The 72,089-nt window shown below is 38.4% G+C and overlaps 5 protein-coding genes across 6 annotated transcripts in view; 2 read left to right on the top strand and 3 right to left on the bottom strand.

Annotated features, from left to right (window-relative positions):
* The window catches only part of LOC128194683 (uncharacterized), a 3,783-nt gene extending 1,358 nt beyond the window's left edge, over positions 1-2,425 (bottom strand). The window contains exons 1-2 of the mRNA XM_052870250.1: positions 611-2,425; positions 1-502 (exon numbers count right to left, since the gene is read on the bottom strand). The exon at positions 1-502 is cut by the window's left edge and continues 878 nt beyond it. Coding sequence (XP_052726210.1) covers positions 1-502; positions 611-2,425 — 2,317 coding nt within the window. The remainder of the gene's footprint in view (positions 503-610) is intronic.
* Positions 2,426-23,246: 20,821 nt separating this feature from the next.
* Positions 23,247-24,902, top strand: LOC108345145 (uncharacterized). The gene has a single exon (XM_052870848.1). It carries the CDS (start codon positions 23,275-23,277, stop codon positions 24,682-24,684), a length of 1,410 nt encoding a protein of 469 aa, XP_052726808.1. The 5' UTR covers positions 23,247-23,274; the 3' UTR covers positions 24,685-24,902.
* Positions 24,903-40,355: 15,453 nt separating this feature from the next.
* LOC128194726 (pentatricopeptide repeat-containing protein At1g77360, mitochondrial-like) lies at positions 40,356-42,847 on the bottom strand. Of its 2 annotated transcripts, none has more exons than XR_008246068.1 (2): positions 40,976-42,847; positions 40,356-40,882 (listed from the first exon to the last, which is right to left on the bottom strand). XR_008246068.1 is itself a non-coding variant. In XM_052870562.1 (2 exons), exon 1 carries the CDS (start codon positions 42,559-42,561, stop codon positions 41,119-41,121), a length of 1,443 nt encoding a protein of 480 aa, XP_052726522.1. In that variant the 5' UTR covers positions 42,562-42,847; the 3' UTR covers positions 40,356-40,882; positions 41,114-41,118. The 2 variants fall into 2 exon arrangements, 1 of the variants encoding a protein (XP_052726522.1); XM_052870562.1 differs by having other exon boundaries at positions 41,114-42,847.
* A 16,582-nt stretch (positions 42,848-59,429) lies between these two features.
* LOC128194781 (uncharacterized) lies at positions 59,430-60,603 on the top strand. The gene is made up of 3 exons (XM_052870881.1): positions 59,430-59,767; positions 59,851-59,973; positions 60,059-60,603. Exons 1-3 carry the CDS (start codon positions 59,495-59,497, stop codon positions 60,479-60,481), a joined length of 819 nt encoding a protein of 272 aa, XP_052726841.1. The 5' UTR covers positions 59,430-59,494; the 3' UTR covers positions 60,482-60,603.
* A 2,523-nt stretch (positions 60,604-63,126) lies between these two features.
* On the bottom strand, positions 63,127-65,132 carry LOC128194682 (uncharacterized). Its single transcript, XM_052870249.1, has 10 exons — positions 65,043-65,132; positions 64,770-64,912; positions 64,550-64,672; positions 64,395-64,476; positions 64,233-64,322; positions 64,021-64,143; positions 63,814-63,942; positions 63,625-63,728; positions 63,450-63,540; positions 63,127-63,377 (listed from the first exon to the last, which is right to left on the bottom strand). The coding sequence occupies exons 1-10, from the start codon at positions 65,130-65,132 to the stop codon at positions 63,276-63,278; spliced, it is 1,077 nt and encodes a 358-aa protein (XP_052726209.1). The 3' UTR covers positions 63,127-63,275.
* Positions 65,133-72,089: the final 6,957 nt, after the last annotated feature.

Raw genomic sequence — 72,089 nt, 5'->3', positions numbered from 1 at the left:
AAATCACATGTCCAAGAAAAGGAACCTCTTTCATCCAAAACTCACACTTGGACAACTTGGCGTACAATCTTCTTTCTCTCAGCACTTCAAGCACTGCCCTAAGGTGATCTTCATGTTCTTCCCGAGTTTTAGAATAGACAAGTATGTCATCTATAAACACCACCACGAACTTGTCCAAGAAGGGTCTGAAAATTCGATTCATATAGTCCATGAATATGGCTGGAGCATTAGTCACACCAAAAGGCATAACCACATACTCATAGTGACCATACCTGGACCTGAATGCCGTCTTCTGCACATCATCGGCTTTCACTAAAATTTGATGGTAACCCGACCTCAAATCAATCTTGGAGAATACCGTAGCTCCATGCAATTGATCCATCAGATCATGGATCCTCGGCAATGGATATTTGTTCTTGATTGTCAACTTATTCAACTGTCGATAGTCGACGCACAACCTTGAGCTACCATCTTTCTTCTTTACTAGCAACACTGGCGCACCCTATGGCGAAGCACTCGGTCGGATAAACTGTTTTTCTAACAACTCTTCAATCTGCTTCTTCAACTCAGCCAGCTCAGCTGGAGCCATCCGATAAGGGGCTATGGATACTGGTCCTGCTCCTGAGACCAGATCAATAGAGAACTCCACTTCTCGCGGAGGAGGTAAACCAGGAACTTCTTCAGGGAAAACATCCATGAAGTCATTCACAACAAGAAGGTCTACACTCTGGTTCCCAATCGCTAAAGAGTTCAAATTAGAAGTCCCGTCCATATGAAACATAATTAGGAAGCAGCTGGCGCCCTCGAAGATGTCTTGCCTCAATACACCGAGTGATAACGACAAGTCTTCCTCTTCTTTGGGAAATATTAACTTCTTACCACCGCAATCTAAAAGAATACGATTGGCTGCTAACCAATCCATTCCCAGAATTACCTCTAGCTCCTGTAGAGGTAAGCAAATAAGGTTCACTCTGAACCTACGCCCCTCTACCTCAATAGGACATCTGGAGCACACATTAGATGTCTTGACTAACCCAGCTGCTGGTGTAGACACCACCAGATCACACGGAAGCTCTCTGACAACTAAACCAAGCCTCTCCACACAAGCTTTAGACACAAAAGAATGTGTCGCCCCCGAATCAAACAACGTCACACACGAAGCTCCAAATAACAAACAACTGTTGATAATTAAATTACCTGCACTAGTTGCCTCAGTCTTAGTCAACGCATAGACTCTCCCGGTTGGCTCAGGTCTGTGCCCACCCCTCTGAATAGATCTGCCAGCCTGGCGTGGCTGTGGTCCTGCCCTCCTAGTAGTAGGACAGTCTCTGGCGTAGTGTCCCTCTTGCCTGCAGATATTACACCTCCTATACCCTTCTAACTGAGGGCAAGACATCTGGAGGTGTGGTCCACCACACTTGAAGCATCTAACGGAACTGGCAAAACTGGATTTCTCCGATGACTGAGAGGAAGAACCCCTGGACCCGGAGTAAGAGGGTCTAGAAAAAGGGGTCTTTCTAGAACTGGAGCCTCCCCGGGATATCACAGGTCCACCAACCCTAAGTGGCTGGTTCTGTTGTCTCTGAGGTCCCTCTAGTTCTCCCTTAGTCTTTTCCATATCACGGGCCATCTCTACCAAAGCGGAGAATTCTTTAATGCACAATCCTTTTACTAGTAACTTTATATCCTTCCTCAAGCCATTCTCAAACTTGCGACACTGCCATTCTTCATCTATTGACATGGTGTTGAAGCGAAGCAGGTGTTTAAAACGATCTGCATACTCCGATACCGATTTGCTGCCCTGAGTCAACTCAAGAAACTCTACTTCCTTAGCAAACCTGACACTATTTGGGAAGTATTTAGTGTAGAATTTAGTTCTGAACAACTCCCAAGTGATAGGAGTCTCGTTCCTCTCCAAGATCATCTTCACACTGTTCCACCAATGTCCAGCTTCTCCTGTCAGCAAGTACTGGGTGTAGGCTAGCTTCTTCTCATCCGGACACCCTTTGGCTTCATAGATTCGCTCCATATCTTGGAACCAATGATCGGCCTCATCCGGACTGCACTTGCCAGTAAATCTGTCGGGATGATGTTGGAGAAAACTCTCCAAACTCCACTCCTTAACTGGAATGGCAATAGGGGCAAAAACACCAGGAGTAGGTCTTCCATTAGCCATCATTTCCCTGAGGTACTTCTGAGTATCTTCAGCTGACACTCTTGCAGCTTCTAGGTTTTGAAGAGCGATGGTGTTTTGTTGCACCAAGGCAGTATTCTGAAGTTGCATAGCCTCAAGTACAGCCTCCAGTCTTACGGTGTTCTCAGAAGGCTCAGGCTGAGAAAGAGGAGGAGGAGGTGGTCTAGGTGCCATTTTCTGCTCATACAGAGAAACACCATTAGTCCAACCCACGGAAACAAGAACAACCATCCAACACAAGACTAAGAGTACACAACAGAAGCAGGGCACACACATATCCTACAAGATCCTCTAAGGACAGAAACTGCTCTGATACCATAAATGTAACATCCCAATTATATACGTCATGCATATATAATAAAGACGTCATCATGCATAATATAGGAAAGCAGTCAAGAGTTAATTTAGGATTACAGTCATCCTCAGAATAGTGCAGAATTGACAACAAGAGTATTAGAATTTCTCTATGGAAATTACGGAGAATTTAAAACTTAAGATACACAAAATGTCTTTTCAAAAAAAAAAAAAAACAAGTTCACGAAATAAAAACTAGCAAGTCTAAGTTGCAGCACTGCCGTCTCCATCAAGGGCCGCTTCCAAAGTATCCTCTCCACCATCTGCTCCCATCCAAGTGGATGATCATCGCCAAAGAAACGTACACAAGCAATACAAACAAGCAAGGGTGAGCTAGATATAAAAATCGGTTACGTGTAGGGAAGGTATTAGCACCCTACAACGCCTGCCTTAAGGCAGTACCTTTAATTAAATATGCGAATATGATGTGGTTTTCAAAATGTTTAACTTTCCCTTAAAATAAAACTCGAAAGAAACAAACAATATTTTTTAGTTTTTTGAGCCCGACAAGGATTGACCTTGCTCCTACGTATTCCCATTCAGAATGAGAAATCAGGGTTCCGTAGTTCATTCAGAAACTGTTTGAGAAATTTGTTTGGAAAATTGTTTGAAAACTTGTTATGGATAATTTGGATTTTTGGGAGAATGAGCCTGACAAGGACTGGCCTTGCTCCTATGTATCTCCACTTTTGATGGAGAATCAAGGATCACGTAGTTCTGCACAGGCGATATTGTTTGTAGTTTAAAAAATAGATGTTTTTTTAGTTTTTGAAGATTTTTTTTATATGTTTTTGGTATTTTAATTTAGGAGAGTGAAAAGGTTTTTAGCACAAGGACAATGCGTGCGATCACACATGTGCCTAAACCTTTAAAACATATTTTTGTAATTTTATTTAAAAGAGAGAAAAGGTTTTTAGCACAAGGACGATGCGTGCGATCACACATGTGCTTAAACCTTTGAAACATATTTTTGTAATTTTATTTAAAAGAGAGAAAAGGTTTTTAGCACAAGGACGATGCGTGCGATCACACATGTGCTTAAACCTTTGAAACATATTTTTGTAATTTTATTTAAAAGAGAGAAAAGGTTTTTAGCACAAGGACGATGTGTGCGATCACACATGTGCTTAAACCTTTGAAACGTATTTTTGACATTTTTTTGAAGAAAGAGAAAAGGTTTTTGGCACAAGGACGATGCGTGCGATCACACATGTGCCTAAACCTTTAAAACATATTTTTGATATTTTTTAGAATTTATCTTTTATTTTTCTTTATTCATTTTTTTTATTTTTGTAATTTTTTATGTAAAACGAAACAAATAAGTTCAATAGATAAAACAAAAGCTTAATTACCTACTTAGTCCCCATGTTCGGAGGTAATTTGCTGTTTAGTACCTGGTTTTAAAAATGTAGGCATTTGATACCTATGTTTTGAAATTTGTATCAATTGAATCCTACCCACTTAACGCCGTTATAAATCTAACGTTTTTCTGACATCAACTTTGAATTGTGGACGAGCGGTTGTGGACGAGCGTCCTCTTAGTGGACGAGCATCGTTGGACGAGCGTCCTCTTCTGCCTGACTGGGCGTTTGCTTCGCTGGACGAGCGTCCTCTTCCGCCTGACTGGGCGTTCGCTTCGCTGGACGAGCGTCCTCTTCTGCCTGACTGGGCGTTCGCTTCGCTGGACGAGCGTCCTCTTCTGCCTGACTGGGCGTTCGCTTCGTTGGACGAGCGTCCTCTTCTGCCTGACTGGGCGTTCGCTTCGCTGGACGAGCGTCCTGACTGGGCATTCGCTTCGCTGGACGAGCGTCCACTGAACGTACTTGCGTCCACAGGGCGAGCGTTATCAATTGCTCGTCCACTAAGAGGACGCTCGTCCACTACCGCTCGTCCACAATTCAAAGTTGATGTCAGAAAAACGTTAGATTTATAACGGCGTTAAGTGGGTAGGATTCAATTGATACAAATTTCAAAACATAGGTATCAAATGCCTACATTTTTAAAACCGGGTACTAAACAGCAAATTACCTCCGAACATGGGGACTAAGTAGGTAATTAAGCCATAAAACAAATGGTGGGGAAACTATACAAGGAGGGCATGCCATAAAAACCAAATAATTAAATAAAGAAACAAAATAAAGTAAAAAAAAGTCCAACATGAATAGGGGTACAGAGATAAAAACAAGAGTGCCAATTGAAATTGAAGCTCCTTTATTTAGGCCAATACTCTTCTTCTCCAACTTTGGATATGCTAGGAGTGTAAACACGAAAGTGGAGGTGCACCCTGAAATCCTGAAATCTGTTTGTAAGGTCCAAAGCTCACCCTTCTATATTTTTTTGAAACAATAGGGGTGCGTATAGGACACAGGTGTGTGCAAAGAGAGGATAGAAATTTTTTGATATTTTTCTTTTGATTTGTTCCAAGTTCTTTTAGCAGAAAGATCAGGGTCCTTCTCCTCCTTCCATTCGTTTTTCCTTCTTATTTGCAAAAGCTAATCTCTCTTCTCCCAGCCAAGGACTCTGATGAAGGGGCGTCACCACCGCCAGACACTGCCGCCTCCGCCAGATCGGCATCGCCGGTGATACCATTCCTTCGGAGCTACCGCCGGCAACGGCGTCACTCCCCTTTATCCCTCTTCTCGCTTCGCGAGAAATCATCTCCTCTCTCTGCGCCGCGTCTCCGCTGCCTGGGGGAGCCCGACCACCGCGAGCCGCGGCTGATGCCGCCAAACCAGGGCCGCTCCTCCCTTCTCTTCTTCACTTTTTTATTATTAGAATTCAGAACTGGGTTTGTTCATTCTCTGTTCAATTGATGCATGTGATGAACTAGGAGGAAAACAGGTTTCTATCTGAGTTTAATTTACGAAAATGAAGAAGTATTGGTTGTATGTGATGGCTGGGGAATAAAGATGTTGAACTGAGCCATGTTCATGAATGGGTAATGGAAGTTTCGTGTTTGGGTTTGGATAGTTGGAAGACGAAGTGGGAGTTGGGTGTTGACAGAGTATAATAGAATCGACTGAAGCAAATTTGGGTTTCTGTTTGTTGGGATGATGATTATTGTGAGATCCCGAAAATTTAAACATAATTAAATGTCAAATCTGTAATTGATTACACTGCTGAGTCACCTGGCAGCTTCATTAAATACGTCTCGTCACACGTTCAGTGCATTAAAAACGCACTAACCGCTGCATGCACGAGCGCCACTTGTCACGTTGGAAGGTTCTGAAGTCAGAGTGAGTGTGCAGGTGTCGGATCGGGAGACGTTCGTCCGCACGAACGTCGATTGAACAAAATGAGTTTTCGAAAAACCCTTCCACTCACCTGTACCACTCATCTTCTTCCTCAGCACCTCAACTCTTCATCTTCTCCAACTTCTCTCTAGAACCTCCCAAACTTCTCTCTTCTGTAACTCACTGTTTCCTTCTCCGATCACGTTTCAGAACCGTAGGAACGTTCGTCCAGCTGTGATCTTCCTTTTGGACCAAACAAAATTTGGATCGGAACTGGTAAGTTCTCGTCGTCAACCGTTTATCTTCTCTGGTTTCATGCGAACCCTAGTTTTGGTTGCATGCATGGGTTCTAGGTCTGAGTTATTCTGATTTTTGGTGTTTTAGACGAAGTGGAAGTTGTTGAGTGAACCTGAGTGTAGAACGCTGTTAGAGGTCGAACCAAAACCTTGCATTTGGGAGTACACTGCTATCTAGGTAAGGGAAGCTTAATAATTTGATCCATACGTATATGATTGTGTGCGAGCCTGATAGAAATAGAATGTAGGTTTAATCATTCACTTAGTCCCTATTTTCGCATGGAATCCCAATTTGGTCCCTTTCTTTCTGAAAATATCAATTGGGTCCCAATTTTATGAAAATTGCAACAAATCGATCCTTTCCGTTAAATACTGTCAAACGGCGTTACTTTGTGTTTGACGTGGCACGCTGCGTTGGACGTTTTATCTGACGTGGTTGAACAGAGCAGGAGCAGTGGGGCACGTGGATATTGAATATCAAATAAGTAAAAAGAAAAGAATTGTTTTATAAGTAAAAAGCACGTGGATATCGAATTAGGGATTCTTCTGTCTCAGTGCTTCTAGGGTTGGGTTCGTCCAAAGTTGGTTTCATTTCAGAAAATTGGGGTATCAATTTGGGTATTTAGGGTTGAATCGAGGTTGACCTTCAGAGAGTGTGCAGTTGTCGTCGTCCTCATCGGAGTTGTGGGACCTTCTTCAGTTGCAATCAGGAGTGGCCAGGTCAGTAAAAGTTTGGTTTTGTTAGAAACCTTTATCTTGCGATGTTGGGTGGTGGTCCCCGTCTATGTATTGTGTTTTATTTTTGATTGCAATGTTGTGGTCCCGTTGGTCGGATTGTGTTCCATTTTTTATTGCAATGTTGTGGTCCCCCCATGCCCCCCATGTTTAAAGTGATAATTTTCTGTGTGTGTGAGTGTGTTTTGGTTACGGTTTTAATACATGTTTTGTCGTGAATCGATTATATTATAGGTGTACAAATACTTATATATAGTGTTTTGCATCATGGACGAGGATATTGAGGTTGTCTTTCACCATGGAGGGAAATTAGTTAACGATGGGAAGCTTAAGTATGAAGGGGGGGAGACATCTAGGTTTATGTTTGACCCAGATGTTTGGAGTTATTTCGTGATTGTTAGTGTAGTGAAGTCTTTGGGATACGATGGGCTTAAAGATATGTGGTACTCTGTAGGAGGGGCTTCAATTTTGGATGATAAGTTAGAGCGTCTGTGTGATGACACTGGTGCCATGCATATGGTTAATTTAGCTAGGCTGAATGGTGAGGTTCATGTGTTTTTGATACACCCTGTTTCTGAACCCGAAGTCATACATATGCTGGAACATGTTGGTAATGATCACCCAAGTTGCTCACCTCATAAACATTGTTTCTTTCCTCCATCATGGGGTGCAAAAACATCATTTCCCACCACTAAAACACCAGGACCAGCCTAAGACAAGTGCAAAAGTGCCTAAAAGTCACTTCTTTTTCCAATGGTGACCCCTGTTCACCTGACTGAGTACCTGTGTTGGACTTTCTGTACACAATCCAATTTTCTCTCGGGTAATCGTTTACAGTGTTCATGTAATCGATTACAGTGTCAAAGAAGGTGTAAACTTGATTTCTAAGGCATAATTTGAAAGGTCTTTGAGTATAGATTCCAACAAAACAAGAATTAACTCATTTGGAGTTCGGTGGAGAAAGTTATGAGCAAAAGAACAAGCAAAGGTCAGAGTTGGCAAAAATATATGAAACGCTAACTTGAAACAATAAACTGTACCAACTCAGATTTCCAAAAATTACAAATTTGTAGTCATTGGAAATATTTTTTAGTCTCGTTTCTAATAAAAAAAGAATCACATCATTTGGAGGTTGGTGGGAAAAGTTATCAGTAAAATAGCCAGCAAAGGTCAAAGTTGACAGCATGTTATCTCACCCAAGTTGCTCACCTCATAAACATTGTTTCTTTCCTCCATCATGGGGTGCCAAAATATCACTTCCCACCACTAAAACACCAGGACCAGCCTAAGAAAAGATCAAAAGTTCTTAAAACTCACTTCTTTTTCCAATGGTGACCCCTGTTCACCTGACTGAGTACCTGTGTTGGACTTTCTGTACACAATCAAATTTTCTCTCGGATAATCGTTTACAGTGTCCATGTAATCGATTACAGTGTCAAAGAAGGTGTAAACTTGATTTCTAAGGCATAATTTGAAAGGTCTTTGAGTATAGATTCCAACAAAACAAGAATTAACTCATTTGGAGTTCGGTGGAGAAAGTTATGAGCAAAAGAACAAGCAAAGGTCAGAGTTGGCAAAAATATATGAAACGCTAACTTGAAACAATAAACTGTACCAACTCAGATGTCCAAAAATTACAAATTTGTAGTCATTGGAAAGATATTTTAGTCTCGTTTCTAATAAAAAAAGAATCACATCATTTGGAGGTTGGTGGGAAAAGTTATCAGTAAAATAGCCAGCAAAGGTCAAAGTTGACAGCATGTTATCTCACCCAAGTTGCTCACCTCATAAACATTGTTTCTTTCCTCCATCATGGGGTGCAAAAACATCATTTCCCACCACTAAAACACCAGGACCAGCCTAAGACAAGTGCAAAAGTGCCTAAAAGTCACTTCTTTTTCCAATGGTGACCCCTGTTCACCTGACTGAGTACCTGTGTTGGATTTTCTGTACACAATCCAATTTTCTCTCGGGTAATCGTTTACAGTGTTCATGTAATCGATTACAGTGTCAAAGAAGGTGTAAACTTGATTTCTAACGCATAATTTGAAAGGTCTTTGAGTATAGATTCCAACAAAACAAGAATTAACTCATTTGGAGTTCGGTGGAGAAAGTTATGAGCAAAAGAACAAGCAAAGGTCAGAGTTGGCAAAAATATATGAAACGCTAACTTGAAACAATAAACTGTACCAACTCAGATGTCCAAAAATTACAAATTAGTAATCATTGGAAAGATTTTTGAGTCTAGTTTCTAAAAAAAAAAGAATCACATCATTTGGAGGTCGATGGGAAAAGTTATCAGTAAAATAGCCAGCAAAGGTCAAAGTTGACAGCATGTTATCTCACCCAAGTTGCTCACCTCATAAACATTGTTTCTTTCCTCCATCATGGGGTGCCAAAACATCACTTCCCACCACTAAAACACCAGGACCAGCCTAAGACAAGATCAAAAGTGCTTAAAACTCACTTCTTTTTCCAATGGTGACCCATGTTAACCTGACTGAGTAACTGTGTTGGACTTTCTGTACAAAATCCAATTTTCTCTCGGGTAATCGTTTACATTGTCCTTGTAATCGATTACAGTGTCAAAGAAGGTGTAATCTATGAGCAAAAGAACAAGCAAAGGTCAGAGTTGGCAAAAATATATGAAACGCTAACTTGAAACAATAAACTGTACCAACTCAGATGTCCAAAAATTACAAATTAGTAGTCATTGGAAAGATTTTTGAGTCTAGTTTCTAATAAAAAAAGAATCACATCATTTGGAGGTTGGTGGGAAAAGTTATCAGTAAAATAGCCAGCAAAGGTCAAAGTTGACAGCATGTTATCTCACCCAAGTTGCTCACCTCATAAACATTGTTTCTTTCCTCCATCATGGGGTGCAAAAACATCACTTCCCACCACTAAAACACCAGGACCAGCCTAAGACAACTGCAAAAGTGCCTGAAAGTCACTTCTTTTTCCAATGGTGACCCCTGTTCACCTGACTGAGTACCTGTGTTGGACTTTCTGTACACAATCCAATTTTCTCCCGGGTAATCGTTTACAGTGTCCTTGTAATCGATTACAGTGTCAAAGAAGGTGTAAACTTGATTTCTAAGGCATAATTTGAAAGGTCTTTGAGTATAGATTCCAACAAAACAAGAATCAACTCATTTGGAGTTCGATGGACAAAGTTATGAGCAAAAGAACAAGCAAAGGTCGGAGTTGGCAAAAATATATGAAACGCTAACTTGAAACAATAAATTCTACCAACTCAGATGTCCAAAAATTACAAATTAGTAATCATTGGAAAGATTTTGGAGTCTAGTTTCTAAAAAAAAAGAATCACATCATTTGGAGGTCGATGGGAAAAGTTATCAGTAAAATAGCCAGCAAAGGTCAAAGTTGACAGCATGTTATCTCACCCAAGTTGCTCACCTCATAAACATTGTTTCTTTCCTCCATCATGGGGTGCCAAAACATCACTTCCCACCACTAAAACACCAGGACCAGCCTAAGACAAGATCAAAAGTTCTTAAAACTCACTTCTTTTTCCAATGGTGACCCTTGTTCACCTGACTGAGTACCTGTGTTGGACTTTCTGTACAAAATCCAATTTTCTCTTGGGTAATCGTTTACAGTGTCCATGTAATCGATTACAGTGTCAAAGAAGGTGTAAACTTGATTTCTAAGGCATAATTTGAAAGGTCTTTGAGTATAGATTCCAACAAAACAAGAATTAACTCATTTGGAGTTCGGTGGAGAAAGTTATGAGCAAAAGAACAAGCAAAGGTCAGAGTTGGCAAAAATATATGAAACGCTAACTTGAAACAATAAACTGTACCAACTCAGATGTCCAAAAATTACAAATTTGTAGTCATTGGAAAGATATTTTAGTCTCGTTTCTAATAAAAAAAGAATCACATCATTTGGAGGTTGGGGGGAAAAGTTATCAGTAAAATAGCCAGCAAAGGTCAAAGTTGACAGCATGTTATCTCACCCAAGTTGCTCACCTCATAAACATTGTTTCTTTCCTCCATCATGGGGTGCAAAAACATCATTTCCCACCACTAAAACACCAGGACCAGCCTAAGACAAGTGCAAAAGTGCCTAAAAGTCACTTCTTTTTCCAATGGTGACCCCTGTTCACCTGACTGAGTACCTGTGTTGGACTTTCTGTACACAATCCAATTTTCTCTCGGGTAATCGTTTACAGTGTTCATGTAATCGATTACAGTGTCAAAGAAGGTGTAAACTTGATTTCTAAGGCATAATTTGAAAGGTCTTTGAGTATAGATTCCAACAAAACAAGAATTAACTCATTTGGAGTTCGGTGGAGAAAGTTATGAGCAAAAGAACAAGCAAAGGTCAGAGTTGGCAAAAATATATGAAACGCTAACTTGAAACAATAAACTGTACCAACTCAGATTTCCAAAAATTACAAATTTGTAGTCATTGGAAATATTTTTTAGTCTCGTTTCTAATAAAAAAAGAATCACATCATTTGGAGCTTGGTGGGAAAAGTTATCAGCAAAATAGCCAGCAAAGGTCAAAGTTGACAGCATGTTATCTCACCCAAGTTGCTCACCTCATAAACATTGTTTCTTTCCTCCATCATGGGGTGCCAAAACATCACTTCCCACCACTAAAACACCAGGACCAGCCTAAGAAAAGATCAAAAGTTCTTAAAACTCACTTCTTTTTCCAATGGTGACCCCTGTTCACCTGACTGAGTACCTCTGTTGGACTTGCTGTACACAATCAAATTTTCTCTCGGGTAATCGTTTACAGTGTCCATGTAATCGATTACAGTGTCAAAGAAGGTGTAAACTTGATTTCTAAGGCATAATTTGAAAGGTCTTTGAGTATAGATTCCAACAAAACAAGAATTAACTCATTTGGAGTTCGGTGGAGAAAGTTATGAGCAAAAGAACAAGCAAAGGTCAGAGTTGGCAAAAATATATGAAACGCTAACTTGAAACAATAAACTGTACCAACTCAGATGTCCAAAAATTACAAATTTGTAGTCATTGGAAAGATATTTTAGTCTCGTTTCTAATAAAAAAAGAATCACATCATTTGGAGGTTGGTGGGAAAAGTTATCAGTAAAATAGCCAGCAAAGGTCAAAGTTGACAGCATGTTATCTCACCCAAGTTGCTCACCTCATAAACATTGTTTCTTTCCTCCATCATGGGGTGCAAAAACATCATTTCCCACCACTAAAACACCAGGACCAGCCTAAGACAAGTGCAAAAGTGCCTAAAAGTCACTTCTTTTTCCAATGGTGACCCCTGTTCACCTGACTGAGTACCTGTGTTGGACTTTCTGTACACAATCCAATTTTCTCTCGGGTAATCGTTTACGGTGTTCATGTAATCGATTACAGTGTCAAAGAAGGTGTAAACTTGATTTCTAAGGCATAATTTGAAAGGTCTTTGAGTATAGATTCCAACAAAACAAGAATTAACTCATTTGGAGTTCGGTGGAGAAAGTTATGAGCAAAAGAACAAGCAAAGGTCAGAGTTGGCAAAAATATATGAAACGCTAACTTGAAACAATAAACTGTACCAACTCAGATTTCCAAAAATTACAAATTTGTAGTCATTGGAAAGATTTTTTAGTCTCGTTTCTAATAAAAAAAGAATCACATCATTTGGAGGTTGGTGGGAAAAGTTATCAGTAAAATAGCCAGCAAAGGTCAAAGTTGACAGCATGTTATCTCACCCAAGTTGCTCACCTCATAAACATTGTTTCTTTCCTCCATCATGGGGTGCCAAAACATCACTTCCCACCACTAAAACACCAGGACCAGCCTAAGACAAGATCAAAAGTTCTTAAAACTCACTTCTTTTTCCAATGGTGACCCCTGTTCACCTGACTGAGTACCTGTGATGGACTTTCTGTACACAATCAAATTTTCTCTCGGGTAATCGTTTACAGTGTCCATGTAATCGATTACAGTGTCAAAGAAGGTGTAAACTTGATTTCTAAGGCATAATTTGAAAGGTCTTTGAGTATAGATTCCAGCAAAACAAGAATTAACTCATTTGGAGTTCGGTGGAGAAAGCTATGAGCAAAAGAACAAGCAAAGGTCAGAGTTGGCAAAAATATATGAAACGCTAACTTGAAACAATAAACTGTACCAACTCAGATGTCGAAAAATTACAAATTTGTAGTCATTGGAAAGATTTTTTAGTCTCGTTTCTAATAAAAAAAGAATCACATCATTTGGAGGTTGGTGGGAAAAGTTATCAGTAAAATAGCCAGCAAAGGTCAAAGTTGACAGCATGTTATCTCACCCAAGTTGCTCACCTCATAAACATTGTTTCTTTCCTCCATCATGGGGTGCAAAAACATCACTTCCCACCACTAAAACACCAGGACCAGCCTAAGACAAGTGCAAAAGTGCCTAAAAGTCACTTCTTTTTCCAATGGTGACCCCTATTCACCGGACTGAGTACCTGTGTTGGACTTTCTGTACACAATCCAATTTTCTCTCGGGTAATCGTTTACAGTGTCCATGTAATCGATTACAGTGTCAAAGAAGGTGTAAACTTGATTTCTAAGGCATAATTTGAAAGGTCTTTGAGTATAGATTCCAGCAAAACAAGAATTAACTCATTTGGAGTTCGGTGGAGAAAGTTATGAGCAAAAGAACAAGCAAAGGTCAGAGTTGGCAAAAATATATGAAACGCTAACTTGAAACAATAAACTGTACCAACTCAGATGTCGAAAAATTACAAATTTGTAGTCATTGGAAAGATTTTTTAGTCTCGTTTCTAATAAAAAAAGAATCACATCATTTGTAGGTTGGTGGGAAAAGTTATCAGTAAAATAGCCAGCAAAGGTCAAAGTTGACAGCATGTTATCTCACCCAAGTTGCTCACCTCATAAACATTGTTTCTTTCCTCCATCATGGGGTGCAAAAACATCACTTCCCACCACTAAAACACCAGGACCAATCTAAGACAAGTGCAAAAGTGCCTAAAAGTCACTTCTTTTTCCAATGGTGACCCCTATTCACCGGACTGAGTACCTGTGTTGGACTTTCTGTACACAATCCAATTTTCTCTCGGGTAATCGTTTACAGTGTCCTTGTAATCGATTACAGTGTCAAAGAAGGTGTAAACTTGATTTCTAAGGCATAATTTGAAAGGTCTTTGAGTATAGATTCCAACAAAACAAGAATCAACTCATTTGGAGTTCGATGGACAAAGTTATGAGCAAAAGAATAAGCAAAGGTCGGAGTTGGCAAAAATATATGAAACGCTAACTTGAAACAATAAATTGTACCAACTCAGATGTCCAAAAATTACAAATTAGTAATCGTTGGAAAGATTTTGGAGTCTAGTTTCTAAAAAAAAAGAATCACATCATTTGGAGGTTGGTGGGAAAAGTTATCAGTAAAATAGCCAGCAAAGGTCAAAGTTGACAGCATGTTATCTCACCCAAGTTGCTCACCTCATAAACATTGTTTCTTTCCTCCATCATGGGGTGCAAAAACATCACTTCCCACCACTAAAACACCAGGACCAGCCTAAGACAAGTGCAAAAGTGCCTAAAAGTCACTTCTTTTCCCAATGGTGACCCCTATTCACCTGACTGAGTACCTGTGTTGGACTTTCTGTACACAATCCAATTTTCTCTCGGGTAATCGTTTACAGTGTCCTTGTAATCGATTACAGTGTCAAAGAAGGTGTAAACTTGATTTCTAAGGCATAATTTGAAAGGTCTTTGAGTATAGATTCCAACAAAACAAGAATCAACTCATTTGGAGTTCGATGGACAAAGTTATGAGCAAAAGAACAAGCAAAGGTCGGAGTTGGCAAAAATATATGAAACGCTAACTTGAAACAATAAATTGTACCAACTCAGATGTCCAAAAATTACAAATTAGTAATCATTGGAAAGATTTTGGAGTCTAGTTTCAAAAAAAAAGAATCACATCATTTGGAGGTCGATGGGAAAAGTTATCAGTAAAATAGCCAGCAAAGGTCAAAGTTGACAGCATGTTATCTCACCCAAGTTGCTCACCTCATAAACATTGTTTCTTTCCTCCATCATGGGGTGCCAAAACATCACTTCCCACCACTAAAACACCAGGACCAGCCTAAGACAAGATCAAAAGTTCTTAAAACTCACTTCTTTTTCCAATGGTGACCCCTGTTCACCTGACTGAGTACCTGTGTTGGACTTTCTGTACACAATCCAATTTTCTCTCGGGTAATCGTTTACAGTGTTCATGTAATCGATTACAGTGTCAAAGAAGGTGTAAACTTGATTTCTAAGGCATAATTTGAAAGATCTTTGAGTATAGATTCCAACAAAACAAGAATTAACTCATTTGGAGTTCGGTGGAGAAAGTTATGAGCAAAAGAACAAGCAAAGGTCAGAGTTGTCAAAAATATATGAAACGCTAACTTGAAACAATAAACTGTACCAACTCAGATGTCCAAAAATTACAAATTTGTAGTCATTGGAAAGATTTTTTAGTCTCGTTTCTAATAAAAAAAGAATCACATCATTTGGAGGTTGGTGGGAAAAGTTATCAGTAAAATAGCCAGCAAAGGTCAAAGTTGACAGCATGTTATCTCACCCAAGTTGCTCACCTCATAAACATTGTTTCTTTCCTCCATCATGGGGTGCAAAAACATCACTTCCCACCACTAAAACACCAGGACCAGCCTAAGACAAGTGCAAAAGTGCCTAAAAGTCACTTCTTTTTCCAATGGTGACCCCTGTTCACCTGGCTGAGTACCTGTGTTGGACTTTCTGTACACAATCCAATTTTCTCTCGATTAATCGTTTACAGTGTCCTTGTAATCGATTACAGTGTCAAAGAAGGTGTAAACTTGATTTCTAAGGCATAATTTGAAAGGTCTTTGAGTATAGATTCCAACAAAACAAGAATCAACTCATTTGGAGTTCGATGGACAAAGTTATGAGCAAAAGAACAAGCAAAGGTCGGAGTTGGCAAAAGTATATGAAACGCTAACTTGAAACAATAAATTGTACCAACTCAGATGTCCAAAAATTACAAATTAGTAATCATTGGAAAGATTTTGGAGTCTAGTTTCTAAAAAAAAAGAATCACATCATTTGGAGGTCGATGGGAAAAGTTATCAGTAAAATAGCCAGCAAAGGTCAAAGTTGACAGCATGTTATCTCACCCAAGTTGCTCACCTCATAAACATTGTTTCTTTCCTCCATCATGGGGTGCCAAAACATCACTTCCCACCACTAAAACACCAGGACCAGCCTAAGACAAGATCAAAAGTTCTTAAAACTCACTTCTTTTTCCAATGGTGACCCCTGTTCACCTGACTGAGTACCTGTGTTGGACTTTCTGTACACAATCCAATTTTCTATCGGGTAATCGTTTACAGTGTTCATGTAATCGATTACAGTGTCAAAGAAGGTGTAAACTTGATTTCTAAGGCATAATTTGAAAGGTCTTTGAGTATAGATTCCAACAAAACAAGAATTAACTCATTTGGAGTTCGGTGGAGAAAGTTATGAGCAAAAGAACAAGCAAAGGTCAGAGTTGTCAAAAATATATGAAACGCTAACTTGAAACAATAAACTGTACCAACTCAGATTTCCAAAAATTACAAATTTGTAGTCATTGGAAAGATTTTTTAGTCTCGTTTCTAATAAAAAAAGAATCACATCATTTGGAGGTTGGTGGGAAAAGTTATCAGTAAAATAGCCAGCAAAGGTCAAAGTTGACAGCATGTTATCTCACCCAAGTTGCTCACCTCATAAACATTGTTTCTTTCCTCCATCATGGGGTGCAAAAACATCACTTCCCACCACTAAAACACCAGGACCAGCCTAAGACAAGTGCAAAAGTGCCTAAAAGTCACTTCTTTTTCCAATGGTGACCCCTGTTCACCTGACTGAGTACCTGTGTTGGACTTTCTGTACACAATCCAATTTTCTCTCGATTAATCGTTTACAGTGTCCTTGTAATCGATTACAGTGTCAAAGAAGGTGTAAACTTGATTTCTAAGGAATAATTTGAAAGGTCTTTGAGTATAGATTCCAACAAAACAAGAATCAACTCATTTGGAGTTCGATGGACAAAGTTATGAGCAAAAGAACAAGCAAAGGTCGGAGTTGGCAAAAATATATGAAACGCTAACTTGAAACAATAAATTGTACCAACTCAGATGTCCAAAAATTACAAATTAGTAATCATTGGAAAGATTTTGGAGTCTAGTTTCTAAAAAAAAAGAATCACATCATTTGGAGGTCTATGGGAAAAGTTATCAGTAAAATAGCCAGCAAAGGTCAAAGTTGACAGCATGTTATCTCACCCAAGTTGCTCACCTCATAAACATTGTTTCTTTCCTCCATCATGGGGTGCCAAAACATCACTTCCCACCACTAAAACACCAGGACCAGCCTAAGACAAGATCAAAAGTGCTTAAAACTCACTTCTTTTTCCAATGGTGACCCATGTTAACCTGACTGACTAACTGTGTTGGACTTTCTGTACAAAATCCAATTTTCTCTCGGGTAATCGTTTACATTGTCCTTGTAATCGATTACAGTGTCAAAGAAGGTGTAATCTATGAGCAAAAGAACAAGCAAAGGTCAGAGTTGGCAAAAATATATGAAACGCTAACTTGAAACAATAAACTGTACCAACTCAGATGTCCACAAATTACAAATTAGTAGTCATTGGAAAGATTTTTGAGTCTAGTTTCTAATAAAAAAAGAATCACATCATTTGGAGGTTGGTGGGAAAAGTTATCAGTAAAATAGCCAGCAAAGGTCAAAGTTGACAGCATGTTATCTCACCCAAGTTGCTCACCTCATAAACATTGTTTCTTTCCTCCATCATGGGGTGCAAAAACATCACTTCCCACCACTAAAACACCAGGACCAGCCTAAGACAAGTGCAAAAGTGCCTAAAAGTCACTTCTTTTTCCAATGGTGACCCCTGTTCACCTGACTGAGTACCTGTGTTGGACTTTCTGTACACAATCCAATTTTCTCTCGGGTAATCGTTTACAGTGTCCTTGTAATCGATTACAGTGTCAAAGAAGGTGTAAACTTGATTTCTAAGGCATAATTTGAAAGGTCTTTGAGTATAGATTCCAACAAAACAAGAATCAACTCATTTGGAGTTCGATGGACAAAGTTATGAGCAAAAGAACAAGCAAAGGTCGGAGTTGGCAAAAATATATGAAACGCTAACTTGAAACAATAAATTGTACCAACTCAGATGTCCAAAAATTACAAATTAGTAATCATTGGAAAGATTTTGGAGTCTAGTTTCTAAAAAACAAGAATCACATCATTTGGAGGTCGATGGGAAAAGTTATCAGTAAAATAGCCAGCAAAGGTCAAAGTTGACAGCATGTTATCTCACCCAAGTTGCTCACCTCATAAACATTGTTTCTTTCCTCCATCATGGGGTGCCAAAACATCACTTCCCACCACTAAAACACCAGGACCAGCCTAAGACAAGATCAAAAGTTCTTAAAACTCACTTCTTTTTCCAATGGTGACCCCTGTTCACCTGACTGAGTACCTGTGTTGGACTTTCTGTACACAATCCAATTTTCTATCGGGTAATCGTTTACAGTGTTCATGTAATCGATTACAGTGTCAAAGAAGGTGTAAACTTGATTTCTAAGGCATAATTTGAAAGGTCTTTGAGTATAGATTCCAACAAAACAAGAATTAACTCATTTGGAGTTCGGTGGAGAAAGTTATGAGCAAAAGAACAAGCAAAGGTCAGAGTTGTCAAAAATATATGAAACGCTAACTTGAAACAATAAACTGTACCAACTCAGATTTCCAAAAATTACAAATTTGTAGTCATTGGAAAGATTTTTTAGTCTCGTTTCTAATAAAAAAAGAATCACATCATTTGGAGGTTGGTGGGAAAAGTTATCAGTAAAATAGCCAGCAAAGGTCAAAGTTGACAGCATGTTATCTCACCCAAGTTGCTCACCTCATAAACATTGTTTCTTTCCTCCATCATGGGGTGCAAAAACATCACTTCCCACCACTAAAACACCAGGACCAGCCTAAGACAAGTGCAAAAGTGCCTAAAAGTCACTTCTTTTTCCAATGGTGACCCCTATTCACCTGACTGAGTACCTGTGTTAGACTTTCTGTACACAATCCAATTTTCTCTCGGGTAATCGTTTACAGTGTCCTTGTAATCGATTACAGTGTCAAAGAAGGTGTAAACTTGATTTCTAAGGCATAATTTGAAAGGTCTTTGAGTATAGATTCCAACAAAACAAGAATCAACTCATTTGGAGTTCGATGGACAAAGTTATGAGCAAAAGAATAAGCAAAGGTCGGAGTTGGCAAAAATATATGAAACGCTAACTTGAAACAATAAATTGTACCAACTCAGATGTCCAAAAATTACAAATTAGTAATCGTTGGAAAGATTTTGGAGTCTAGTTTCTAAAAAAAAAGAATCACATCATTTGGAGGTTGGTGGGAAAAGTTATCAGTAAAATAGCCAGCAAAGGTCAAAGTTGACAGCATGTTATCTCACCCAAGTTGCTCACCTCATAAACATTGTTTCTTTCCTCCATCATGGGGTGCAAAAACATCACTTCCCACCACTAAAACACCAGGACCAGCCTAAGACAAGTGCAAAAGTGCCTAAAAGTCACTTCTTTTCCCAATGGTGACCCCTATTCACCTGACTGAGTACCTGTGTTGGACTTTCTGTACACAATCCAATTTTCTCTCGGGTAATCGTTTACAGTGTCCTTGTAATCGATTACAGTGTCAAAGAAGGTGTAAACTTGATTTCTAAGGCATAATTTGAAAGGTATTTGAGTATAGATTCCAACAAAACAAGAATCAACTCATTTGGAGTTCGATGGACAAAGTTATGAGCAAAAGAACAAGCAAAGGTCGGAGTTGGCAAAAATATATGAAACGCTAACTTGAAACAATAAATTGTACCAACTCAGATGTCCAAAAATTACAAATTAGTAATCATTGGAAAGATTTTGGAGTCTAGTTTCTAAAAAAAAGAATCACATCATTTGGAGGTCGATGGGAAAAGTTATCAGTAAAATAGCCAGCAAAGGTAAAAGTTGACAGCATGTTATCTCACCCAAGTTGCTCACCTCATAAACATTGTTTCTTTCCTCCATCATGGGGTGCCAAAACATCACTTCCCACCACTAAAACACCAGGACCAGCCTAAGACAAGATCAAAAGTTCTTAAAACTCACTTCTTTTTCCAATGGTGACCCCTGTTCACCTGACTGAGTACCTTTGTTGGACTTTCTGTACACAATCCAATTTTCTCTCGGGTAATCGTTTACAGTGTTCATGTAATCGATTACAGTGTCAAAGAAGGTGTAAACTTGATTTCTAAGGCATAATTTGAAAGGTCTTTGAGTATAGATTCCAACAAAACAAGAATTAACTCATTTGGAGTTCGGTGGAGAAAGTTATGAGCAAAAGAACAAGCAAAGGTCAGAGTTGGCAAAAATATATGAAACGCTAACTTGAAACAATAAACTGTACCAACTCAGATTTCCAAAAATTACAAATTTGTAGTCATTAGAAAGATTTTGGAGTCTAGTTTCTAATGAAAAAAGAATCACATCATTTGGAGGTCGGTGGGAAAAGTTATCAGTAAAATAGCAAGCAAAGGTCAAAGTTGACAGCATGTTATCTCACCCAAGTTGCTCACCTCATAAACATTGTTTCTTTCCTCCATCATGGGGTGCAAAAACATCACTTCCCACCACTAAAACACCAGGACCAGCCTAAGACAAGTGCAAAAGTGCCTAAAAGTCACTTCTTTTTCCAATGGTGACCCCTATTCACCTGACTGAGTACCTGTGTTGGACTTTCTGTACACAATCCAATTTTCTCTCGGGTAATCGTTTACAGTGTCCTTGTAATCGATTACAGTGTCAAAGAAGGTGTAAACTTGATTTCTAAGGCATAATTTGAAAGGTCTTTGAGTATAGATTCCAACAAAACAAGAATCAACTCATTTGGAGTTCGATGGACAAAGTTATGAGCAAAAGAACAAGCAAAGGTCGGAGTTGGCAAAAATATATGAAACGCTAACTTGAAACAATAAATTGTACCAACTCAGATGTCCAAAAATTACAAATTAGTAATCATTGGAAAGATTTTGGAGTCTAGTTTCTAAAAAAAAAGAATCACATCATTTGGAGGTCGATGGGAAAAGTTATCAGTAAAATAGCTAGCAAAGGTCAAAGTTGACAGCATGTTATCTCACCCAAGTTGCTCACCTCATAAACATTGTTTCTTTCCTCCATCATGGGGTGCCAAAACATCACTTCCCACCACTAAAACACCAGGACCAGCCTAAGACAAGATCAAAAGTTCTTAAAACTCATTTCTTTTTCCAATGGTGACCCCTGTTCACCTGACTGAGTACCTGTGTTGGACTTTCTGTACACAATCCAATTTTCTCTCGGGTAATCGTTTACAGTGTTCATGTAATCGATTACAGTGTCAAAGAAGGTGTAAACTTGATTTCTAAGGCATAATTTGAAAGGTCTTTGAGTATAGATTCCAACAAAACAAGAATTAACTCATTTGGAGTTCGGTGGAGAAATTTATGAGCAAAAGAACAAGCAAAGGTCAGAGTTGGCAAAAATATATGAAACGCTAACTTGAAACAATAAACTGTACCAACTCAGATTTCCAAAAATTACAAATTTGTAGTCATTAGAAAGATTTTGGAGTCTAGTTTCTAATGAAAAAAGAATCACATCATTTGGAGGTCGGTGGGAAAAGTTATCAGTAAAATAGCAAGCAAAGGTCAAAGTTGACAGCATGTTATCTCACCCAAGTTGCTCATCTCATAAACATTGTTTCTTTCCTCCATCATGGGGTGCCAAAACATCACTTTCTTCCATCATTGGGACATAATCACATCACTAACCTCCCTCTCCCTCCACTGAAACACAAGGAACAGCCTAAGACAAGTGCAAAAGTGCCTAAAAGTCACTTCTTTTTCCAATGGTGACCCCTGTTTACCTCACTGAGTACCTGTGTTGGACTTTCTGTACAAAATCCGATTTTCTCTCGGGTAATCGTTTACAGTGTCCTTGTCATCGATTACAGTGTCAAAGAAGGTGTAAACTTGATTTCTAAGGCATATTTTGAAAGGTCTTTGAGTATAGATTCCAACAAAACAAGAATCAACTCATTTGGAGTTCGATGGACAAAATTATGAGCAAAAGAACAAGCAAAAGTCAGAGTTGGAAAAAATATATGAAAGGCTAACTTGAAACAATAAACTGTACCAACTCAGATGTCCAAAAATTACAAATTAGTAGTCATTGGAAAGATTTTTGAGTCTAGTTTCTAATGAAAAAAGAATCACATCATTTGGAGGTCGGTGGGAAAAGTTATCAGTAAAATAGCAAGCAAAGGTCAAAGTTGACAGCATGTTATCTCACCCAAGTTGCTCATCTCATAAACATTGTTTCTTTCCTCCATCATGGGGTGCCAAAACATCACTTTCCTCCATCATTGGGACATAATCACATCACTAACCTCCCTCTCCCTCCACTGAAACACAAGGAACAGCCTAAGACAAGTGCAAAAGTGCCTAAAAGTCACTTCTTTTTCCAATGGTGACCCACGTGTCCCGTATCTGTCCGTGCCTTTATTACTTATTTATGACCCTCATCATCACGTCCTGTGCATTCTTCCCATAAGATTGTGGACCGGACTCTTCCAACTATTATAAAAACGACATGATAATTTGATAACATCTTTTTTATAATATTTTAATATTATTTATATGATATTAGGTAATTTGTTCAAAATTATATCATAATTAATAATAATAATTATAAATATTAATATAAATTAATCATAAAAGGACATATAAATAATATTAAATTATTATAAAAAATTATTCTTAAAATATTATTATTTTATAAAAATTAACAACAGAATAAATTCAGTTTTCTAATAATACACTTTCACCTTGACACAGATGTAAAGATAAAATGATAATAAAAATATAAAATTTAATATTTTTCTAAAAAGAAAAAGTAATTAAAAATAATATTAAATGAATTAAAAAATTTAAGTGTATCAAAAGATTTTTTTTCTTAATATTCATTTTAAAGATTATAATAATAATAAAATATACAAAAAAAAAATCAAATTTTACACCCTTATTTATTTCTTTTTAATTTTAAAAAATTATTATGACAAGCTGTCCCTATTTAAAAGAGATAAAAGAGAAAAGAGTTTGCAGTAGTTCAGAAAAATGTAAATTTACAAATCATTTAGTAGTTTTTCTTCTTAATATTTGGATATGATTTTTCAGATTTCTTTTCTATTTATTTTCTATTCTATTTAAAAGAGTCGATATAATTTTTTCATTTGAATTAGTACTTACACAATATAAAAGTTGATTTAAGCCATAAATTTATACTGTGATTAAAATTCAAATGAGGTGTGTCTCTCCTCCGTGCTTCAATGGCGGCGTTGAAGATAACACTGACTCCACCTTTGGAAGCAGAAAACGCATTAGAAACGTCGCTAAGGAAAGCTTTTGAGTCTCAGATAACATCTCTGAGACCCCCTTTCTCCTTAGCCATTCCAAGCCCCGATCAATACACCCTCCTCAACCGTGCCATCCTTCACGGCGTTTTAACGGAACCCCAATTCGCCAAAACCCACATCAAACACTTGCACGCCATCGTCACCGACGGCTACGCCACCTTCGTCACCCTCCTCCTCGGCCTCGTCAACTACCTCTACCCCAAACTCCTCGCATCCGTCAAAACGCAGCTACTCTGGCTCACTGATCAAACGGTGTACGTTTTGGGTATCGGCTACGACGCCGTTTTGATCTCCCTTTTGCGCCAAATCGTCGGCGCCGATTGCAGCGATGGAAACTTGTGGCTCTGCTCCAAGTTGGTCACCCTCTTTCTGGAACACTGGGGCCGCTTATTAGAAGACTCGCCCCACGTTTTGTCGTTCGCGTTGTATACGTTTCTTAGGGTTTTAACAGATCATTGTAGGGGTGGTAGCGTTGAAAAGTTGGAGACTTTGAAGCGGTTGGAGATTCATCTGTGCGTGAAGATAATGAGAGAGGAGTTTCACTTGTGTTTGAAAATTGGGAGGGATTTTATTCGCTTGTTGCAGGATTTGGTTCATGTTCCCGAGTTTAGGGCTATGTTGAAAGACATTGTGTTTAATCCGTGTGTGTTTAATATTGTGGGGTTTCAGTTTAAGGATGTTGCTCAGATTTACTCCACCAGGACTTCCAGCAGGTATTCTCTGCTGAGGATCAATCCTGACATGGAGACCCAATTGAGGTTTTTGCTTACAAGCATAAAGTTGGGGCATCAGAAGAGGCATCAGGTTTGGTTTGCTAAGAAGTTTTTGAATGAGCCTGATAAAGAGTTTGTTATAATTGATATTGTGAGGTTCATATGCTGTGCGCACCACCCTCCAAATGAGATCATTCAGTCTGATATCGTTCCTAGGTGGGCGCTTATTGGTTGGCTTTTGACCTCTTGTAGGAGGAACGATGTTGTGGCTAATGTGAAACTGGCTTTGTTTTATGACTGGCTCTTTTTCGATGAAAGGGTGGATATCATTATGAACATTGAGCCTGCGGTTCTGCTCATGGTGCATTCTATTCCAAAGTATGTTGACATTACTCATGCTCTTCTTGAGTTCTTATTGCATCTTGTGGACAGTTATGATGTAGAAAGGAAGAGTGTCTTGGTTAAAGGTGTGTCATCGGCTTTTCAGTTGCTTGTGCGCAAAGGTGTCATTCGGTCACTTGATGTCTTGATTTCTTGTCCTGCTCTTCACCGTGCTTTGAAAGAGAGGCTGAAAAGGTTATTAGCATGTGGAAAGCTTGAAAGCTCTTGAAGGATTCTTCCTAAGATAATTGCTGCTTGGTAGCCAACAGTATTGAGTTTCTTGAAATTTTGTCCTGAACCAATGTACATAGACTAGAATATGCTTGATAGAAGCATGTACCATAATTTCACTGATAGCTAAGGATATTATAGAATAGAAGTCTGAATCAAGCAGTAACTCAAATGTAGGTTTTGATTCTTGTAAATTCAATTAATAGTTTTAAGTTATAACATTGTAAAAGGTCCCCTATGGCCATTTAAGTTTGGATTTCAAATGAAAAAGAAGACGTTAGGGAGGGTATTTCCTGTTTGTCACAATGGTGGAAGCTACCCTGTGTTGTGGATTGATACTTCAAATTTTTTTATTAAATACTTTTATCTTATTTAAATTAGTATCTAAACTTATCAAACAAGTTATTAACTGACTGGAACTTGCATAAAGTGATACATGATTTGGTTATGCATAAAGTGAGACATGATTTGGTTATGGTTTCATGCATTGTCTTTAAAGAACATCATCCCTTATCTCCCACTTCCAGGTGCAATTATTCATCTTTTTATTCAACTATGTGGTTTGAGGATTGTAAGGACCGCACGTCCTTTTTAAAAGAAAAAGTGGGGAAGGGAGCAGCTGCACGTTTGAAGGAAATGGAGGGGGCTTACGTTCAGCAAAAGTGGGCGGCAACAGTTGGTGGTGGGTCTCTCCACCTTGAGTGCTCCTTCCAACTCCAAAAGCACTCAAACCGTTCGTTCTTGATTATCACAGACGTTCGGCTGTTCGGTCTCGCATGTTGTCGGTCCTTCATTCTCAAACTTTCCAACTTTCCAGCTTTCGAACGTTCGGCCATATGGTCTCGTAAACGTTCGGCCAATCGGTCTCATTGACGTTCGGCAAACATTAGATCGTTCGTCATATGCCGTTCGTCCGTACCTGACCATTAGCGTTCGTCCTGCATCAATGGGGGTTCGCTTTCTCCTCTTCCAAACGTTCGTCATGCATCATTGGGCGTTCGCTTTCTCGTCTTCCGAACGTTCGTCCTTTATCCTACGTGACCGTTCGCCATCTACTGTGCATTCAACCGTTCGACCGTTCGTCCTTACCGTTCGGTCATCGATGGCTACAGTAGTTCAAGCGTTCGGCCATTCGTTTCTCTAGTATATTAATGAGCGTTCGGTCATGTGTTAGTTAGCGTTCGGTTATATTGTTTAACGAACGTTTGGTCTTCCTTTTAAAGCTCGGTCTCAATGACGTTTCTCTTTAGCGTTCGTACTGTTGTTTAATTTGATCCAGCGTTCGTCCCCTTTACCCTGCATGAAACCGTTCGTCCTCTATTGCAATGTTGCAGACCGTTCGTCCTTTACCAAGCGATAATGATGTTCGGACGCTCGTTCTCAACTGTTCGTTCATTCGACCTCAGTGACGTTCGGACGCTAAAGCTCAACCGTTCGGTCATCTTCAACTCGTTCCCTTTTCGACCGTTCGGCCATTCGTTAATTTAGGACGTTCGTCCTCAGCCTCAACGTTCGGTAACAACAGGCTTTTCAACCGTTCGGCCCCGCAGGTTTACCGTTCGGCCATGATTGTTTACTGAACGTTCGGTCTTCATTTGAACGTTCGGTTTTATTCTCATTTGAACGTTCGGTCTCCATGTGTTTGTCTTGTGCTTAATTTCTTCCAGCGTTCGGTTTTGTGCACTCGTTTTATGCGTGCGACCGCTCGCCCAATTCGTTCCCCCTCATCTACGCTCGTCCTGCTATTCTGACGCTCGTCCTTATCACTCCCGGTCTACCGCTCGTCGAACTCACCTCCCCTTTCAACCGCTCGTCCATCACCTCCCCTTCCTACCGCTCGTCCTGATCACCCGTCGTTCCTGGGCCCCCTGATTCCCACAATCTTCCAACGGTCCATTTCTACCTTCCCCCACTTCACCAACCCTCCAATTATTCCTACAATCTTCCACCAACCCAATAATTTCTGCATACTCCAATCATAATTTGCCGACAATTTCATCCAATCAGAGCTGCCGACAGTTATCTCTTTCTGTTAATTTAAGCCCAGGAGAATCACCCCCAGAGGGAGGGGATCTCCGTCCCACACTCGACCCTTTTGCTCTCCACCCCTCTGCTGGGCCTTACTCTTCATTCATCTGGAACACCTGGTGACCACGGCCAGGGGGGGCACTGCCTCCCCCATCACTACAAAACTCACACTCTTCATTCTTTACCCTTTTCTGCTTTCATTTCCTCCATCACGAACACTCACACAGATTTTCGGAAACCAATTTCCCCATCACCATCCTCTCCATCCTCTGTCAACACCAAAAAAAAAATCCCTTGATAATCATCATCCCAACAAACAGAAACCCAAATTTGCTTCAGCCGATTCTATTATTCTCTGTCAACACCCAACTCCCACTTCGTCTTCCAACTATCCAAACCCAAACACGAAACTTCCATTACCCATTCATGAACATGGCTCAGTTCAACATCTTTATTCCCCAGCCATCACATACAACCACATACTTCTTCATTTTCGTAAATTAAACTCAGATAGAAACCTGTTTTCCTCCTAGTTCATCACATACATCAATTGAACAGAGAATGAACAAACCCAGTTCTGAATTCTAATAATAAAAAAGTGAAGAAGAGAAGGGAGGAGCGGCTCTGGTTTGGCGGCATCAGCCGCGGCTCGCGGTGGTCGGGCTCCCCCAGACAGCGGAGACGCGGCGCAGAGAGAGGAGATGATTTCTCGCGAAGCGAGAAGAGGGAGAAAGGGGAGTGACGCCGTGGCCGGCGGTAGCTCCGAAGGAATGGTATCACCGGCGATGCCGATCTGGCGGAGGCGGCAGTGTCTGGCGGTGGTGACGCCCCTTCATCAGAGTCCTTGGCTGGGAGAAGAGAGATTAGCTTTTGCAAATAAGAAGGAAAAACGAATGGAAGGAGGAGAAGGACCCTGATCTTTCTGCTAAAAGAACTTGGAACAAATCAAAAGAAAAATATCAAAAAATTTCTATCCTCTCTTTGCACACACCTGTGTCCTATACGTACCCCTATTGTTTCAAAAAAATATAGAAGGGTGAGCTTTGGACCTTACAAACAGATTTCAGGATTTCAGGGTGCACCTCCACTTTCGTGTTTACACTCCTAGCATATCCAAAGTTGGAGAAGAAGAGTATTGGCCTAAATAAAGGAGCTTCAATTTCAATTGGCACTCTGGTTTTTATCTTTGTACCCCTATTCATGTTGGACTTTTTTTACTTTATTTTGTTTCTTTATTTAATTATTTGGTTTTTATGGCATGCCCTCCTTGTATAGTTTCCCCACCATTTGTTTTATCTATTGAACTTATTTGTTTCGTTTTACATAAAAAATTACAGAAATAAAAAAAATGAATGAAGAAAAATAAAAGATAAATTCTAAAAAATATCAAAAATATGTTTTAAAGGTTTAGGTACATGTGTGATCGCACGCATCGTCCTTGTGCCAAAAACCTTTTCTCTTTTTTCAAAAAAATGTCAAAAATACGTTTCAAAGGTTTAAGCACATGTGTGATCGCACGCATCGTCCTTGTGCTAAAAACCTTTTCTCTCTTTTAAATAAAATTACAAAAATATGTTTCAAAGGTTTAAGCACATGTGTGATCGCATGCATCGTCCTTGTGCTAAAAATCTTTTCTCTCTTTTAAATAAAATTACAAAAATATGTTTCAAAGGTTTAAGCACATGTGTGATCGCACGCATCGTCCTTGTGCTAAAAACCTTTTCTCTCTTTTAAATAAAATTACAAAAATATGTTTTAAAGGTTTAGGCACATGTGTGATCGAACGCATCGTCCTTGTGCTAAAAACCTTTTCACTCTCCTAAATTAAAATACCAAAAACATATAAAAAACATCTTCAAAAACTAAAAAAACATCTATTTTTTAAAGGCTTAATTACCTACTTAGTCCCCATGTTCGGAGGTAATTTGTTGTTTAGTACCCGGTTTTAAAAATGTAGGCATTTGATACCTATGTTTTGAAATTTGTATCAATTGAATCCTACCCACTTAATGCCGTTATAAATCTAACGTTTTTCTGACATCAACTTTGAATTGTGGACGAGCGGTTGTGGACGAGCGTCCTCTTAGTGGACGAGCAATTGATAACGCTCGCCCTGTGGATCGTCGTCCCGTCGCGATCCCGGTTGCGACAGATGGCGACTCCACTGGGGAAGTCAGAGAGTCAGGCCATTTAATTAGATAAGCGAATTCGATGTGGTTTTCCTTTGTGTATTTATTCCCTTTGTCTTTATCTATGTTTAATATTTGGAATAATTGCATGTGAGTTTCTTTTACTTTTTATTTATGTTTGAAATAATTGTTTCTACTTATGTGTGTTTATTTTTGCAATTGTTGTTTTACAGTATAATCTCCCTTCACACACTTTATGCATATCATCATGTCTCTTTACAATTTTTTCTTTTTCTTTATGTCACATTTTGTGGATTCTAGTCGAGAAATTATAAATTTGTGAGTTATCAGTAAAATAGCCAGCAAAGGTCAAAGTTGACAGCATGTTATCTCACCCAAGTTGCTCATCTCATAAACATTGTTTTTTTCCTTCATCATGGGGTGCCAAAACATCACTTCCCACCATTGAAACACCAGGACCAGCCTAAGAAAAGTGCAAAAAGTGCTTAAAACTCACCTTTTCGGCCAATGGTGACCCCAGTTCACCTGACTGAGTACCTGTGTTGGACGTTCTGTATCGGTGGAGAAAGTTATGAGCAAAAGAACAAGCAAAGGTCAGAGTTGGCTAAAATATATGAAACGCTAACTTGAAAGAATAAACTGTACCAACTCAGATGTCCAAAAAATACAAATTAGGAGTACCTCTGTTGGACGTTCTGTACAAATTCCCCATTTCTCTCGGGTAAACGTTTACAGGGGTCCTGTAAACGATTACCAGAGCCTTTTTTCAGCAGTCTCACTCATTCCTTGCACAGCTTGCTCCACCAACTCATGAGGGGTCTCCCCACCCTCCTTGGCCTCACATCACATCACCATCCACCCTCTCCCACCACTGGAACACCTGCACAAGCCTAAGACAGTTGCAGAAGTGCCTAAAAGTCAGTTTTTTGTCGAATGGTGACCTTTGTTCATCTGACTGAGTACCTGTGTTGGACTTTCTGTACAAATTCCCAATTTCTCTCGGGTAATCGTTTACAGGGGTCCTGTAAACGATTACCAGAGCCTTTTTTCAGCAGTCTCACTCATTTCTGGTTGTGGTCAAGCAGCTTTCCTAATTATTTAGGTCACCCAATTCAGTGAACAAACATACATTTTCGTATAAAACTGTTTATTATTGGATCACAGCCCAGTTAAGGTGAAAAATGTCCACCATTAACAACCACTTCTTAACTATAACCATGTTATACTTTTTTTAGAAGTTTGTTTCTACATGTTTAGTTTTTCATATTAACCAAGGATATTCTTTGGCCAACAAACAAAAATTATTTTTCTTGAGGTATTCAGATACATTTATTAAGTTACTTTTCTCAGAACACATTTTTTTCTATGCACGGAAATCTCTGATCATATGTTTAAAAAAAAGGTAGTGTGGCAATCACGTCATAGAATGTTTGTTTAAGGTTTCTATTTCTATTACATGTTTTTTATTCTTGTCTGTTATGTTGAACCAAAGACGAACATAAGTTGGGAACAATGGTAAGTATGAAACCAAGTTAACCATGTTAAGTGATGTGAGGTATCCAACGCCAACCTTCATTAGGTTGACCATATACCCGCAAAGCATAGCGTGAACAAGGCAAAAGCTTTCTAAAAGAATTAAAAGTGACCATGTACGATCTTGCAGACAAAATTTAACAATTTTTAGTTTGAGTATGATGAGAGAGCCAACCCAAGATTTCCATAATCTAAATATCAATATTATCCGAAACATAACACGTCTTTGACTACATTAATCTGTACTATTTATCGTTGTTGATACTCAATGTCAACATACAAATATAATGTGAAAGATATTGCTGATTGAAGAGGCAGCATATACTGACATATATTCTTCACAGCTAATATCAAGAAACTCCTAATATTGATTCTTTAGAGAAAATAAAAGTGTGCCAAAATTGAACCTACAATTCTTACAGAGCATTGTATCCTTAACTTACTGTACACTTACATCAGAACTATTTCTTCTTACATGTCTTTTCTTGTAGTACTTCCAAAACTCATCTTTCTGCCTAATCACTTTCACACCAGTCTTACTTTTAATCTGAGCAAGCAAGGCTCTCCAATCCTTGTTTTTCCGAGCAGCTCTGGCCTCCAGAATGGCCAGAAGAGTCTGATAAGAACTGACATCCATAGTCTGTTTATTCTTGACCATCTGCTTGTGATAAAGAAATGCCCGCTTAAAATCATGAAATCTGACAAAGGCAAATATCATAGTCGAGTAAGTTACAGAATCTGGTTGTAATTTAAGAACTGCCATCTCTTTGAATATCTGTGGCAGTTTTGAGAGTTGCCCTCCCTTTGCATGTGCATTTATCAGCATATTGTATGTCACCACTGTTGGTTGCATTCCAAGCTTTCCAAACTCAGATATTATGCCTCTTGCCTCCATGTAGAGACCTTGTTTAGCAAAACCATCAACAAGAATGTTGAACGTCGTCCGTGTCGGTTCGGTTTTGTCATTCTTCATCAACTTCCATATTTCCATAAGTATTTGAGCTTCACCTGCCCGCCTAAGCACATCTAGTAAAGTATTGTAGGTTTCTACAGAAGGTTTAATACCTTCCATTTTCATGTTTTCAAATGCTATGTAAGCTTTCTCATGCAACATTAATTGCTTAAATGATCAAATACTGAGTTAACTTAATATTATAGTATCTTTACCAGGTACACTTGATTGGTTAGAGTATTTGACACGAAGAAAAAAAGATAATGAGTGTAAAAAACATTTTTAGGTGGACACTTGATCCCATACACAAAAACATATTTTAATCACGATGGATTGAACTCCATTACTAAATGATTATTATAAATTATAAATAAAAAAAGTATTATTTTGGTGTAATTTAAATATTTCTTTCTCCTTTCACATTCAAGTCATATTTTAAGGACAAAACTATGAGGGAGTTCCAAACTTTAAAGTGGAATACCTTGGATACGATTGAGATGTCACTTGACAAACTTAAAACCAAAACATTGACACCATTTATGGAGACAAAAACTCCTCTAGCCCTGTGTTAAAAAGTGAACTTTAAGTCTTGAGTATGAGACTAGAAACTAATTAAATATGTCCGACAACCAATAAATTTATCGCTAAGATATGCTTTAAGCCATGACTTTGATATATATAAAAAGTGGACTTTAAATCCTGACCAATTCTACAAAACTAACTTGTAAAAAGAAATTTGTACTCACTTATATATTTTAAATTGATTTTACTTCTAGTCGATATGAGACTAGGAGGTTTGTTCTAGTACACCCAATTCACATCGCTTAAGAATTAGGTTTATTCGGATACACCCAATTCACACTCCTTAAGAATTGAGGTAAATGAAAACTCCTCTCATTTTCTCAAGAAGTCTTTTAAGAATAAAATTGTTACTAAATTCCAAACATGAAAGCAAATAATACCTAAAAAATGATTAACCTAAGTTTATCACATCCGACTTTGGACAAAAAAACTAACTAATTAGTGTGCATGATATAATCATTAAATATTATTGTGACACTTTTTATTTTGTAATAAGAGTATAACTAAAGCATATTTTAATGGATAAATACTCTTTTACTTTTAATTAATTGACGATATATAAATTTCATACTAAGGCGGAAATAAGATGCTTATTTGTATCTGCTTTATTATCATATTATTTTATTTTATGAATTAAAAATTTAATATTGATATACTTTTTATTACTTTGTTTGTAATGCATATTTTTTATAGCTTATTTATTTTTATGTATATTTTTCAAATTGAGACATTGTTTAAAAGATTTAAATTTAAAATTAAAGAAATTGAACAGTTAGAGAGGAATGTGAGAGAAGTTATTATAAACAAAAAAGAAGAAAAAATAATAGAAGGGGAGGAATGTGAGAGAAGATAAACTTTTATATTTTTTATATATAATATGTAAAAAGTTGAAAAGTTACATTGATAATAATGTCAAAAAAAATATGTTTGTTATGGACATTATTATGGCCCCAGCCATTCTATTTGTAATGTGCATACATGTGATCGGATCATCATTTGAAAATAAAAATTTGCAATTGATAGAATATACGTTGTAAGCAACTCGTTTGTCCTCGTAAACATGACTAGGTAAATAAAAAAGATTTAAATTATTAGTTTCTTAAACAAGTTCGGTGCTACAAATCTTTTATAATTTAAGAGGAGACGTTTATAACGTACTCTTGATAAAACTAGGAATATAATAAAACATTTTATAATAAAAATGAATATATTAATATTGTAAAATTATAATAATTTCAGATAAATCAAAATTAAAGTTTACACTAATATAACTCTAAAATTATTATAAAAATGAATATTGAATCTAATTTAATTCTATAAAATTATCAAATAAAATGAAGCCTTATTTATTTTTATATTGTAAATTAATTTTATTTTTAATGTTGGATTTCAGAAACAAACAACATAACAAGAATATTAACTATTATTGTATTAAATTATAGCATGTGATTTGTACATAGGTTCAAATTTATATAGAATATTGTAAACTTTAAGAAAACAAAAATCCATTCTTGCATTTAGTATGGAGTTGTAAAAATGGTTTTGCTGACTAAGTTGTGTTTGTGAACAACATCCATTCACCACTCCAATTCGAGAGATTTCCGAACACAACGGCGGCTTCACCACTATCAGCCACCATCAAACCATGGCGACCTGAAACTCGTTTCACAGAAATACCAGTAATTTTTCGGCAATCGCCACTTCAGACTTGAGCAATCGTCATATCCCGCTAGGGTTTGCAGACTCTCCATTGTGGAGCTTGCTTCAGGTGAATAATTTGCAAGTCTTGCTTTGTCCGCGCAATGATTAAGCTTTGTTCCCATAGAAAAAATATATTATCCAAATGGGTATTGTTTGCAAAAATGCACAGCACAAATGAGGCGATTCAGGAGGTTGGAGAAGCGAGCGAGAGAGTGAGCAAGGTTATGATGACGTGTCCCACACTGGCACTTGACACTGCTCTTAATCAAACTGGAGTTAAAGTTTCCCCTGATTTAGTTGAAGATGTTCTCAAACGATTTGAGAATGCGGGCATGTCAGCATTTCGGTTCTTTGAGTGGGCAGAGAAGCAGAGAGGGTACTCGCACAGCATAAGGGCATATCACTTGATGATTGAATCTCTGGCTAAGATTAGACAGTACCAGATCGTGTGGGACCTTGTTAATGCCGTGAGGAAAAAGGGCATGCTAAATGTGGAGACTTTTTGCATCATGATGAGAAAGTATGCTAGGGCTAACAAGGTCGACGAGGCTGTTTACACCTTTAATGTCATGGATAAGTACGATGTGGTCCCAAATCTTGCTGCATTTAATGGTTTGTTAAGTGCTTTGTGCAAGTCCAACAATGTGAGGAAGGCTCAGGAGATTTTTGATGCTATGAAGGGTCGATTTGAACCAGACGCGAAAACTTATAGCATTTTGCTGGAGGGGTGGGGAAAAGCTCCCAATCTTCCCCGGGCAAGGGAGGTTTTTGGAGAGATGGTTCATGCTGGGTGTGATCCTGATGTTGTTACTTATGGTATAATGGTTGATGTTCTTTGCAAAGCAGGGAGGGTCGATGAAGCAGTTGAGGTTGTGAAGGAAATGGATGAGAGCAATTGCAGGCCTACATCTTTCATTTATAGTGTCCTGGTTCATACTTATGGAGTGGAGCACCGAATTGAAGATGCTATTGATTCATTCCAGGAGATGGAGAGGAAGGGAATCAAGGCTGATGTTGTGGTTTATAATGCCTTGATTGGTGCCTTTTGTAAAGTAAATAAGTTTAAAAATGTGCGCAGGGTCTTGCAGGAGATGGAGATCAATGGCGTTGCGCCGAATTCAAGGACCTGCAATGTTATCATAAGCAGTATGATTGGTCAGGGACAGACTGATAGAGCTTTTAGAGTTTTCCGCCGGATGATCAAGTTATGTGAACCGGATGCTGATACTTACACAATGATGATAAAAATGTTTTGTGAGAAAAATGATCTGGAAATGACTCTGCAAATATGGAAGTTTATGAAGTCAAAACAATTTGTTCCAAGCATGCACACCTTTTCTGCCCTTGTCAAGGGGCTGTGTGAAAAAGGTGATGCCGCAAAAGCTTGTGTTGTGCTTGAAGAGATGATAGAGAAGGGAATTCGACCATCACGTATTACGTTTGGGAGGTTGAGACAGTTGCTTTTAAAGGAAGGGAGAGAAGATGTGCTCAAATTTCTTCATGAGAAAATGAATCTTCTTGTCAAGGAGCCTTTACATGATTAAAAAAGGTGAATGCAGTTGGCAACTAGAAACATATAGCAAGCTTTGAATACTATTTTGTTGTCAAAACAGTTTTGTAACCACAGTTTTGTATACTTGGGATCTGCCTATTATGTAATATAGAAATCAGACCGCTTAACTTACTGGTAGACTTTTTCCTTTACTTATTCACTCTGATTTCTGTTATTATAATTTTTTATGTTGCTTCTTTTCATAAGATTTTCCTTTTCCTTTGGCAGATATGCGGATACTGCCAAGTCCTTCCCAAATATAAAATGCATTGATGATCAAACATTGTATGCCATGTCATTGCTGATGAGATCACAAGACCATTATCCACTAGATTTTCGAATGTGACATAATGATGCCCTGCATGTTATAGGGAAAACTTCCTCTAAAGTTAGAATATCTCTAAATTAGCATGGGTGTATTCACCCTTTGAATTTGAGTTAAGATTTTATGCTTGATGATCGATGAAGTTTTATTGGAAGTGAGCGGGGGTTAAAAGTATTTGCTTTGGATTTGTCCCTAGTGAATTGGAAAATATCCTGATTATCATTTAGTGAAGAAAAACCTTGCGCTAGTGGCTGTTCATGATCTCTGACAAATCAGTGATGTCACTTACCCTGCTGGTAAAGCTCCCTTTAAAACTTACTTTTATTGATCGCAGACTTAGAATGATATTCTTAGATTTTCAGTATGTTGTTTCTTTTGGCCTAAATTTTCAGCTGTTAAAATGCCATTTGAGGTGGGTCTGCATTTTATGATGTCACTTTGTTACTAGCTTATGTTGTATATAATTTAATAAACAAACACTGCTATGAGTATATTACATAGCAACAAAGATGAACATAGGAAAACAAGAATGAACCACACGGGAGAGGAAGGTTCTGCCCAATCCTTTTTCTCTCCACCATCAGCTTGACCTTTACTATATTTGTCTCACACACATAGTCCTTGAACCGTATGTTAATTATTTTGGGTTGTGGGATTTTCCTTATTTTTTCATCATTTCAGCTGCCATGTGACCTATTTCTAGCTGTCTCTATATTGTCCTCATTTGTCTTTTATGTAATTGGCTTCATTGCAAATTTAAACCAGTAGCCGATGCACATTGCAGTGGTTAACTACAGCAAATCAAACGGAATATGGCCCAACCATATAAGTTTCCTGTTGTAATTTGAGATAATATCTTCAGAATCTTCTTAATTAGAGGAAATAAATACATAATCTTTTATTTTATTTTATTTTTTTCTAGTTTTCCTAGTTTCCCCATTTTCCTATTTAGGAGAACTAGATTATTACAAATAGAGGGTATGAAAATGTATTTTTTATGAATTGAGAATAATAAAATAAGTCTTATTTTCAACTTGGTGTCAGAGCTCCTGATTTTGGGACTCGATTCCGCTACAACAAGTCGCACCGCCGCCGTTGTCCGACCACCACCGCTGTTGTCCGACCATCGCCGTTGCCTGTTGGGGTCGTTAATGGGGCAGAAAAGTGCGCCCAACACTGGCGATCACAACGCCTGAAGTCGCTTCGTGAGAGGAGCCGCCACCGCGTGTAGCCCACGCGCCCACCTCCGACGAGACCCACTCGCCGTCGCCTCCACAAACATGGTCGCCGGAGCCCCCTGAGTCCGTTCCTAGGGTCGGTGACGACTCTTTTTGGCTGTATTTGAGTAGATCTGAATTTTAAGTTTTGCTCTTTTATTCTCGGTGTGACCCACTCGTCGTTGCCGCCACAGAAGAGTTGCTGGAGCCTCCTGAGTCTGTTTTTAGGGTTGGTGACAATCCTGTTTGGCCTATATTTGAGTAGATCTAAGTTTTAAGTTCTGTTCCTTTTTTCTTGGTGTGACTCATACGCCGTTATCGTCTTGGAGACTCCTGGTTGCATTCTACGGGATGTCTGAAGTAAAAATTATTCCTTTGAAAACAATGGATGAATCAATAAGTAAGCCCTTTGGATCATGTACTCTGTCAATAAAAGGTAAGATTTGCCTCAATATTGTTGATCATGTGTCTCAAGGTATTTGGATCCTTGATTCGGGTGCAACTGATCATATGACACCTTTCAGTATGTCCTTCAACTCATATGGTAAAAGAAATAAAGAACAACTTATTACAGTTGTGAATGGTCAGGGTATACCTATATGCAACTTTGGGAATATAATTTTGAACTCATCTATTGTATTAAAGGATGTTTTACATGTTCCTCAATTAGCTAATAGTCTTATCTCTGTGCAAAAACTCACAAAGGATTTAAATTGTTCAGTAACATTTTTTCCAACTTATTGTGTTTTTCAGGACCTTGGCACGGGAAAGACAATTTTAACTACTAAGGAGTAGAGTGGGTTGTATTTTTTAGTGTTTAATGACCAAAGCAACACAAAAATCATGAGTCAACAAGATACATCTGAGACGTGGGCAAAATATCAAATATGGTTACATCATTAAAGGCTTGGGCATCCTTCATTTAGTCTTATCAAGTCCTTGTTTCCCCAATTGTTTACCAGAGAGTCTGTTGAATCTTTTAAATGTGATATTTATCAATTGTAAAAACATCATCGTGCATCTTATCCTATTAGTCACAAAAAGAGTATTTCGCCATTTGATTTAATTCACTCTGATGTTTGGGGTTCTGTCATAGATTCTATTTTCGGAGCCAAATGGTTTGTTACCTTTATTGACGATTGTATCCGTGTCACGTGGACATACCTTATGAAAAATAAATCCAAAGTTTTTCAAATTTTTGTTAATTTTTTCTATCTTGTCCAAAATCAATTTGAAAAAAATATCAAAAGAATCAGGTCTGATAATGATACTAAATATGTGAATCATGAATTTTTCAATTTTTTGTCTCATAATGGTATTGTTCAGGAACTAACTTGTGTTAACACCCCTCAACAAAATGGGGTTGTAGAAAGAAAGAATTGTCATCTTCTTGAAGTAACTAGAGCTCTTCTTTTTCAAATGTCTGTTCCAAAAAATTATCGGGGAGAAGCTGTGTTAACTGCAACATATCTCGTCAATAGGTTATCCACTCGTATCTTAAATGGCATTAGTCCTATAGAGTCTCTATTGTCTTTTCTTCCTTCTTGTTCCCTACTAACGAGTTTACCTAGTCGAGTCTTTGGATGTGTTGTTTTTGTTCACTCTCATCATCCTAATCGTGGTAAATTAGATCCCAAAGTTCTTAAATGTGTCTTTATTGGGTATCATTCTAATAAAAACGGGTACAAATGTTATCATCCTCAAAGTCGTCGCGTCTTTATCACCATGGATGTCGCCTTTCATGAAACACAATCCTTTTATGTCAGTCCACCACTTCAGGGGGAGAAAGCACTTAAAGTGGATGAACTCTCCTTCTTGTCTTTACCATGTTTGTCTTTGCAGGATGCCCAAGACTTCAGCAATAAAGCTACCATAGTCCACAGTGAGGAAGAAGAGGAAGAAGACAAATTTTTTTGCAAAAAATATGAAAGAAGAGAACAACCCACTTCGACTCTCAAGCAAGAAAAATTGTCTACTAAAGAGGCGAGGATCCCTGAAGATATCAATGAGGAGGAGGTAAGTATTACTGAGGATTTACCCGTAAGTATTACTAAGGATTTACCCATTGCATTGAGAAAGGGAAGAAGATCATGTGCTAAATATCCTATTTCTCAGTATGTTTGCACTAACAATCTCTCTGATAAGCACAGAAGTTTTATTGCTACCATTGATGCCACAAAAATTCCTACCTCAATCCAGGAGGCCATGAAACTTGAACATTGGAATCAAGCCATGAAAGAAGAGATGAATGCATTAGAAAGAAATTCCACTTGGGAAATTGTTGATAAGCCAAGAGACAAGAAGGCAATAGGGTGTAGATGGATATTCAGTGAAACATAAGGCAGATGGGACAATAGAAAGATATAAAGCTAGATTGGTGGTAAAAGGATATACCCAAACATATGGGATTGATTATGAGGAGACATTTGCCCCGGTGGCAAAGATGAATACAGTTCGAGTTATTCTCGCTTTTCTCGCTTTGGCTGCCCATTTTGGATGGGACTTACACCAGTTGGATGTGAAGAATGCCTTTCTTCATGGAAATCTAGATGAGGAAGTATACATGGAGATTCCCTCAGGTCTTGAAGTGAAAAATGAAAGAAACAAGGTATGCCTCTTGAAGAAAGCATTGTATGGTCTTAAGCAATCCCCTAGAGCATGGTTTGGAAGATTTACAAAAGCAATGGTTTCCTTCATAAAACACTCTTCTACAGGTAAACTCACTCTATTGCTTGTCCATGTGGATGATATGATTATTGCAGGAGATGATGAAACAGAAAAATTGGCATTAAAAGAAAAATTGGCAGCTCTATTTGAAACGAAAGACCTAGGAAAACTCAAATATTTTCTTGGAATAGAGGTTGCCTACTCCAAGAACGAAATTTTCATCTCCCAAAGGAAATATGTTCTTGATCTCCTCAAAGAAACAGGAAAGATAGGATGTAGAACCTCAACAGTTCCTATAGAACAGAATCACAGAATTGGAAGTGAAGAAAGTGCTCCTGTAGAGAAGGCCCAATATCAGAGATTGGTGGGGAATTGATTTATCTATCACACACAAGACCAGACATTGCTTATGCAGTTAGTGTAGTGAGTCAATTTATGCATGATCCAAGAGAGAGACACATGCAAGCAGTTGACAAAATTCTCCAATACTTGAAGTCAAGTCTAGGAAAGCGGCTATTATTCAAAAGAGAAGACACATTGACTATGAAGATATATATTGATGCTGACTATGCAGGTTCTATTACTGACAGAAAATCTACTTCTGGATATTGTGTATTTCTTGGAGATAGTATGGTAACATGGAGAAGCAAAAAGCAAGATAGAGTATCACGTTCTAGTGCAGAAGCTGAATTTCGAGCCCTTGCTCAAGGAATGTGTGAAGGACTCTGGATGAAAATAATTTTGGATGATCTTAGAGTCAAAGTGGAGAACCCGGTGCAACTACACTGCAACCTTTATCTTAATCAAGGATTAAAATCAATCCAACTAAGTGTAATATAATAATTTTTCTAGTCCCAATAACAATGCTTAATTTGATTCCGGTTTTGCAGAAAATTAACACATTTGTATCATGTAGAACATTATTAAATTATATACAACATAAGCTAGTAACAAAGTGACATCATAAAATGCAGACCCACCTCAAATGGCATTTTAACAGCTGAAAATTTAGGCCAAAAGAAACAACATACTGAAAATCTAAGAATATCATTCTAAGTCTGCGATCAATAAAAGTAAGTTTTAAAGGGAGCTTTTCCAGCAGGGTAAGTGACATCACTGATTTGTCAGAGATCATGAACAACCACTAGCGCAAGGTTTTTCTTCACTAAATGATAATCAGGATATTTTCCAATTCACTAGGGACAAATCCAAAGCAAATACTTTTAACCCCCGCTCACTTCCAATAAAACTTCATCGATCATCAAGCATAAAATCTTAACTCAAATTCAAAGGGTGAATACACCCATGCTAATTTAGAGATATTCTAACTTTAGAGGAAGTTTTCCCTATAACATGCAGGGCATCATTATGTCACATTCGAAAATCTAGTGGATAATGGTCTTGTGATCTCATCAGCAATGACATGGCATACAATGTTTGATCATCAATGCATTTTATATTTGGGAAGGACTTGGCAGTATCCGCATATCTGCCAAAGGAAAAGGAAAATCTTATGAAAAGAAGAAACATAAAAAATTATAATAACAGAAATCAGAGTGAATAAGTAAAGGAAAAAGTCTACCAGTAAGTTAAGCGGTCTGATTTCTATATTACATAATAGGCAGATCCCAAGTATACAAAACTGTGGTTACAAAACTGTTTTGACAACAAAATAGTATTCAAAGCTTGCTATATGTTTCTAGTTGCCAACTGCATTCACCTTTTTTAATCATGTAAAGGCTCCTTGACAAGAAGATTCATTTTCTCATGAAGAAATTTGAGCACATCTTCTCTCCCTTCCTTTAAAAGCAACTGTCTCAACCTCCCAAACGTAATACGTGATGGTCGAATTCCCTTCTCTATCATCTCTTCAAGCACAACACAAGCTTTTGCGGCATCACCTTTTTCACACAGCCCCTTGACAAGGGCAGAAAAGGTGTGCATGCTTGGAACAAATTGTTTTGACTTCATAAACTTCCATATTTGCAGAGTCATTTCCAGATCATTTTTCTCACAAAACATTTTTATCATCATTGTGTAAGTATCAGCATCCGGTTCACATAACTTGATCATCCGGCGGAAAACTCTAAAAGCTCTATCAGTCTGTCCCTGACCAATCACACTGCTTATGATAACATTGCAGGTCCTTGAATTCGGCGCAACGCCATTGATCTCCATCTCCTGCAAGACCCTGCGCACATTTTTAAACTTATTTACTTTACAAAAGGCACCAATCAAGGCATTATAAACCACAACATCAGCCTTGATTCCCTTCCTCTCCATCTCCTGGAATGAATCAATAGCATCTTCAATTCGGTGCTCCACTCCATAAGTATGAACCAGGACACTATAAATGAAAGATGTAGGCCTGCAATTGCTCTCATCCATTTCCTTCACAACCTCAACTGCTTCATCGACCCTCCCTGCTTTGCAAAGAACATCAACCATTATACCATAAGTAACAACATCAGGATCACACCCAGCATGAACCATCTCTCCAAAAACCTCCCTTGCCCGGGGAAGATTGGGAGCTTTTCCCCACCCCTCCAGCAAAATGCTATAAGTTTTCGCGTCTGGTTCAAATCGACCCTTCATAGCATCAAAAATCTCCTGAGCCTTCCTCACATTGTTGGACTTGCACAAAGCACTTAACAAACCATTAAATGCAGCAAGATTTGGGACCACATCGTACTTATCCATGACATTAAAGGTGTAAACAGCCTCGTCGACCTTGTTAGCCCTAGCATACTTTCTCATCATGATGCAAAAAGTCTCCACATTTAGCATGCCCTTTTTCCTCACGGCATTAACAAGGTCCCACACGATCTGGTACTGTCTAATCTTAGCCAGAGATTCAATCATCAAGTGATATGCCCTTATGCTGTGCGAGTACCCTCTCTGCTTCTCTGCCCACTCAAAGAACCGAAATGCTGACATGCCCGCATTCTCAAATCGTTTGAGAACATCTTCAACTAAATCAGGGGAAACTTTAACTCCAGTTTGATTAAGAGCAGTGTCAAGTGCCAGTGTGGGACACGTCATCATAACCTTGCTCACTCTCTCGCTCGCTTCTCCAACCTCCTGAATCGCCTCATTTGTGCTGTGCATTTTTGCAAACAATACCCATTTGGATAATATATTTTTTCTATGGGAACAAAGCTTAATCATTGCGCGGACAAAGCAAGACTTGCAAATTATTCACCTGAAGCAAGCTCCACAATGGAGAGTCTGCAAACCCTAACGGGATATGACGATTGCTCAAGTCTGAAGTGGCGATTGCCGAAAAATTACTGGTATTTCTGTGAAACGAGTTTCAGGTCGCCATGGTTTGATGGTGGCTGATAGTGGTGAAGCCGCCGTTGTGTTCGGAAATCTCTCGAATTGGAGTGGTGAATGGATGTTGTTCACAAACACAACTTAGTCAGCAAAACCATTTTTGCAACTCCATACTAAATGCAAGAATGGATTTTTGTTTTCTTAAAGTTTACAATATTCTATATAAATTGGAAAATGATATTTGAACAACCACTTTTGACAACATTTAGACACGTCACACGTGTCTAAATTTGAGTGGTCCAGTTGGAAAAATTAAATGAAAATGAAATATGACGTGGAAAGGGAGTGGTCAGGGTTTGTAGGTCCGCGTTTCAAATTTGAAATTGATTTTGGAACAATTTAAGAGAGAAAAGCGCGAAGGTTCAGAGATAGAGAGTGTAACCTAGAGAGGCCGAACGACTTGGAGAAAGGGAGTTGGAGAGAGAGACGTCCGACGGAGTGCTTGCCGGAGTGTCGCCGGACAACGTTGAAGGCTGTCTGGGAGCTATCGAACCCCTCCAGGCGATTCCGATTCACGGTCGCCACAGGTTCGACGTTGGCGAAGGAAGGGAAGACGCCATCGTCTTCTGTCCGGTCCGGCCCAGCGAACTAGGGGCGCGTTGAAGGTCTCGCGTCGTCCCAACTGCTTCCGTCCCTGTCCCGGAGTGCCGGCGGAGTGCCGTCGGAGCATCGCCGGAGTGTCGCCGGAGTGTGGACTGTTCGGTGGACCAAACAGAGGGGTTTTCCGGGTTGTCAGTCCCACCCACACCTTTATCTTCGTCTGTGTTCCAACCGCCGCACCTCGTGCTGAGTGAAGGTTCGTTTTTTTTTTTTTGATTTCAGTGGAATGTGTTACCAATAAGGAGTATTGGTAAATCTTGAAGAAATTTGTTTTGATGATGTTACAAGAAGTTTTAGTTGCAGAAGATATTAGAATTAGTTAAAAGCAATTTGTAGAAATTAAATGTAGTAGGAAATTCTTGTAAACCTTGTAAACTTACATTTTTAACTACAATAATCGATTATGATGAAGCAATAATCGATTATCACAAGTCATACTTGAATAATCGATTATCACTTCATATAATCGATTATCACATTTTTGAAAACCTATAACGGACTTGAATAATCGATTATCACTTACAATAATCGATTATTCATGGCAGTTGGGAGCTGACCTTTGGCATTCAGTGTACTTGGCTATATATTTTGTTTTGGAGAAATTAGAACGTTAACGTTGTTTTTGAACTGAGAAAGCTTAGAACATTGTGTGTCAGAGGAACGTTCTCAGAAAGCTTTTTGTTCATTGTTCCCTTGCTTGGTCTTGTGAAAGGAGAGGCTCGCGTATCGTGTGTCGATAGTCGGAGCAGACTCTCTTCAAGTTAGCAAGGTGCTCTGCCTGGTCTTGTGAAAGGAGAAGCTTGTGAATCGTTGGTCGATTGCTGAAGTGGTTCTCTTCAAGTTGGTAGAGTAGTTCTATTCATTTTTATTGTTCATTATCTTGTAATCTGTTAAACAATTTTTAGTGAAAAAGGTTAATCACTATTTATAGTGATTAACGACTGGACGTAGAATCTTTTGATTCGAACCAGGATAAAAATTTTGTGTTGTTCTTCTTATTCCCTATACTTATTTTATTGTACGTACATCAACGGTTTGGAAATTTGTCTCTAAGAAAATTAAATTTCTAAAACTGACCATCTTATTAAGAGTTTGACTGAACACGCTTTCCGCTTTATAAGTTATTCCGCTGTGCAAAATTCTATAACGGTACCGATTGTTCCAACAATTGGTATCAGAGCTTGCTTTGATATTTTTTCAAATTTTTTTTCGAAAATGGCCAGTCATCAAACTCAAGTATATGCCGAGGGTGCTTCAATCAACAGACCACCACTCTTTACTGGTGATAACTATGCATTCTGGAAAGTCAGAATGGAAATTTTTATGGGGTCTGTTGACAGAGGCATCTGGGAAGCTGTACTAAATGGTCCCTATATTCCAAAAAGAACTATTGATGGTGTAGAAGTAGAAAAACCATACTTTAACTGGACTCCAGAGGAAAATAGAAGAGCTCAATTTGATATTAAGGCTCGCAACATTATTTCATCTGTTGTTGTACTTGATGAGTTTTATAGAATTTCAGTTTGTAAGACAGCACAAGAAATGTGGGAGGTTCTCAGAGTCACACATGAAGGAACAGAGGACGTGAAACGTGCAAGGAAGAACACTCTCATTCAGGAGTATGAGATGTTCAGAATGCAACCTGGAGAAACAATTTCTGATGTCCAAAAGCGGTTCATTCACATAGTGAATCACTTGACAGGGTTGGGTAAGACTTTTGATACTGATGAATTAAATGTAAAAATTTTGAAATCATTGGACAGGTCTTGGCAACCAAAGGTGACTGCCATCTCTGAGTCTCAAAATCTTACTCAAATGTCTATGCCAATCTTGTTTGGGAAACTCCGTGAGCATGAACTTGAGTTGAGAAGATTGACGGCTGAAGAAGATCAAGGCAAAAGAAAGACACTAGCCTTCAAGTCCGAGATCTCCAAAGGAAAGAACTCTAAAAGGATTGAAGATGATGACTCCGATGATGATGAAGAAAACATGAGTCTTATGATTAAGAAGTTTGCAAAATTTATGAAAGCCAAGGGAAAAGACAAATACCGTGAAGAAAGGAAAGAAAATCATGGATCTTCTTCAAGCATTAAATGTTATGGATGTGGAGAAAGAGGTCATGTGAAGACTAACTGTCCTAAAAATAAGAAAAGTGAAGAAAAGAAAGAAAGAAAGTTTCCAAAGAAGAAGAAAGCTTACATAGCTTGGGAAGAGAATGCTTCTAGTTCTTCAAGCTCAAGCGTTTCAGATGAAGAAGCAAATTTGTGCTTAATGGCAGACCTAGAAGATGCAGGAAGCCAAGTAAGTGATTCTAGCTTAGAGTCAAGTAATGAGTTTGACTTACAAAAGGCATTTCTTGATTTGTTAAATGAATCTGAAAAACTTGATGTTGCTCATAAAAAGCTAAAGAAAGAGCATAATGAATTGAAATTGAGGTATGAAAAAGTACTAGATGACGAAGTTGTTTTAAGAAACAAAGTTAGTAATTTGGAAACTAAATTATCTGAATCTGATACTATTGTACAACCTATTGAATGTCTATCATGTAAAAGTCATCTGTTTGATATAGATATTCTTGAGAATTTACTTGCAAAGGCAACTAAGTCTAAGTCATATGCCAAAACAAACCTTGAGAAAAGCAATGCAAGAAGTGGAAACACGCATCTACACAAAAAATCTAAAGTGATAAGAACTCGTAGAATTTGGGTAGAAAAAGGAACTTTTGTGAAAAATAAAGTGTATGAGGCTTGTTGTTTTTACTGCATGAAACTTGGTCACACCTCAAACAAATGCAGCATCAAACATTTTGGTGTTCCAAATGGTAAATATGCATGGGTTAAAACTGTAAAATGATGTATGTTTGCATAAACTAACCCCAAGGACCCATAATAAGATTGGGGACCTAAAGTCTTGCTCAAATTTGTTTTGTAGGAACTTATTAAGTCAAAGAAGTCACTGTGGTATCTTGACAGTGGTTGTTCAAGACACATGACCGGTGACAAGAAAAAGTTTATTTCTTTTGAGAAGAAGAAGCAAGGCTTTGTGACTTATGGAGATAACAACAAAGGTAGAATCATTGGAAATGGAGACATTGGAGGAGGAAACACATTGACTATAAAGGACGTATTATGTGTTGAAGGTCTCAAACACAATCTCCTAAGCATAAGTCAATTATGTGACAAGGGTCTCAAGGTAACTTTTGAACGTGATAGATGCAACGTATATTTTAAAGATTCTACTGAAATTGCTTTGCAAGGTGTTAGGCATAATAACATTTACTTGATTGATATTGAAAATGCATCTAGTCATAATATAACATGTTTAGTTGCTAAAGAGGAAAACCCTTGGCTATGGCATAAAAGAGCTGCACATATACATATGCAACATTTGAATAAATTGATTTCAAAAAATCTTGTGATTGGTTTGCCAAATTTAAAATTTGAGAAAAATAAACTTTGCTCTGCATGTCAAAAGGGAAAGCAAACCAAATCCTCATTCTCATCTAAAACTATGATTTCAACATCAAAACCTTTAGAACTTCTGCATATGGACTTGTTTGGTCCATCTAGAATTAAAAGTTTTGGTGGAAACTACTATGCTCTTGTGATTGTTGATGATTACACTAGATTTACTTGGACATTCTTCTTAACCCTTAAAAATGAAGCTTTTAAAGCATTCAAATCGTTTGCAAAACATGTTCAAAATGAAAAGGAATTGAAAATCAAAACCTTGAGAAGTGATCACGGTGGTGAGTTTGAAAATGAATCTTTTGAAAAGTTTTGTGAAAAACATGGAATTGCTCATAATTTCTCTGCTCCAAGAACTCCCCAACAAAATGGTGTTGTTGAAAGGAAAAATAGGTCATTAGAAGAACTAGCTAGGACTCTTTTAAATGAATCAAATGTGCCAAAATACTTTTGGGCTGATGCAGTTAGTACTGCTTGTTACGTGTTGAACAGAATGCTAATTAGGCCTATTCTTAAGCTAACTCCCTATGAATTGTTTAACGGTAGAAAACCAAATGTATCTCACTTGAAAATCTTTGGATGTAAATGTTTTGTTTTGAATAATGGTAAAGATAATTTAGGCAAATTTGATGCTAAATCTGATGAGGCAATCTTCTTAGGATATTCTTTAACTAGCAAAGCATATAGGGTGTTTAATAGAAGAACCTTGACAATTGAAGAATCAATGCATGTTGTCTTTGATGAAATTGTGGACCTTGAGGTGAACCCTCTTGAGTCAAATAAATCAATTGCAGGTGATGAGGATTATTTGAGGGAAGCTCTTGAAGAGATGTATCTAAATGAAAACTATCCACCAGAAACTCAAAATGAACATCAAGTAGTTGATCCTAAAAGCTATCAACAACCAAGAGGACTTTCTCTGGACAACATCATCGGAGATATATTAAAAGGGGTAACTCCTAGACACAATCTTAATAATTTCTGCTTAACAGTAGCTTTTGTGTCTCAGGTAGAACCTAAGAACATAAAGGAAGCTCTTCAAGATGATAAATGGTGTGTTGCTATGCAAGAAGAACTTAATCAATTTGAAAGGAATGATGTTTGGCAACTCATTCCTAGACAAGATGATTTTCAAGTCATTGGAACAGAGTGGGTGTTTAGAAACAAGCTTGATGAAGATGGAAACATCACAAAGAACAAAGCCAGGTTAGTTGCAAAGGGCTACTGTCAAGAGGAAGGTATCGACTATGATGAAACTTACGCTCCAGTAGCCAGGTCAGAAGCAATTAGATTATTACTTGCTTATGCCTCTTTGATGAAGTTTAAATTGTACCAAATGGATGTGAAAAGCGCATTTTTGAATGGTTTTATTAAAGAAGAGGTATATGTTAGTCAACCTCCTGGTTTTGAGGATTTTAAATATCCTAATCATGTTTATAAGTTAAAAAAGGCCTTGTATGGTCTTAAACAGGCACCTAGATCTTGGTATGAAAGACTTAGTACCTTCTTGATTGAAAATGATTTCTCTAGAGGAAAGGTTGATTCCACCCTATTTATTAAGAAAGTAGGAAAACATATCTTGATTGTTCAAGTATACGTAGATGACATTATTTTTGGGTCTACAAATAATTCATTATGTGAGGGATTTGCACAAATCATGCAAGGTGAATTTGAGATGTCTATGATGGGTGAGCTTACCTTCTTCTTAGGGCTGCAAATAAAGCAAATAGATGGGGGGACTTTTGTCTCTCAAACTAAATATTGTAGAGAAGTACTTAAGAAGTTTGGTATGGATACTTGTAGAGAAGCCAACACACCTATGGCAACGTCTTGCTATTTAGATAAGGATGAATCTGGTGAAGGGGTAAATGAAACCATGTTTAGAGGAATGATAGGATCCTTACTGTATCTAACTGCTAGTAGACCAGACATTATGCAAAGTGTATGTGTGTGTGCTAGGTACCAAGCTAATCCTAAAGAATCTCATCTAATTGCTGTCAAAAGGATTTTGAAATACCTTAAAGGAACCACTTCTTTTGGACTCTGGTATCCATCTGATGCTTCACTTAGTTTAATAGGTTATTCTGATGCAGACTATGGTGGCTGTAAAATTGATAGGAAAAGTACTAGTGGCACTTGTCATTTTCTGGGTTGTTCTTTAGTGTCTTGGCATTCAAAGAAACAAGCTTGTGTAGCTTTATCTACTACTGAAGCTGAATACATTGCTGCTGGCAATTGTTGTGCCCAAATCTTATGGATGAAACAGCAACTGGAGGATTTTGATATCTTCCTTGATCACATTCCTTTGAAATGTGATAATACTAGTGCTATCAACCTAACTAAGAACCCCATAATGCACTCAAGAACTAAGCACATTGAAATTAGACATCATTTCTTGAGAGATCACATTCAAAAGGGAGATTGCCAAATTGAATACATTGACACGATACATCAATTAGCTGATATCTTTACTAAAGCCCTGCCTAAAGATAGATTCTATGAGCTTAGAAGAGAGTTAGGGGTATTAGACATGTCTTAGACTCCACATTTATGGTTCTTTGCAAATTTTCATAAGATCAGCGTTAATAATCGATTATCATCAGGTCATAATCGATTATTACAAACCTGGGATACATCCTCTACACTAAGATAATCGATTATCTTACCCCATAATCGATTATGAATCTTCAAAATCATCCCTGGAAAATCATGAGCAAATAATGGCTTTTGCACCAAACTAGGCAAATATGCCTCTAATATTACCAAAATGGGCAAATTCAAACCATATTACGAAAATGGGGAAGTCGTGGGGGGCCCAAACGACTTCAATTGAAGAAGTCGTGCCCCCTGCACGACTTCACACTGTTGATATGAACAGTGTTAAAGTCGTGCACCCCAAAAACGACTTCAAGACTTTGTAATCGATTACAATGTAATGGTAATCGATTACAGAGTGTTGAAATCATGACCACCCTGCACGACTTCAAATTTGTATGCCACCAAAAGCACTGGTAATCGATTACAAATTTGTAATCGATTACCAGGTTGTTTTGGTGCAAGGCAGAAGAGGACGCTCGTCCAGGCAGAAGCGGACGCTCGTCCAGGCAGAGAGAACGCTCGTCCAGAAAGCTAAGAGGACGTTCGTCCATCTAGGTAAGAGGACGCTCGTCGAGATGCGCTCAGTGGACGCTCAGCAGGAAAAGTGGACGCTCGAGGACGCTCGTCTAGGCAGAAGCGGACGCTCGTCCAGGCAGAAGAGGACGCTCGTCCAGCCAGGCAGATAGAACGCTCGTCCAGAAAGCTAAGAGGCCGTTCGTCCATCTAGCTAAGAGGACGCTCGTCGAGATGCGCTCAGTGGACGCTCGGCAGGAGAAGTGGACGCTCGTCCATTTTCAGTGAACGCTCGTCCACATACAGATCGTCCGCGCCCGGGCGCGATTTTTCCAGAAAGTTTCACGCAAGAGTGCTTCTTCCAACATAACCCACCTGGTAATCGATTACCAATATGGCGTAATCGATTACCAGTACGTTTTCAGCCTTCACATTTCCAGTCTTGCAGGGGTCAGGATTTCAACAATGATTAATCGATTACCAAAAATTGGTAATCGATTACAGGACCCAGAAGTCGTTTTTGGGGTGCACGACTTCAACACTGTTGCTATGAACAGTGTGAAGTCGTGCAGGGGGCACGACTTCTTCATTTGAAGTCGTTTGGACCCCCCACGACTTCACTTTTAGTCAATTTTTGCCTACTTTGGTAACAAAGCCACAAATAATCGATTATCTTCATACATAATCGATTATCGCACAATTTCTGGAAAGTGACCAACGAGCAGATAATCGATTATCACTTACGATAATCGATTATCACGCAAACAGTTTCGAAAATAAAGCCGTTGGAGCCTCCCATAACGGCTCCAAACGGCTAGTTTTTCCCTTCTTATAAATAGGCCCCTCTAATCGATTATTGGCCATCTCTTTGCTCCCAGAAACTGCTGAAATCAAAATCTTGAGCTTCAAATCTCTCCAATTTTACTCAATCTCTCAAACATCACTCCCTCAACCTTTCTCCATGGCAGATTCAAGGAGACATCGCCGCAGAGCTGTTGGAGCATCTTCTTCCTCTCAACCACGTCCGGCAACGATTGATGGATGGATTTCAGATCAAGAAAGACATGCGGACTATGTTTCTTCCTGGCAAGAGAGAAGAATCATGGCAGTAAAGTATATTCGCCTTGATTTTTTCCGTTTCTATGGATTTCAATTTCCAGAGTTTTTTAATGATCAAGGACTCTCAAATCTGGTGGAGCAAAAAGGTTGCATTTATCCCGATCTTATCAGAGTGTTCTATTTCAACATGAGATATCGAGATGGGATTATTTCCACTAAAGTCAAGGGTGTCCGCATAATTTTAGATGATGATGTGTGGACCAACGTTGCCCAACTACCCATCTGGGATGATGCTGTCAAAGTTCATCTCGGACTCCAAGATTTCGATCGATTATTGACCTTCCAATCCTTCCTACGTCACCCTGAACAACAGACTAATCGAAGGCAATTGCTTGTTGGAGGTTTCAAGGTTGAAGAAAGGATGATTCACTACTTACTTGTCTGGATCCTATGTCCTAGAGCAACCAATCATGCTCAATGCTCTGAACAGGATCTACTTCTTCTGTATGGGATCCTAAATCACATACACATCGATTGGCCTGCTCTCATTGCTGACACTATGGTAAAAGCTAAGAAATCCCCTTCTTATCACCTTCCTTATGCTCTTCTTATTTCTAGAATCTTGGAGTTCAAAGGTGTCAATGTTGAAGGAGAACTTGTCCAAGCCACTCAAGTTGTTGGCTCGGAAATTGGCGATACTACCTTTTGTCAGATGGGATTCATTACTAGAGGCAGAGTCCTTATTCACAAAGATGATGATCATCCTGATGTCGATGAAGATGATGACATGGACACTCATATGGCTGACCCAGTAAGTGCTGTTGCTCCATCTGATGCTGGACCATCCAACATACCCTCTTCTTCCTCAACTTCTATGGAAGAACATTTTGCAAGGTTATCTAAACAATTGGAGGATATGAGTCTTGCACAAAAGACTCACTTTGAGGAGATTTATGATTGGCAACGATCTGTTGAAGAGTACATGGTTGATCAATTTCTTGATCTTGATGTTCGGCTTTCTAACATCGAGCATCATCTCAACATTCAACCTCCCGAGAGATCTCCTAGTCCTGAGTTTTAGATATAGGTTCTCTGTAAGACTGTTTTGTTGTTTACTTGCCATTTCATCTATGTTATAATTCAGTCTGTTATGTGTCTTCTTCCAATGTAATCTTTATTTTCATAAATAAAATGATCTCTTGATTATATGCATCCTTTGATTAATTAAGGGGGAGATCATATTTAGGGGGAGCCTTTAACATATGATCTTTTTGCTTCTGATCAAAAAGGGGGAGAAGTATAAATTATTACAGGTATTGATAACCTTGTTGTTGTTTGTTAGCTTGTATGTTTTGCAGGTAAGCCAAATTTGCTTTTAAAATTGAATTTTTGATCATCATCAAAAAGGGGGAGATTGTTACCAATAAGGAGTATTGGTAAATCTTGAAGAAATTTGTTTTGATGATGTTACAAGAAGTTTTAGTTGCAGAAGATATTAGAATTAGTTAAAAGCAATTTGTAGAAATTAAATGTAGTAGGAAATTCTTGTAAACCTTGTAAACTTACATTTTTAACTACAATAATCGATTATGATGAAGCAATAATCGATTATCACAAGTCATACTTGAATAATCGATTATCACTTCATATAATCGATTATCACATTTTTGAAAACCTATAACGGACTTGAATAATCGATTATCACTTACAATAATCGATTATTCATGGCAGTTGGGAGCTGACCTTTGGCATTCAGTGTACTTGGCTATATATTTTGTTTTGGAGAAATTAGAACGTTAACGTTGTTTTTGAACTGAGAAAGCTTAGAACACTGTGTGTCAGAGGAACGTTCTCAGAAAGCTTTTTGTTCATTGTTCCCTTGCTTGGTCTTGTGAAAGGAGAGGCTCGCATATCGTGTGTCGATAGTCGGAGCAAACTCTCTTCAAGTTAGCAAGGTGCTCTGCCTGGTCTTGTGAAAGGAGAAGCTTGTGAATCGTTGGTCGATTGCTGAAGTGGTTCTCTTCAAGTTGGTAGAGTAGTTCTATTCATTTTTATTGTTCATTATCTTGTAATCTGTTAAACAATTTTTAGTGAAAAAGGTTAATCACTATTTATAGTGATTAACGACTGGACGTAGAATCTTTTGATTCGAACCAGGATAAAAATTTTGTGTTGTTCTTCTTATTCCCTATACTTATTTTATTGTACGTACATCAACGGTTTGGAAATTTGTCTCTAAGAAAATTAAATTTCTAAAACTGACCATCTTATTAAGAGTTTGACTGAACACGCTTTCCGCTTTATAAGTTATTATGTTGTGCAAAATTCTATAACGGTACCGATTGTTCCAACAGAATGAAGGTTTCATACATGCATGATGTTGTTTGTGGATGGTTTTGCTTATGTATGAAATGTCTCCCAAGTGGATTTTGTTGTGTTACTGATTTGTATACTTGTTGTTTGCTTAATCTTACATTGTTGTTGTAATTTTTTTCGATTGATAGTCATGGACCACGTTGGCCTTGCTGTGAAAAAAAACAAGCCACCTCAAAATGAGAGTGGTGAACCTAGTTGGCCTTGCTGTGAAAAAACTTGAACCCAAGGTACGAGTTATGTTGGTGAACCCAGGGTCCTAGAAAATGTATTTTTATGTGACACGAATTTGTTAAAAAAATGTTAAGAAATTGTTCCCAGATTACTTAGAAGTAGCTGAAACGAGGGAAAACAAACAAGGCACCCCAAAATAAGAGTGGTGGACTTAGTTGGCCTTGGTGTGCAAAAATTGGAACCCAGAGGTACCCACATATTCTGCCTAAGGTACCAGTTATGTTCCTGTTCCATGAGTGTTAGAAAATGTATTTTTATGTGGCACGAATTTGTTAAAAAATTGTTAAGAAATTGTTCCCAGATAACGTAGAAGTAGATCAAATGAGGGAAAATAAAGAAGGCACCCCAAAATTAGTGTGGTGGTCGTTGTTGGCCTCGGTGTGCTAAAACTTGAACCCAGGTACCCAGTTAATTTGCCTTAGGTACCAGTTCTGTTCCTGTACCACGAGTCTTACAAAATGTATTTTTATGTGGCACGAATGATATGAATTAATAAATTAGTATTATTTTTTTGTTCTCTTTTTGGTTGTCTTTTAACAAATGCTGACAATGTTTGTTATCATTTCCATTTTGTTCTTTTACTTGATTGTGTTGGTGTAATGTAATTTAACTTTTTGCGTTGGTGTAGTGTCATGGAGGAACTTGGTGAACAAAGTAAAGGACATGATAGAAGGAAGAAGGTACGCAGGATTGTATTTGACTTCCATAGATTTGTTGTTTGACTGTTTGCACTGGACTCTTTAGGGCACAAAAGAAAAGAACGACAAAAGATTGACAATGTCATTGTATGTATAGTAATTGATGTTTACTTTGTAATTACAAATTTATAAGGGAAGTATGTTGTTTCCAAGCACATAATCTTGCATTGCTTTTTGGACATTTGTTGAATTGTTCGGAAGACAAGAAACCATCATTTGAGGGACAACAGTTGCATACTCCAATCCAACCAAACAAGTATGTTTGTAATGTTGATTTTTGTAAATATAATATTTTCTTGTATAAATGATATGTTAAATATGATACTTGCGTTGTTGGACTTGTGTTGTTGTAGATTTGATTGTGGAGTAATTGTTTTGAAAATTATGGAGTTGTGGGATGGCATTGACAAATATGAAAGAAACACAATGCCGAGTTACACAACTGTAAGCTGTCAAAATTTCTATGTTGTGCATCTTTCATACAAATGTTGCATTGGATTCATGTTTTGTGCATTATTGTCTTTACAGGAAGAACTACAACAATTTAGGGAGCAATATGTTTGTCAATGGATTTTGGATGTGGACAACATGCAGAGGAATCAAGTGTTGGAAGATTTAGGCCTTTTGTAGAATGTTGGGAATTATTGATGAAAGAATAGTTGTTGTTACATTTCATATTTATGTATTGGTTGCACATCCAATCTGATTTCAGAAATTGTTGACAAATATATTTGGTAGTTAAAATTCAGTTTGTTGTACTTAATTGACTTTCATGTGCAAAACGTTTTATCCAAGTACCTACTTGGCCTGTCTGTGCAAAGAGTTATACCAAAGTACCCACTTATTTAGCCTTTGGTACCAGTTCTGGTCCTACACCTGGAGCGTTACCAATTGAGGTTGGATTGGGACGAATTTCTTAATAAATTGACAAATAATTGTTTCGAAATTAATCACAAAGACAACGAATAAGGGAGAACACATTAGGCACCCCTGAATGAGTGTGGTGTACCAAGTTCGCATTTGTGTGGAAAAAGTTTAACCTAAGTACCCACTTATTTAGCCTGTGTATCAACACCCAATTTCGTCCGGAATGACAAATAGATTTATTTATTTTCATCATGAGTGTAAAATAAAAAAAATAAAAAAAGGGGGGGGGGGCGTCCACTGATCCGGACGAGCGTCCTCGCTGGACAAGCGTCCATTTCTGCTTGAAGGACGAGCGTCAACTCCTGTTCGCTGGACGAGCGTGCTCTTTTGCGTCCAGAGGGCGAGCGTTCGTTCTCCTGGCGATGAGCGTTTCTGCATAGACGTTCGGCTTTTCGGACTCTACCGCTCGTCCCGGTTACTCTCTATCATCTACCGCTCGTCCTGATCATTCCTATTCTCCATATCTTTATGTCGTTCGTCCTGCACACTATACAACCGTTCGGCTCCTCCCACTGCACGACCGTTCGTTCACTTTCTATCTTTCGTGACCGTTCGTCCTCTACACTGTAATGCTCAGACAAATTTAAAAACGCAGCCTCCACTACTTTTGGACGCTCGGGCAATATGGGATCTGCTACCGAACGCTGTATGACGAACGACCATACACAAACCTCTGATCCAGGTCGAACGCTTAAGAGTTACCGAGCGTTAAAATCACTAGCATGTCAAAATGCCAAAACCGAACGCTCGCCACCTAAAAACAAATATGATCAAACATTAAACCGGATACCACTGGGACGAACGTTTTGCACCCTGGCCGAAAGATCACAACACATGACCGAACGGTATCACATCAGCACCTAACCGAACAGTATCAAATCAAAGCCTGACCGAACGGTACCAGATTAACACCTATTATATACTGTTTGGAAGTACGCCCATCAAGATCGAAAGTTCAACTGAGAGTAAGCATACCGAACGAGCGTTCACATAATGTGACTGAACGCTATTTTGCTGAGCACTGTTTGCTGATCAAACCATACTGGACCGAACGCTGAAAACCGAACGCTGAAGAGAAACATCATGGAGACCGAGCGTTGAAATGAGAATTCACCAAGACCGAACGTTCAAATGAAGACCGAACGTTAACTAAAACACTATGATCGAACGGTTGAAGCTGAGAATTGCCGAACGTCGTAAAGGGATGAATGGACGAACGGTCGAATAAGGCAAAGGACGAACGGTCGAGGACGAACGCTCTTTTTTTTATTGTTATGTTTTAATTTTAATTTTATTTTATTTTTTTATTTTTATTTTACACTCATGAATAAAACAAATCTATTAGTCAATCCGGACAAAATTGGGTGTTGACAAGTATCAGTTTAAATAGATTTAAAATATCCTATCTTAAATTGTTTAAAAATTTGATTTGATACAGTGCTGCTTCAACTTTCTATACCTGAAAATATAAAATTAATATTAGAGAACGTTCCAAGCTGGATGCAGTGCTGCTTCAATCTCTCATTCCAAGCTCTCCAAAGACGTTCTAAGCGAAACCATTTGCAGCTAGATGTGTACGTACGCGTTGGCTAGTGAACGTGCGCCTCCAAGTTGGCAGCTGGATGCAATCCTCCTATCTCCAAAAGCAACGTTCCAAAGACCAAGAGCCAAAGGTGAGAGAGTCCGTCTGAGAAGTATATGGCAGCTGGATGTGTACTGAGGTGTGGGTTGGGTGCAGTTCTCCTCTCTCAAGGCAACGTTCTCCAAGAAACAAAAACAATATGAGAGAGTTCTCCCGTCCCCATCTGCATGCTGAATGTCGTCCCCCTTTCTTCCAGAGCCCCTAGAAAAAAGATGAGAACCTAGAGTTGTTGTTGGAGAATCTCCCTGCTCCTGGCCGTCCACCTTCTCTTGTTCTCCACCTCTCTTACAAAAATAATTTCTCCACTCCTCTTTTCAGAGAATTCCTGAACCAAAGTGGCAGCAAGCGTGCAACTATTCTTTCTGCATTTCTGGAGGTGGCAGTTATCAGTCCCCGAGAGTGAATGAGTGCAGCCTCTTTCTTTTCTATTTTCTTCCTCCGGACCATGCTGGATGTGTTTGTTATTCTCTTGGGGCGTCAGTGTGCAGGCCATGCGTCTTCCAGTTGAACCAAAGAAAATAATATCTCCCACGCTTCTTGTATGCTCTACTGCCTCCAACGTGTAGTGTGCTTCTTGTTCGAAAATGGAATGCACCGTGTCCAGCTCTACATCACGTGTACACCACTTCTTGCTTTCTTCTGTTTTCTCTTCGGCTGGAGTGCTACATTCCCTTCTTCCGTGGGCCTCATTGCCTTGGTGCGGGATGTGTGATCTTGTGTTGGACCGTGGCTTCACTAAGCTGGACAAGCATCAACTGTTTGGACCGAGTGCACCCTCCCAGCTCAAGTGAATTAGTAGCTGCTTCCTTAAATTGCCAAAGCCCAATTGTCCAATGTGAACCGTGGCAGCTGCGTGTGTTTCTTTCCAGTCTGCTACAGTTTGAATGTAATAATGCACTTTTGTTTCTCCAACAATTCGAATAAAATGTGAATCAGTGTGCTACAGTTCTACACTTTTAATGATTCCATGTGATAACCCATGTGTCATGTCCATAGTATCAATCACCACACATTTAATTCATCCAACAAATACTATTAACAAACCACCTCCATCGTACATAAACAACATTCCACCGTCATCTAACAAGTCATATTTTTACAGCTTACAAACAACATATCATACATAACCAAAATCATCCACAAACAACATCATACATAGATTAAAGCTTCATTCCACTGAAATAAAACAAACGAACCTTCAGTGAACACAACGTGTGCCGGTTGGAACACACAAGAAGAAAAATGTGTGGGTGGGACTAACAACCCCGAAAACCCCTCTTTTTCGTCCACCGTACAGTCGCCACTCCGGCGGCACTCCGGCGGTGAATGCAAAGGTCCGGCACAGGGAGGGAAGCAGGTGGGACGAAGCGAGACTCAGAACGCGCACCTAGTTCGTTGGGCCGGAGGGAAGACGACGCCGTCTTCGGTTCGTTCGCCAACGTCGGAGCTGCGGCGACCGTGAATCGGAACCGGCTGGAGGGCTTGAGGACCTCCGACGGCCTTCAACGTTGTCCGGCGACACTCCGGCAAGCAATCCGTCGGACCTCTCGCTCGAACTCCCTTTCTCCAACTCTCTCGGGCTCTCTCTCTAGGTCACAGCCTCCCTCTGAATGTTCGCGCCGCTTCTCTCTGTACAATGTTGGAAATGAATTTCAAATTTCAAACGCAACTTCTAACCCCTGGCCGGCCCTTGCCACGTCAGATTTGAACAGCTTTTTCATTAAAAACGTGGACCGCTCACATTTAGACATGTGTCCCGTGTCTAAATGTTGTCAAGTGAAGTTGTTCAAGTATCATTTTCCGAAGGACCGCGATATTCCAATAACGGAATTTTAACACTATTTTGACAACGCCACGTGTCGCCACCTCATTGGTTCGTTTAAAATTTTATTTTTTTTAAAACCTATGACCGTAATCCTTATTTTGAGTGAAAATCCTAAAATACCCCTTTCCCTTTCTCTGTTCCATTGCAAACGAAGGTCTGTTCTCTTGAGAGGTCGAAGGTCGCGTTTCAGAGGTCGAAGGTCGCGTTTCGTCTCGCTTCGTTCCATTTGCATCGTGTGAACTCCGACCAGTTTGGTCTCCTGTTATCGTGCGTAATGGCAAGTTCCGGTGACGATTGTCCGACGACTAAGGTAAGTGGTTTTCCATTCCATGTCATAGCTTGGTTATTCGGTTTGGGCATCTCGTAGGATGGTTATTTGATTTGGGTTAATGTTTGGGGTTCGTATCGTTGTGTTGTGGTGCTTGGGTTATTGGGTTTCGTTGTTTTGATGATTTGATTTTGGTTTATGCAGTTGAGTGTTCGTCACTCTTTTTCGACAAAGTATATATGTACTTTGAACGAACGCTTAACAAAGGAGCATCGATCATTGATTGCGACAACTCCATTTGCTTGGTTTTTAGATGTCAATGTCAATGTTAAAGTAGGTAGAAATATACTGAGTGAGTTATTGGGTAAGTGGGACGACTGTAGTAGTGGTTTTATAGTTGGGAATAAAGTTTTGAATAGAAATGAAAATGATATTTATTTAGGGTTGGGACTGAGTACAGATGGTGCAAACATTAACTTAAAGGAAGAGGTGGGCAATAGTGAATGTGTGAAATACATAGGCAAAGGAACAAAGGAATTGAATTCAATATACAAAATTCTAATGCGAAAACAAAAGAAGAAGATTCCTTGTTCTCATTTTTGTAGCCTTTACCTCCTGGTAGGGATAAGTGAGATTTTATTTCCAAAACGTAGCGGGAAAGTGTTTCCCGTAATGTTTAATGTTGTTGACAACTTAAGTGCTTTGGGTAGTTATTGTTGGGGTAGTCTAGTTTATCGTTTTCTGTTACATAGTTTGTGCAAAGCTTCAAAAGGCTTGAAGAAAGGCAAAGGTATTTCAAACGTTTACGTCAACGGTTGTGTGTACATGCTGCAGGTAATTAATAGTATTTGATGTACTTACTTAAATTGTTATTTGAATTAAGTTTGTTACAAGTTAAGATGATTTATTTGTCTTAGGTATGGTTTTTTGAGCTGTTTGTTCCACCAAAAGGTCCTATTGATAAATTTCCACGAATATTGCATTGGATGAATATAAGTGTTGGAGACAAGTTTGTTAAACGGTGTATGGAGACAGGTTTGGTAAGTTGTTTGTTATCGAAAGTTTTGTTATGTTTTCATATATTGACCAAAGTTGTGTAATCTGTAATGTGTTGTTAAATTTCAGGTTGTTGACGATGTTTATGGTGGTCCTTCAACGAAGGATAAGGAGGAAAACAGACCAACACCTAAAAGAAAGGATGTTAAACCAAGAGGAAAGAAGAAACAAAAAAGAATTCGCAGAGAAACTTTTATGCGTGCCTTAGATGAACAAGAATTTCTAATTGAAGAACTTAAAAGGAGGGTTGCAACTTTGGAGGCACAATTGGCTGAAGAGAAGGCAAGAAGGCAAAATAAAGATGACGTTGGACAAAGTGTGCCTCGTACAGAACCATCTGTGAACACTGGTTTTGTATCCCCTATTGACATTGACGGAAATGAACAACCTTTGAAGACGTATGTTAGGGTTGGATCACGAAGGCGTTACAAGGGAAGAGCACTTAGGACTCCATACACCGGGACCGTAGTGCTTAGAATAAAAAATGAGTGATCTGTGTATTTAGTTGATTGAAAATGTTATTTGGAAAGTAATGAAAATTGTAATCATTGTAAATAGATTAAGAAAACAATGTTCAATGTATCCGATTTGGTTCAATGAAATAAAATTTGAGTTTTGGTTTGAATTGGTCTCATATTTTATCTATTCAATACCATTGTTATTATTAGTTGTGGGTTTGTCGATTTCAGAATGTCGTAATTTTTTTTGTCTCCTAAGTTGCAGGCTTGTTTGTAACATGTTGGTGTTTGAGTGGTCATTTTGAGTAACATGTGATGTGATGTGAGTCCAAGGAGGGTGGGGAGACCCCTCATGAGTTGGAGGAGCAAGCTGTGCAAGGAATGAGTGAGAGTGCTGAAAAAAGGGGCTAGTAATCGTTTACAGGACCCCTGTAAACGATTACCCGAGAGAAATTGGGAATTTGTACAGAAAGTCCAACACAGGTACTCAGTCAGATGAACACAGGTCACCATTGGAAACAAAAGTGACTTTTAGGCACTTCTGCAACTGTCTGAGGCTTGTGCAGGTGTTCCAGTGGTGGGAGAGGGTGGATGGTGATGTGATGTGAGTCCAAGGAGGGTGGGGAGACCCCTCATGAGTTGGAGGAGCAAGCTCTGCAAGGAATGAGTGAGACCGCTGAAAAAAGGCTCTGGTAATCGTTTACAGGAACCCTGTAAACGATTACCCGAGAGAAATTGAGAATTTGTACAGAAAGTCCAACACAGGTACTCAGTCAGATGAACACAGGTCACCATTGGACAAAAAACTGACTTTTAGGCACTTCTGCAACTGTCTTAGGCTTGTGCAGGTGTTCCAGTGGTGGGAGAGGGTGGATGGTGATGTGATGTGAGGCCAAGGAGGGTGGGGAGACCCCTCATGAGTTGGTGGAGCAAGCTGTGCAAGGAATGAGTGAGAGTGCTGAAAAAGGGGCTGGTAATCGTTTACAGGACCCCTGTAAACGATTACCCGAGAGAAATTGGGAATTTGTACAGACAGTCCAACACAGGTACTCAGTCAGATGAACACAGGTCACCATTGGAAACAAAAGTGACTTTTAGGCACTTCTGCAACTGTCTGAGGCTTGTGCAGGTGTTCTAGTGGTGGGAGAGGGTGGATGGTGATGTGATGTGAGTCCAAGGAGGGTGGGGAGACCCCTCATGAGTTGGAGGAGCAAGCTCTGCAAGGAATGAGTGAGACCGCTGAAAAAAGGCTCTGGTAATCGTTTACAGGAACCCTGTAAACGATTACCCGAGGGAAATTGGGAATTTGTACAGAAAGTCCAACACAGGTACTCAGTCAGATGAACACAGGTCACCATTGGACAAAAAATTGACTTTTAGGCACTTCTGCAACTGTCTTAGGCTTGTGCAGGTGTTCCAGTGGTGGGAGAGGGTGGATGGTGATGTGATGTGAGGCCAAGGAGGGTGGGGAGACCCCTCATGAGTTGGTGGAGCAAGCTGTGCAAGGAATGAGTGAGAGTGCTGAAAAAGGGGCTGGTAATCGTTTACAGGACCCCTGTAAACGATTACCCGAGAGAAATTGGGAATTTGTACAGACAGTCCAACACAGGTACTCAGTCAGATGAACACAGGTCACCATTGGACAAAAAACTGACTTTTAGGCACTTCTGCAACTGTCTGAGGCTTGTGCAGGTGTTCCAGTGGTGGGAGAGGGTGGATGGTGATGTGATGTGAGGCCAAGGAGGGTGGGGAGACCCCTCATGAGTTGGACTTTCTGTACAAATTGGCAATTTCTCACGGGTAATCGTTTACAGGGGTCCTGTAAACGATTACCAGAGCCTTTTTTCAGCAGTCTCACTCATATCTTGCACAGCTTGCTCCACCAACTCATGAGGGGTCTCCCCACCCTCCTTGGCCTCACATCACATCACCACCCACCCTCTCCCACCACTGGAACACCTGCACAAGCCTCAGACAGTTGCAGATTAGCATAAAAGTCAGTCTTTTGTCCAATGGTGACCTTTGTTCATCTGCTTGAGTACCTGTGTTGGACTGTCTGTACAAATTCCCAATTTCTCTCGGGTAATCGTTTACAGGGGTCCTGTAAACGATTACCAGCCCCTTTTTTCAGCACTCTCACTCATTCCTTGCACAGCTTGCTCCACCAACTCATGAGGGGTCTCCCCACCCTCCTTGGCCTCACATCACATCACCATCCACCCTCTCCCACCACTGGAACACCTGCACAAGCCTAAGACAGTTGCAGAAGTGCCTAAAAGTCACTTTTGTTTCCAATGGTGACCCCTGTTCACCTGTCTGGGTACCTGTGTTGGACTTTCTGTACAAATTCCCAATTTCTCTCGGGTAATCGTTTACAGGGGTGCTGTAAACGATTACCAGAGCCTTTTTCCAGCAGTCTCACTCATTCCTTGCACTACTTCGTCCCCCTACTCATCACGGGTCACTCCACGCTTCTTGCGTTCACATCAATCACCAACACCCATCTCCCCACTCAGAAATTGATCAAATCCTTCGCATTAGTTACCATTAATTTTAGTGAAAATGGTCTCGTACTTTTCAAATTTTTATTATAATGCTGCGTTCATTTTTCAATCACTATTTTTGTCATTATAACAAACACAAACGCAAAGTAAAAACAATTCATTTCGAAATCCAACCACTATTCTTATTACAAACACATACTGTACATTGTCAAATAACATTAGGTACATATTTGAACATCTTATACATGTCAAAATTGTCAAATAACATTAGGTACATATTTGAACATCTTATACATGTCAAAATTTGATAATTTCTTAGCAATCCTAGACAATGCCGTATAGATGTAGGGCTTCCATTCTGCTAATGTTCTCATTGTCCAGGATCCAGTCACACACATATTTCTTTCTAATCCCAAGCAGCTCCTCCTGAAACCAACATTTTCCACATTAGAAACCAGGACATACAAGAATATTATCAAACACACAGTTCCAACTTACAGTTGTATATTCAGGCATGCTTTTCCCGTTGTATTTTTCATCTCCATCCCAGATTTCCATTGCTTTCAACATTATTACTCCACAATCATGTCTGAAATAATATACCCACAACATCAGATTACTTTTGCCCATATACATCACAATATAATCCGGCAGTACAGTTCAAGAAACTTACAAGTTTGGTTGGGATGGGATATTTGCTTGTTTAACTGTCAAAGGACCAATACTACCTTCCGGTATATTCATCAGGATGCAAAAAAACCGTGCCATATTTTCAGCCTACCAGTTAACAAAAACAATAAATACTTAAACAATGCAGGTCATAATCACACGGTAATCAACAATGAAAGATGTCGAATCTTACAACGGCTGTGTCTATCCTTTTGCGGTCTCTGATCCCCTTCCCCAATGAATCAATCACAAAAATCTCCATTGACCTCAATTTCACTGAATAACACCACCAATGATCATCGTGGACAAATGGCAGAAACAACTACAAAAAATATAAACAATTTCAGTAACACATTTACAACCAAAAGTCGACAAGATTTGCAAATTCAAGGTTACTCACAAAGTCCGCCGTGGGTAATTCTTCAAGTCCAAAATGATCGGAACGCAAATAAGTGTTATAGTTATGAAGCGTGAATACATGGCGATTCTGTGGACGTTTCCTATAATCTGTAAGAATATGGTGCTGTGGACAATTTCAAAATCATCAATAAAAAATCGATCAAAAATACTTTCTTCAATCATAAATATGATACAATATCAAATTTTATTTACCGAGTATAACGGACTAAAATGAAACCTCTTAACAACACCGCACAACCTTTTCTCAAAGTACATAAAGACCGTACAAGCAAATAACACCACCTACACAAAAAAAAATTCACATTACTAAAATAAACTATAACATGAAACACAACCAAATGTGACAATACTAACCATGTTGTCAACGTATTTCATTGGGGCCAAAGTGTAAATTGAAGTCGTGCTCAAGCTTTGGCCAATTATCTCGCTTACAACCCTAAACATACAAATATTAGTCAATCACAAACAATACATATTCCTCAACCACAACTACAATTCATACCACATACCTGTGTACGTTCATCTCTCTGATGCTGACTGCTGTATACAATTGGTTTACATCAACACTGGTGCTTGGATCACCAACAAAACTCCGCAATGGGGTATAGCCAATGGCACGACCTCCGATTCTCCTTCATCACCATCATCTTCTATTTCAATAAAATTAATGTTACCAACAGTTTCATCATCCCCTCTTACTTCAGCATGTGCACCTAGGGGGTCATCAACTTCATTTCCATCACCTTCTTCTTCTCCCCCAACTTCAGCATTCTCCTCACCTCCAACTCCATGTCCATCACCTTCTTCTTCTCCCCCAACTTCAGCATTCTCCTCACCTCCACCCCCAACCTCTTCATCAGTGGCACATGCATCTTCTTCATGAAAGATTGGAGTTTGATAAATTTCAAATAGCTCCCTAGTCAGAACTCCAATCTTGGCATTCAATGCTCTGATATGTTCGTTATTTTTCCTCAATCTCTCCTCCGCACCTGCTTCTCATGCCCCGTCATCAGAGCTTTCGTCTTCATCATCGTCTTTGTCAACCTTGGATCCTTCACCCAAGGATCCTTCACTCATTCCTCCGCCATCCATGTTGAAAGCTGCACGGATTTCCGGCCTATGACGATCTTCATTTCGTATATACCACTCCATATTTAACTGCACCAATAGCACACAACAAATTCAGACAAAATACACAATCCATTTTAACATACAAAATAACGAAAAACAAAACACTTACATCTCCGGTCATAAAAATATTTTCAATTTTTTCGGTCCTTGATTTAAACGGGAACCATCTCATTATGCGCGGGAAAAACCGGTGCGAAGGATGACCATGCAAAGAAAGTCTCTCAACCGCCCAAGCCTAAAACATCATAAAATTATTTCATCAAACATAATTCACAATGTTCTGCACTACATCAAAATAGTGAACTACATATCATATTACCTGCAACACTGCCACATTGCCATTGAGAGTGACTGACTGGGGGATACCTGCTCCCATAATTTTCTTCTTACATTTATTTAAATTCTCTACAATGTGTTTATGTACACCGGTGCACCAATCATATAGACACAAACGGTCTAAGTCATCTAACACTCCAAAAGGCATGTTACAAACATGCCTTGATTTCCTAGGGAAATAGAAAACAACCAAACAAACTAATATATATAACCTACACACTACATCGACTTCAATGTTTTTATCATCAACAATGACATTAAACATGTCTGTCAAGTCCTTCAAACTGATGGTTTTTGATTTGAACATTTCACCAACCAATCCACCAACTACTTCATCAAAGGGAATCTCTAAACCACCTATTTCTAAACCTAAGCTCATCAACACATCAACAACTCTAAAGGGCACCAACTTTTGACTAACTCTAAAACTGTTATCATTTCCAACCCACCTTCTAACCATAACCTTCAATAATTTTAAATTCACCTCCACAGGGTTATTAATATTCACACACCACATAAATGGTGTCATCCTAATCCGATCCACATGACACTGTCGGAGTAAACGATTCATTTCAATAATGATCGATGAATCCATCGAGATAAGAAGTCGCCACTACAAAAAAAATCATAAAAATTTATTACTAACTACAATCCGTAAGATAATTAAATAATATATAAACAAAAAATTTAATTTTTTTCTTACACTTGCTTTTTTCCCTTCCATTGCAACGGCCCTAAGAAGACAACATTCCACACTCAGTTATATCATTCAACTTAATGAAAACCAAAAACACAGAGTAAAACACAATGTCAGGGCTCGCCCATTTTTACTTACACCAAAATGTAAGGGTTTCTCTTTGGATGGAAGGGTTGAACGCTGTGGGTAGGGTAAAGATGGAACACACAGCCACAGAGATCCTCCAAGGTTTCAACGCACGTTTTGAAGAAGGAGGAGAGAACGAAACCGAGGATGGAAGCTTCGAAGACGGAAAGAGAACGAAGGCTTCAACGAACGAGAAGACGGACGACACAGCGAGAGAGAAGACGGACGAGAGAGAAGGCTTGAACGAACGAGAAGAAGCAAGGCTTGAACGAACGTCTTTCGCACCCTAAACCGCCAAACCCAAATGTTAAAATTTTAATCTAGAAAACCCAAAATACCCCTCGCCCCGGTTCACTTTCTCTGGTTTGTTTTCAATTCACTGAGCCAATGCACAGCTGCCACGTCGCCGTTGTCAAAACTGTGTCAAACTTTTGTTGTCCAAATAACATTTTCCAATAAATAACATTACATTTTAACAGAGCTCATTGAAGGTTAAAGCATATGTGGTGGGAAATAGAAGAATAACCTTGATGTGTTAAAGATGAAGAAGTAAAAGGTGGAACATCTTGGATCAGGATGAAAATAGTTGGAGTTGAGAAGAAAGGAAAACAAAAGGAAAAAGAAAAAAAAACAAAAATACTAATACTAATACATGTAATTCAAAAAAAATGACACATGTCCAAAAACAAATGGATGACGTGACATACTATTTGTCACGTAAAAAAAAGTTAACACGATTAATAATGAAAGATTAAATTCAAGCATTTTTTAAGATTAATGATCTAGTTAGTAAAATCAAAGTCACCTTATAATTAAAAAAAACATATTTAATATTTATTTAATATGTTAATTTATTCTTTTAAAAGTTTTGGATACATCATCATTGTGAGACCCTGAATAATTAAGCACTTAAATCCACTCTCTGATCACCATTAAAAGCACTTTGACACGTCAAAACCCACTCTGCATGCGCCTGCCATGTGTCACTGAGGAAACGTTCCAAAAATGTTAGTGGAAAACAAGTGTCATGCAGAGAGCGGACGTTCGTCCTGTGTGGGAAGGGAAACACCCTCTGCATGCGCTGACGCCATCTGTCACGTCAGAAGCTTCTAAAAGCTATAGTGGAAACCAGGTGGCATGGATTCATACAGTCCGGACGGTCGGTCTTATGAGAGTTTGGATGAATTATATTATGCTTTGATGTATTGATGCATGTCTTGTGTGTTCATTTCTTATGTTAAATGGTATGTGAGCTGTATGAATTAAATTACCTAAGCTTACCCTTGCATTTCCATTGTGTTGTCTATTGGTTATGTACGTCCGTCTTGTCAATGCAATGATCATCCGTTGTGGATGTGAGCAGATGGGGAGGCGCCACTTGAAGATATGCTGGAAGAAGAAAATTTGGAGGACGCCAACCTTGTTGATGTGGAGGTTAAAGCCGAGCCTTAGTGCGCTCGTTAGGTTTTAGTCTTTGGTTTATCTGTATAGTTTTTGGAGACGTTCGGTTATTTATTTTTGTAAAATCGTACGTCCTGAATCTTGTATATTTTGGAAAATTTTACTGTACTTGGTATCTGGTAGCGTTCGGCTTTTAATAGTTGATTTTAGTTAAGACTACACTGTTTAACTCTGTAAATGTGATTAGTTCTAATTAATGGTAATTACTATTTATTGGGATGTGACACCCAGTACGGTGTGGTTCGAGGACGAACCAGACGGAAGCTGGTGGGCATGTGACACCCGGGCACGGAGACGAGGGCGGGGAGTGACGCCGGTGCAAGAAGCATGGTGCAGGGGGCACGGACAAGGAGCGGCTCCTGGCAGCTTCGGGTGGAAGGGGTACATGGACGAATCGAACATACACCGGAATGAGAGGGATCTGGAGACTGTATAGGTATGGGACTATACGGTTGAAGGATAGCTTAAAGGAATTGATTTGACTACTCATATCACCAAAAATGCATTTGTTTTTCGGTAGCCTGACTCATAAGAACTCCATGGTTAAGTGTGTTTAGCTTGGAGTAATTCTGTGGGGGCAGTCAACGGTCCTTGTGAGTTGCCGGGGCGTTACAATCATTCTTCCTTACATTGTCTATTCCAAAGTTCATCTTTTCGAAGTCTATAATTATGCTAAGTATTTTATATTTTTATTTTTTCATTTAGAGATGTTTCATTTTCTCGATAAGAACGATATATATATATATATATATATATATATATATATATATATATATATATATATATATATATATATATATATATATATATATATATATATATATATATATAATTTAATATAAACAAAAAAATAATATTAACATAGGTCAAAAATTTATTTTAAATACTAATTATAATTGAAATAATAATAATAATAATAATAATAATAAGATATAGTTGAAAATGATATAATTATATTTTTAAATATCACTATATCAATATATAACCACAATAAAACTCATTTTAATGATAGAGGGATGTTTCTAGGTGATGATCGAAGTGTACATATTTTAATGATTGAGGGCTGTTTATACTTTTGTCTAATTTTTGTTTTGGTATGTTCTTGTTTATTCATTATTGTGTTGTGAAAGTTTCATTGTGAATGATAATTAATGCGATATTAAAATAAATATTTGTCATGCAGGTTTTAAATAAAATATCTAAGCTTTTTAAGTACTTAAAAGAATCCAGAGTTTCAATTATGAAAAACGTGCTAGGTAGGAACGTCAAAACTTATGAATTGTGGCATGAAAACAAGACTTTTGTGTAATAAAAAGTCGTGATATTGAAAAAATAGAAGCAAAATTGAATTTCACTATCACTAGTTTCCAACTTCAAAGTTGTTATTTTACTATTCTAAGTTTTAGTATTTTATATTAAACTAATATTTTGGCATAAACTTGTTGTATTTTTCGATATTTTTTTTAAAATAATTCCCCTTTTGACATAGTTGGTGAAAACTAAATTGATATTATTTTTGTTGGGGAGTTTAGCCTTTTATGGCTATGTGAGACATCACCTTACAGATTTCCACACTGGTAAAATATTATCCGTTTTGGATCGAGGTCTCATGAATTTGCTTTTGGTATCATTCCAAAAGACCTCTTATCAAGGGAGGTATCTTATGTGTATATAAAAACATGATCATCTTTTATTTTATCCGATGTGGGACTTTGTTTGTATCCAACAATTTTATCTAGTTAATCTAATCTAAATCCTATATAATATTTAGTCCATCCTACACAATTGCTACTACAATTGAAATCACAAACAATAAATGGTTGTTGTATCCAAGAATTAATACTATGTGAAGGATTTTAAAGAGAAATCAACAAGGTACTCTTGTACACGGGAAATTTTAAGTTTATGCAATATAAAAATAAAAAAAACTTATAATAATATTATTATTACTTAACAAGAAAAGTAATTGTGAGAAAGTAAATCTTATATGTTTTATTGAGAATTTGGACAAATGTACATTTTTGTGTTCACTGGTAAAAATGATTGTTGAGAGGAGGTGACAAACCTTTAATGCACTTAGATCTTTGGAATAAACTTGATGTCATTTGGACGCATTTGGGTCAATAGAAGACATTTCTCTTGGCGAAAGATCTATGAATTTGTTTTCTCTTCACTGGATGATACAAGAATGATTTTAGTTGTTGGAATGTAAAATTTATTTCTCGGTATTCTTCATGTTTTTGCTTGGACAAAGAACTTTGCTCCTATATCAATGAAACTCATGAGAACTCAATGTTGGGTTTGTACACATGGTCTTTCTTTGAAATATTGGCAATCGAAAGAAAGTGATTATTTTCATTGCATATGGAATTGACACACCTTTATCTTTAGATTATTACATCAAGAATAAGTCTCATGGGATTTTGACTTATGTTTTAGTTAATGTAAACTTGTTGTCTAAATTACCTAATCACATTCTGATAGAAAGGTCATTATAGCATTTTATTATTATTGATGTGAAATATGAGAGACTATCTCTATTTGATTAAAATTGTAAAATAATTTATTATGATTTATCTAATTGTAAAATATTACCACAATATATCAAAGCTAATTTTGGTAACAAGAAAACCATCCGTACAAAACTACAACAACATTATTGTCACGTAATAGTAAAAATTTGTTGTGACAACAATGAAATATACATGTCAATGCAAGAAAGATTTTACATGTCAATGCAAGAAAGATTTGTTGTGACAACTAGGAAATTGTTCAAAGAATGATTAAAATTGAACTCTTGTGATCAACTTTATTGTATAAATTCCTATAGCAGTTAAATAAGACAAAATGTAAAAAAAAAATGCCTAAAGAAAGTCGTTAAAAAAACAATTCTATTATTAATTGTCATAAATTATAAACAGACATACCTATCATACCATTAACTGCATATTTAAAATATATAATTATTGGCAATTGTAACATCCCAAAATACAGTAATTACCATAATTCAGAATTAATTACAATTAACAGTAACATAAACAGTCTTTACATTAACCCAAGTTTTAAAAAGAAGCCGAACGGCGTCAGTACAGAAGAACGTACGATAAAAATAGAATTCAGTGAAAAACAGGACGAACGGTTTATACAAAACATTTAACCGAACGTTCAAAATTACGCTAATATTTACAATACTAATCTAACGAGCGCTTTAAGGCTCGGCCTTTACTTCAACTTCGACCAGCTCAGCATCTTCCAAATTTTCTTCTTCCAGCATTTCTTCAAGAGATGCTCCACCATCTGCTCACATCCACACGGATGATCATTGCAAGACAAGACGGACGTACATATACAGGGGACAACACAATGGAAATGCAAGGGTAAGCTTATAATATTTAATTTATACAATTAACACATACATTTACATTTCAATTCACATATACAACATGTAACTTATCCAATAACAATCATAGAAATACGTATATAAGACCGATCGTCCGGACTGTATGAACCATGTAGTTACAAGCGTCCTTGCACCCGAGTGGTGTACTAGCCGGGATATACCTAATCAGCTACCACTCGAGGTTAATCCCTCGTCCATAACTAAGCGATGAACGAAGAACCCCCTGCCATTCCCACGCATAACTACCCCCTTCTACGTGAAGACGAGTATCACGGAATATCAGGATGGACCAAGCCTGGCCTAACTTATCCATGTTCATACTTTACCAAATTTAGTATTTATTACATCTGAGACGTTCCTCCTTGGAACGCTCGTTCAAATTCCATAATCATAAAATCACTTGATATAACGTTCGCACTGTAATTTATCATAATTCAAAATCAATCTCATCTTTAACTTTAAGAGTACAAAAGAACGAACGTTCAGTCCCTTGAAGAAATAGGACGAACGTTCAATTATAGTACTGGATGGACGGACGTGACTCCCTGTTTGACCAGTGAAATGAACTGACTATATTGAAAGTATAATGATACTTAGAAAATTTCATAATATAGATCTTGGACCAGATTCAATGTAGCAAGAATGGTCAATAACACTTAGAATTCTCTTTGTAAAATTTTGTATATACTGAAATGATGCCAGTATTTGAACGAACGTAAAAGAATGAATATTGAAATATTTGAACGAACGTTATTTACGTTCGTTAAGAAATTTAGAATAAGGACGAACGTTCGATATGAGGCCGAACGCTATCAAAGACGAACGCTCGACATAAGGCCGAACGCTATCAAGGACGAACGCTCGACATAAGGTCGAACGCTATCAAGGACGAACGCTC

Source organism: Vigna angularis, chromosome 11, assembly GCF_016808095.1.
Source record: "Vigna angularis cultivar LongXiaoDou No.4 chromosome 11, ASM1680809v1, whole genome shotgun sequence".
NCBI lineage: Eukaryota > Viridiplantae > Streptophyta > Magnoliopsida > Fabales > Fabaceae > Vigna > Vigna angularis.
The sequence above is the reverse complement of the archived record's forward strand: the minus strand, read 5'-3'. Positions and strand labels throughout refer to the sequence as shown.

Excerpts from the sequence above, each read along its gene's own strand:
- LOC108345145 (XM_052870848.1), top strand. The coding sequence starts at position 23,275 with ATGGCGGCGTTGAAGATAACACTGACTCCACCTTTGGAAGCAGAAAAC.
- LOC128194726 (XM_052870562.1), bottom strand. The coding sequence starts at position 42,561 with ATGATTAAGCTTTGTTCCCATAGAAAAAATATATTATCCAAATGGGTA.
- LOC128194781 (XM_052870881.1), top strand. The coding sequence starts at position 59,495 with ATGCGAAAACAAAAGAAGAAGATTCCTTGTTCTCATTTTTGTAGCCTT. Across the intron at positions 59,768-59,850 it reads GTTGTGTGTACATGCTGCAG|GTATGGTTTTTTGAGCTGTT; the intron begins GTAATTAATAGT and ends TATTTGTCTTAG. Across the intron at positions 59,974-60,058 it reads GGTGTATGGAGACAGGTTTG|GTTGTTGACGATGTTTATGG; the intron begins GTAAGTTGTTTG and ends GTTAAATTTCAG.
- LOC128194682 (XM_052870249.1), bottom strand. The coding sequence starts at position 65,132 with ATGGATGGCGGAGGAATGAGTGAAGGATCCTTGGGTGAAGGATCCAAG. Across the intron at positions 64,673-64,769 it reads AAGAAGGTGATGGAAATGAA|GAGAATCGGAGGTCGTGCCA; the intron begins GTTGATGACCCC and ends ATGGTGATGAAG. Across the intron at positions 63,729-63,813 it reads AAAGGATAGACACAGCCGTT|GCTGAAAATATGGCACGGTT; the intron begins GTAAGATTCGAC and ends GTTAACTGGTAG.